This window comes from Topomyia yanbarensis, chromosome 2 (genome assembly GCF_030247195.1).
Source record: "Topomyia yanbarensis strain Yona2022 chromosome 2, ASM3024719v1, whole genome shotgun sequence".
Lineage (NCBI taxonomy): Eukaryota > Metazoa > Arthropoda > Insecta > Diptera > Culicidae > Topomyia > Topomyia yanbarensis.
The window spans coordinates 163,724,894-163,796,982 of NC_080671.1; the positions used below are offsets into that span (position 1 = coordinate 163,724,894).

At 39.0% G+C, this 72,089-nt stretch overlaps 1 protein-coding gene and 1 long non-coding RNA gene across 3 annotated transcripts; one reads left to right on the top strand and one right to left on the bottom strand.

Annotated features, from left to right (window-relative positions):
- The first annotated feature begins 4,356 nt into the window (after positions 1 to 4,356).
- Positions 4,357 to 53,317, top strand: LOC131681974 (NADH dehydrogenase [ubiquinone] 1 beta subcomplex subunit 10). Its single transcript, XM_058963097.1, has 5 exons — positions 4,357 to 4,505; positions 4,565 to 4,661; positions 5,292 to 5,427; positions 52,869 to 53,008; positions 53,079 to 53,317. The coding sequence occupies exons 2-5, from the start codon at positions 4,574 to 4,576 to the stop codon at positions 53,210 to 53,212; spliced, it is 498 nt and encodes a 165-aa protein (XP_058819080.1). The 5' UTR covers positions 4,357 to 4,505; positions 4,565 to 4,573; the 3' UTR covers positions 53,213 to 53,317.
- On the bottom strand, positions 5,476 to 26,748 carry LOC131681976 (uncharacterized). Of its 2 annotated transcripts, none has more exons than XR_009303999.1 (3): positions 26,550 to 26,748; positions 25,877 to 26,487; positions 5,476 to 5,611 (listed from the first exon to the last, which is right to left on the bottom strand). It is a non-coding gene; the product is annotated as an uncharacterized LOC131681976 (long non-coding RNA). The 2 variants fall into 2 exon arrangements; XR_009304000.1 differs by having other exon boundaries at positions 5,481 to 5,646.
- Positions 53,318 to 72,089: the final 18,772 nt, after the last annotated feature.

Genomic DNA, 72,089 nt, shown 5'->3' on the forward strand with positions numbered 1-72,089 from the left:
AAATTAAAACGAGATTGAATTTTCGTATTGTCATACGAAAGCGAAAGTCACTACTTCTGCTACTCGCTTCCATAGAATCGAAAGAAGAAGGGGCGTTGTCTTTATTGTTTGGCTTTGTGTGAATTTGGTAACGAAGGAGGCAGCGAAAAGACGAAGGTGAATTCAGTGAATTTCATCGTTCATTGAATGGGTATGAGAATTTTAGGCCCTGCATGTATATACTCATCCCACTTAACCATATGGGGTCACAGTCTTGTGTGGCTAGACATACGATCTTATTCTATACTAATCTAAATAATGTGAACGGTACAAAAGAACTAAATTCGATTTCAGTTCAAGTCTAGTCCCAGTTTTTCCGCTCTAAGTTTATAACTGATTCGCTCTAGAACACCTATCCGTCTTTCAATTTCATTGGTTTCGTTTCTCTTAATCCTAAATTTGCCGAAAATAGCCAACAAAATCGACACAGTAGAACCTCGGCAATTAAAACAAGATAACAAATAGTGTCTGGCTAAAGCGCTGCACTGGGTGATTACCAAGATTTGGGAGGAGGAGATTTTACCGGAGGAGTGGATGGAAGGTGTCGTGTGTCCTATCTACAAAAAGGGCGACAAGCTGGATTGCTGTAATTACCGAGCAATCACCCTGCTGAACGCCGCCTACAAGGTACTCTCCCAAATACTATGCCGTCGACTATCACCAATTGCAAGAGAGTTCGTGGGGCAGTACCAGGCGGGTTTCATGAGCGAACGATCTACCACGGACCAGGTGTTCGCTCTTCGTCAAGTACTGCAGAAATGCCGCGAGTACAATGTGCCCACACATCATTTGTTCATCGACTTCAAAGCCGCATACGACACTATCGATCGAGATCAGCTATGGCAGATTATGCACGAGTACGGATTCCCGGACAAACTGACGCGATTAGTGAAGGCGACGATGGATCGGGTGATGTGCGTAGTACGTGTCTCAGGGACGCTCTCGAGTCCCTTCGAATCACGCAGAGGGTTACGGCAAGGTGATGGTCTCTCGTGTCTGTTATTCAACATCGCGCTGGAAGGTGTAATAAGAAAAGCAGGGATCGACACGAGTGGTACGATTTTCACAAAGTCCGTTCAGCTACTTGGCTTCGCCGATGACGTTGATATTATTGCACGAAACTTTGAGAAGATGGAGGAAGCCTACATCAGACTGAAAAGAGAAGCCTAGCGCGTCGGACTTGCCATCAACACGTCGAAGACAAAGTACATGATAGGAAGAGGTTCACGAGAAGAAAATGAGAACCGCCCGCTTCGAGTTTGCATCGGTGGCGACGAAATCGAGGTGGTTGAAGAGTTCGTGTACTTGGGCTCACTGGTGACCGCCGACAATGATACCAGCAGAGAGATTCGTAGACGCATCGTGGCAGGAAATCGTGCTTACTTTGGCCTCCGCAAGACACTTCGGTCGAACAGAGTTCGCCGTCGTACGAAGTTGACCATCTACAAGACGCTGATTAGACCGGTAGTTCTCTACGGCACGAGACCTGGACCATGCTCGTGGAGGACCAACGCGCACTTGGTGTCTTCGAACGGAAAGTGCTGCGTACCATCTACGGTGGAGTGCAGATGGAAGACGGCACATGGAGACGGCGAATGAACCATGAGTTGCATCAGCTGTTGGGGGAGCCGCCCATCTGTCATACCGCGAAAATCGGACGACTACGGTGGGCCGGGCACGTAGCCAGAATGTCGGACAATAGCCCGGTGAAAACGGTTCTCAATTGCAATCCGACCGGTACAAGAAGACGTGGCGCGCAACGAGCACGATGGATCGACCAGGTGGAAGACTGCGTGGCTGGCGACGCGCGGCCATGGACCGAGTGGAATGGAGGAATCTTTTGTATACGGCACAGGCCACTTCGGCCTTAATCTGTTAATAAATAAATAAAAAACAAATAGTGTCTCCGGTTTTGAAGCTAGCGTCAATCCTACTAAAAGTTGCTATTTGAATTTGATTCGTTTGAAATGGATTTGACAAGTGATCATTATAATAGTTTGCCACATAGAGATTCGTTTCATGACAGATTTCACACCAAACGTATGTGCGCGACAAATCCAATTTATATTTTTTGCACATTTTGAGCACATGCATATCATGTGTGTGGAGTACATAAAATATAATGGACCATCCATAAATGACGTAGCATTTTTTGAGTGATTTTTAACACCCCCCCCCCTCTTCCATCGTAGAATTTCGTCACAAACCTGTAAATACCCTCCGTGGTAATTACGTAGCATGACGATAACTCTCCCCCTTGACCTCGTAAATTCTTTTTAAAAAAATAAAAAAACGATGTTAGTTGTTCCCATTTAAAAAAGCTACGTAGCATGACATGACCCCCTACCCACTGTCGTCGCACATCATCACAAAATAAAAAACTCCTTCTTCCCCATATAATTCTACGTCATTTATGGATGGTCCCTAAGTTTGAATTTTTTACAGGGAAGAAATAAGCACTAGGTTTGTTCCAGTACACGGAAGTCACTCCGGAGTAAACAGGAGCAAAAAATCTTTGCTCCTTTTTACTCCGGTTTGCTACCAGAAGAAGAAAAAAGAGAAGAAGAGAGTACAGGAACGATTTTCTCCGGAGTACTCCCAGTTTCTCCTGGTACTGGAACAGACCTACTATTTACACCTATCCGATCCGTTTCAGTGCCTGTTCAGTTCCGTGCACGGACGCCAATGGGGACATTCAAGTTACCGACGCTGAATCCCTCTGGATAAAGACTCGACCCGTCAATCATTTGTTTAACATTTATCTGTCAGTGTCATTCCAATCGATGAGCACGAGATCTGTCAATATCATTCCAATCGAGTAGTATACTTGTCAAATGTTGCAATCTGATGAATGAATTTTGGAAAGTATTGTGATAGTGAGTTAAAATATTTTGAATAAATTTCTGAATCGAATCTCTACGGTGCCTGCTAAAAGTTGCTTCAACCATTGCAGCTATCCGTAATGTTGTAATTTTCTGGTAAACCACAGCACCGGACCCATTCCGCACGAAGGTCGCAGTTTACCGGGAAGCGAAAAACCGAATATTTTTAAAATTGGCGATAGTTTTATTGGTACAAAACTTCACACAGCACTTCATGATTAAAAAAATATCAACGTTGCAACTCTGCGGTAACTGTAGTATACGAGTCAACTGAAGTTAACGCCATGACAGTGGTACTAGTTTTGCAGAAAATAATGTTGCCAAACCATTTTTTTAGTTGGGATAAGATGGCGAGTCTTTATTCAGTAATTCAGCGTCTTTAATTCAAATGTAGTGAGGTGCCCTCTACAGAATTTTAGAGAAAAATCAGAAATATGTAAACAAACATCTTGCATTTAATTCACATTTTCAGAACGGGAATTAAAACATTTACTTTATGAAAAGCTTAGTACTTTCTTGATTTTGTCATCAATTCATTGGTCTGGAACCAAATTTTGAAACGAGCGCACAATAACGAAAACTTATTATCACCTTTACTAGAGTCACTTAATATTTATGAGTGGTAACCGACTGTAAACACTGGTAATTTAGACTAAGAAACATTTACGAAATATCTATTATCGGTTTCTTAAGCGGCCCTTACGCACGTTCAATATTGTTGTCAATACTAGACTAGAGAGTATTGACAAAAGTATTGCACGAGTAATGGAAAAAGTTGTATTGACGATGTGGATTTCAAATGGGATTGAAATATTGTAACAATATCGTCAATACGCGTATTGACAAAAATTACACGCCTTACACGCCGCTTTAAAGAATAATGGCGTCCGTGCACGGAACTGAAACGAATCGGATAGGTGTAAATTTGGCTTTAGCCAGCATTCATGATCATTTTCCGGGAGAGCTTTTCTGGGTGCTGTTTCTCAAAGAGAATAGGGAAAGAGATGAAGAGTGAAAATCAGTCAAAATGGCAACACTCCCTTTATGATGATTTTAACACTAGAATTTTGGCAACCGCTTCCACAGGCAGCACTTTAAATTACTCCTATTATATTTTGAAAACAAACCGTACGTCGATCGTTGGATTTGTTTATCAAAAGATGTGCATTTCGAAGAGATGAAATAATTCTAAAGCTTGTTTTTACTCATAGATATACTCTAGAATGCACCTTACAATCACGATTGAACTAAATTCTGACGAAAACTCAAATTTCTTTTTTGATAGATGTACAATACTTATCTCCTCTAACTCAGGCATGAGTAATGTTTATTTACATTGCACGATTGGTCTGCTCAAAAAGGTATTTTTGGCTTCACACTATTCGTCTCTTTCCCTATTCTCTTTGCTGTTTCTATATTTTTGTCGTCACTCTCCTTATATATTCACTCTGCTCTGAACCTCTGCCGTCGACCACTGTACACCCAACTTAACTTGAACGTCAACATTAAAATTTCGTGATATCTGTTTCCACTTTTCTTGTAGCATTTCAGTTCGTGCTTAGATTTGCATAAAATACGTAAAAAGTGGGTTTGTTATAAAAATTGAGTTTTTTCAATGTTGCTGATAAACCATCTATTTGCAGCATCCAATAATGCCGGAAGCACCTGCTCGAAATTCCCTGGATAGTTTCTTAAATGCTATTGATGCTGTCATCGATGGCCCCGTTACCTGGTTCCGAGGTAAGTTCACTAAAACCACTAGATTTTTTGGAGTAATACTGTGGCTTTTGTTTGTTTAAATTAGAACTCTATTATAACAAGTATATAACCAAATTTTGATTTTTTGTGTTTTGTTCAGTAGAAATATAAAAAATGTATACTTCGTTCTATTACATAATTTTATTTCTAACCTTTCGGTAGTTGCTTTGTCGGCATCACAACCAAAACAATCACGAGAAACAGGGTAAAATGGGCCAAGTACATTACATTTTTTGTTCCGAATGTAGAAGTTTTAACCTTAGAAATGTAATCTAGGTGAGCTGCGTACAAGACAATCGATTTATCTGATAGTGATTTATCAAGTCCAAGAAATTCGTTTTGAATTATTAAAACTTGCAAGTTATAAACGATGTGCGGCACGAACCGTTAGGTTTAAATTTGCCAAATATGCATTGTTGCCATAGAATTAGAGTAACAAACTCCGCTACGGAATTCAAATGTTACATTTCGTGATCTTTTCTGCTATTAACTTATTACTTGTCCCTAATAAAATCTAATAGTCTGACAAATTCTAATGGAATTATTTGCTAAAATTTAAGTAACTCGACCCGACAACAGTTACCAACTATTCTAGATATATTCATTTTTCAGAAACAATCGTTGAGCCGAATCGCAAAAATTATGCATGGTATCACCAGAAGTTCCGCCGGGTGCCAACCGTTGACAAGTGCTACACCGATGATGCGGTGTGTTTCTTCGAGGCTAACAACCAATTCAAGCGGGATAAGTAAGTACATTCTTATTTTTACTAAAGGTTTATTATTTGTGTATCAAGTCATACTCATAACTAGCAACATAATAGAAACATTATTGCGATGAGCGCAAAAATCACATCTCGAATACAGGCTTCCTGACGCCAGCGGCTATATCCATTTCGGTACATCTTTATTGGAATTGATTTCTGGTTGTACCTATCGCACCCTCAAGTCTCACAAAATTACTAAATCTGGAACGAAAAATGACTGAAAATTTGTTTTATCTGGACAAAAACAATAATTACGAGGTAAATTTTTATTGGTTAGAGATGTTGAACCAATGGCGATCTAATGGTAACGAGGGAAACATTTACATAGGGATGTTTACATATGCGGGTTTTTAATAGCCTGGTGTTTATTGCGTTGGCAATATCGGTTTTTAACGCGTCCGGCGGTTCATGTTTAGAATGAGTTTAGTCTAATATAAATATTCAGGGAGCTTTGCAGACGAATTGTTATTGCTCTCGCATTAAAGGCAAATATTACAATAATTGCCGTACTGCTGTTCTAAAGCATAATTGTCCCATGTGTTTAGGGGATCCCATAGAACACAGTAGTGACGGAAAAGTTCAGCATTGCATCTAGAGAATCAGAATTACTTGCTTTTTGGCATTAAGACGCTCTATAAATTCAAGAATTTTATTTCATCGTTAGAAGGATTTTTTATAAATCTACTTACGTGCTCTGAAAACGGAAGGAAACCTCTCCAGATTTTTTCAATCTGTTGAATCGATCTAATTTGGGCCTTCGAAAAGAAAAATTGGGAAACAAATTGTACTGTATAAAATTCACTTTTTCTGCGCACGAATTATTTTTTTAGCCAGTTTTTATACTGGAAGTTCGTCCTTGCCGTCTTTTTAATGAAGACTTATGATGCGATTTTCTTGGTGTTAGATCTCAATCCATTTTGAAGTTTATATCCGACTGTTTCATTCTAATTCTAACCGGATTTTACGATGCATTTTTTCTTTGCTGCTATTTACAGTCACTTATTTGATGTTCGTAAAGTATTAATCAATTGAGACTGATTGGAATTTGTATAACCGGTGACTGTTACTTAAATTTACAAAGATTGTTTGGAATTCCGCAGTGATCAACGGTTCATAACTAAGCTGACCAACTCTGATGAAAAAATCCGTACACCATAGCGCAATGAAGCTTAACCGTTCACCACACCCAGGCAAATAGTTCGCACAGTGTACGGATTTTTTCGTCAGAGCTGGTCAGCTAATCCATAACTATGAGGTGCAGTCTTCTGAGGTAATTTCAAGTGTCCGGCTTTGGCGTTAGCTATTTTGTTAGAGGCATTGGCTGTTGTTTTCGAGATACTGTGCGCAATCGTGTAGACCTTTGCGAATTATCACGCTACATAATCATTACATTCATTAATAATAACGTACAATTAATTGTCACTTTTGATATTTTTTGACTTGTCCGTTCTTGCACTGAGCCCTTCAATGTGAGATAGGCAAAAAAGATATATTATATCTTTTTTGCCTATCTCACATTGAAGGGCTCAGTGCAAGAACGGACAAGTCAAAAAATATCAAAAGTGACAATTAATTGTACGTTATTATTAATTAATGTAATGACACCGACTTCCGATCAAAGACTTAATTTGAAGGTATTTATTTGAATAAAAATATTGTTTAGGATTCGAAAAAATCTTCGGATATTCAAAAGGCAGTGCGGCCCAAGTCGAATTGGGCCGTTTTTCCTTTTAGTTCTGGCGAGAGATTGATAATCTTACATGTGGTAATAAAAGTATTTTTTTACGATTTTAATGCAGGAATACACATTTTTATTACATAACGGCTTTTACACATAGAATACTTAAAACGAATTGAAGGTACATCATGTCAAACTTTACAGTTATAACGTTCTCTATTCGATACATGCATTTTTATATTTAATTAACGTCGGAATCGTCCCAATCACCGTTCGAATCATTTTCAGGATGGGGCCATTCATATGCCACGCAGATAAAAAAAATCTTCATTTTTGACCTCCTCCTCCACCGTGGACAAGCGTAGACAATTCCTGTACTCCTATGTACTCCTATCTCCTTCCTCACGATGTCCACGTGAACTTTCCTAAACTTTATTTTGGGTGGTTTCATAAATAGAAATGGATTTTCAATTCCGGGGGGAAATTTTCCAATGTGCTGACTTTAACCATATCATAGAATCTTTTTGGGAAACTTCCATGGAAATGGATCATATTTGAACGACATTGTAATCTATTGGACTTACGTTTTAAAGAGTCCTCATATTAACACAAATTTGAATAGTTTGACAGATTATTGAGTTGGCTCGTAATTTTAACAATCTTTCGAATCCAATATTTAAATGTTCAAATGTTTTCGATTTAAAAAAAATCCCTTCACATTCGCACACTATGCTATTATAAGCGCTTTTGAAAAAAGCAAATACAAATTTGTTTAACTTTCTTATATAAGACAAAAATGTAATGCAAAGTCCCCGTGGACACTTCCCATACTCTTTCCCCCGTCTCCGTGGACAAGCGTATCCACCTCTAAATTGTCCACGTGGTACATGGACGCCCCAATCGTCTGATTTCGATTGGGGCTTTGCCATCTAATAACATTAAAGTAAACAAAGAGAGGCTCTCAATGTTACTTACGAGCTATTCTAAATTTTCTAAAGTTCCTCAATAATAATTAGTGGCCTAACTTCATGTTTTGTGAATTTCGTTTCTTTTGTCTGCGCTAGACCGGCGCAAGTGATTTTATTTTTTTTTTATTTCCGAAACTAAAACATTGAATTTAAGTTCAAAACTATCCTGGCATTATACATGCACTAAAGAAAATGCAGAGAAAAATTAATATACATCAATAAATAGCAAAAACAAATTCTGTTATTTTCATTTTCCGTTATATCTCAGAACAAGTTTTTTGCAGTTTAGACGTTCGTGCACTGAGCCGTTCAATATAAAGAAAGGCTATGTAATCACTGTAAAAATCGACTATTTAACCGAGGCCCGGAGGGCCGACTGTCATGTGCCATTGGATTTAGTTCAACGAGATCGGAAAATGTCTGTGTGTATGTGTATGTCATTTAAATTCCGGGGCCAACAACAAAACCCGAGTTTGATTTTTTTTATTAAATCGAAATGAAATTCCATCGGTTTGGGTTTTGGGTAGAAAACCTGAAAATCCGACTATATGCAATATAAATAGAAAACTTATCGCTCTAGTCCGTGGACAACCGGCGTACCAGTTGTTGAAACCGGTGTTGAAAATTAAAGTAAACTGTGAGCGCCGCGTCCGATCTTGGACTTGCTTACTCATATAAAACTTTCCGCTTCCGTCCGTGGCCGCGCCGGCGTACCAGCCACCGAAAACAGCGTAGAATATTACGGTTAACTGTGCACGCCGCATCCGATCCTGGACCTGCTGAAGGCAGCACTGATTCCACGAATGCCTCTGGATGGCTCGAACGTTCTGCGGGGCGTCGGAGTCATTCGGTGTTCTTGATGGAGAGATTTTCTCTTCAAGAACATCCGCAATGCTTCGAACAGCGGAACCGTCTTTTTGCTTGATCACTGCTTGAATGCTTCCGTGGCGACACCAGCATAAAGCCACTACACTACACTATCTTGACCAAAACCATCCAAAATTCGCGAATTAGCGCTTCCAAATGATTTTCCCAACAAAAACGGGAGCTAAAAACAAGACACCAATTTTTTTTTGACTGCTTGGTACCACAGCTTACTACGATCCTCCCTGTTTTAAGCTCTAAAAATTGTATTAAAAAATTCTTAACCAGGAAACAAAAATTTATGAATAAAAAAGGAATCGTTAAAGTACGAGAAAAATTAATTACGAGCAAGGGATGATCCATAAATGACGTAGCATTTTTGAGTGATTTTTAACACCCCCTCCCCCATCGTAGCATTTCGTCACAAAATTCCGTATACCCCCCTGATAATTACGTAGCTTGACGGTAACCCTCTCCCCCTCGTTGTCCCCGTAAAAAATTTAAAAAAAATCAAATACGATGTTAGTTATATGAAACGGGTAAGATTGTCGTGACATCAAGTCAACCCCTATTCCCCCTTTAAAAAAGCTACGTAGCATGACATGACCCCCTACCCCCCTGTCGTCACACATCATCACAAAATACAAAACTCCCCCCTCCCCCATATAATGCCACGTCATTTATGGATGGTCCCCAATTGAAAAAAATTAAGAAAATTGATTGAGTAGTTTTTCGGCAATCGTGATCACGAAAAAACCATTTTTAGTAATTTTATTTATTTCTCGGATCTTTATATTTATTTCTCGGATCTTTATATAAATTTGGGAAAACATTCTCAAGGAGTTGTACTTTCAGATAAAGTAATAAAAAAAATTCGATTTCATGAAAAATGAAAAAGTAGTTAACCCCTTAATAAAAATATGCTTAGTTGCTAAATTAGACATTATCTTCTCACAAACTGAGTTTTATTGGCTTCTGAGATGATTATGACTTTCATTGGTTTAGTTCTCGATAAAAATACACCGAAGAAAAAAAATCAGTTTGGGCAAGGAAATGTTTTTTTTTAAATAACTTTTTTTTCCTTGAAAGTGCGCAACTTGAATTTTTGACGGTAGGTAGTGAACATAATTATCTATCTGGCAACAAAATTTCATCCAAATCAAAAATGGTTTTTTGTAAATCGACTTTAAAACTTTTAAAATCGATTTTTTCAGTGCAGTAGACAATGAAGAATTTTTTCAATATTTTTATTCGAAGATTTGACTAATTTTGTGAAAACCACTCCTACAACATTTTTTGTAGGATTTGTCATTTTTAGACTATAGCCATTTGAAAAAAAATGGTAAAAAAGTGTGGCCCTTTTCATAAGACAGTCTAGATCATATTTGGAAAAACAAAGTATGCCAAGTGGCTTTTTGTGACAAAGTTCTCACGTACAGAAAGTTTCATTAAAATCTGAGGGTGCTGCCAACATTTGCTCGAGTTGGCGCGAAATTCGTCATATACTTAATGTAACAAATCAATCAACATTTGTGCGATCTGCAGAGAAGAAATGTTAGATGTAACTCGCTGCTCTGACTGCATTACGCATGAATTAGCAAACTGGCTCGTACCCAACGAGCTCGAACCGTCGTTATATGATCATAAGTACATCGTCTTTGATCATTTAAACGCCTAGTTGTAGCAACCTTTTGCGGTTCTACTGTGTGATAATTCAATTTTGCTAGAGAAAAAATGGATTTAATTGTGTGGACTTTGCTAGATTGTAAATTCCCACTGGTTTTGATCAAACCGTTAATGCGTGTTTGCCGATTTTCGGGGAATCGAAAATTGAGTCACTTTCCACAACATCAGGTGCGAATGCTGGTAGTTGCGAGAAACGTGCTCCTTCTAAATCCTAAAAAATGGGAAACAAATTGATCAAAATCAAAGAATAGAAGTGCAACCGCGGAAGTACTCTTCAACAATGCTTCGGCTCATTGTATAGAGTCTTCGAGTCTCAATACCCATCGAATGCAAGCAAGTTTGCAGAAAGGTCACTTTTCGATTACGCTGAAAGATGATCTGTTAAAAGATCTTTACGGGTGTCTCCTTTCAATCCCTCCTCACTCATTCATCCCCAGTTTCAGTGAGTTTGGCTAGGAATGGTATTGTTTAGTTCTCTCCGGGTAACGATCAAAGCTGTTCCTGGTTGAAATAGAAATTCGAGGAGATAAGTGAGAAGGCAGGGGACTTCCGTTTTGTTGTCGAACCACATAGCCTAGAATAAGGTAGAGTGATGTGGACAGACGTGGGCCACAGGTTGGAGTGGGCCACCCGAATAACTGTAAGACTAGTGACATCTATGTCAAACCGCGAACATCAGTTATCGTATTTTGACACTAACTCATTTTTTATAAACATTTAGAGGTTATAAACCTATTCTCGCACTGTCAAGAGAAACGTGCTGAGAATTTCGACAAGAAAGTTTTCGCGATCGTACGCTTTAATGCGAATCACCATCGCATTTTAACGAGAAAAACTAAGGTAAATATTCAATATGTTAGTGAAACGTTTAATTTACGAAATGCAAAGTGATTTTTGCCTATTATTCACATTGTGTTTCTGTCCGATCCATATGCAAAAAACGGCGCTTGTAGATAGAAGTGGGCCACTTTTTGTGGACAGACATGGGCATTATTATTGGACATTATTGGACCGCATAACTACGTCACACCAAAGCAGAAATCTAACCGTGGCCGCAAACCACTGAGAAGCAGCATAATTACATCCCCTGAAAATCGAGAGATCGCAGAAGAAGTTGCACTGTGTCGAAAAGCGCGGATACCAATAAAGGTCTCAAAAAGGCCAATACCTCACAAGCAGCCTTAAAAAAGGCAAGAAAAGAAAGGCTTCGGTTTCTTCGGACGAAGACGTTGATTTTTGCATGATTTGCAACAAATTAATGCCGGCAAAGCTGACTAGAAAGAACTCTATCGAGTGCGACATCTGCGACCGACCCTTCCACTTAAAGTGCGTCGGTATGACCAACCGCACCACTTTCATGTGCGTCTATTGCGAGTAGGATCAGTGCTTCAACACTTAAAATGTTTTTTTCACATTTTCGCAACAGTTTTATTATTTTTTCTGCATTACTCTTTTTTTTCAGATAATTAACTAACATTATTACTAAAGTGAATGTTTTTTTTCAATTTTTAACCCTCTTTTAGCATCAACTAATTTATATTTCACGAATTGGACAACAGATTCGTGTTCAGCGCCTTTGAAAACCCCCAGGACAAGAATTCACATCAATCAGATCATTTCTTCAAATAAAAATTTGGGTGGCCCACTTCTCCCTACAATTTCGGAAAACGCGGAAAATGCACTTTTTTTGCAAATGAAAATAAAAATTTTTGGAAACTTAATTTCACAAATCTGCTTTAACGAGAATTTGCGTCTTAGAATATTCTTGCAATCAAAAAAAACATCAGAAAAATTTGGATTTTTCACTATTTTACAACCAAAAATAAAAACGTGGCCCACTTCTGTCTACAGCACTCTACACATTCCGTGAAATCCCAAGGAATGTTTGAAGATTACTGATGTTTTGATGAGGTTAGAGTTCCATAATCCTGGTTGGTGGGCAGTTTGCTGAGAATTTCTGAGAACCAAATCGCTTACAGAGAAAATACAGCAGTATTTTTGCAGTATCGACGATCGTTCTCTGGAATTTCTAGCGAAAATGGGTTATAAACTGAACTATGGCTTTCAAATGTCACGACGGTAGTGTATAAATCTACATCGGTTTAAGCCGAATTTGAATGGCAATATCTGTTCGGAGGCATTGTTGTTCTACTATCTCAATATCCTCTCGGGGATGTTGATATATCGTCGCTGTTGTGCTATCTTATGACAAGCGCCATTTAGTACATTTCGAGAAAAACGATTTTTAAAGTTTGAGATTGAATATCTTGAAACTTATAAATGGTATAAACAATCCAAAGAAGACAATTGATGCTTCTATCTGTTCTGAATTAATCTCTCAAATATTACGAAGATCGGTTGACTATGTTGCGAGTTTTTACTATGAATGTAAACAAAAGTCGCACTCACACGTGTCATAGGCGTGTATTGATGACAAAATTTGTATGACGTGTCATAATCGTGCATGGAAAATTTTCCATAGAACAAAATCATCACTTTTTAACTTTTATTCATATCTTTGCGTTCATATGGTCTATAAACATTCGTTGAAATGCATTTTAAAGGAAATGAGTCAGGGAATCTAGAAAAAATGGTTATTCTTGATTACAGTGTTGCCAAATATATTTTATTTCCAGTTCAAAACTAAAACTGTGTTTTTCTCACAACTCGTATAATTTTCTTTCGAAAATGTTTATGCCATTGTGCTCCTCAGACATTTTCACACATAAAAATGTCTAAAACTTCAATATAACTTGAGCCAATCCCTAGATATAGTGATTTGAAGCAAAAAACTCACAATTTCTTATCATGTTTCTGGCTATATCTAAGTAACCAAGTAGAATTTCAAAATTCTGAAAACGCCACTTTGTAGAGATTTTTCAAACAAGTAAGGCCATCACAAATATTTTTTTAAAATTATGTCACCCCCCCCTTCAAAATCGCTGAAAAAAATCAGGGGGCAAATAATTTTTTTAAAATAACCAAAATTCAAAAAATTGTCACGTTTTATAGAACAACAATAGCTTCCAGATTTTGCTTTACGTAACTGAAAACTATTATGGTAGTTTTAGAAATTACCATCCCATGATAATTTTTATTTTGACCATTCTCGGGTAAATGTGAAGTTTAAATGAGATCATCGATCCAGTCCAACATCGAATGAAACGTTTGCTGGTCGCGGAAGGAAGGACCCATCTGTGTATTATCAAACAAACATCTCATGGAAAGGCTAATACAGACCGACTTCTGAATCGATTCCATTTTAAACGCAACAGTCGATAGAGACATAATCGATCGTTGCATTCGAAAATAATTTCGATAAGGAAACAATCTGAATTCAAATCAGACTCCTGGAGATTTATATATGATTCAATATTCAATATACATGAACTTTACCGAAAGGTTTTTGACATTTAAAGATTTCATATGGGATCTTAGTATTGATACCGTATTTCCGCAGCCATATGTGCGATTCTTATGAATCTGCTACCAAACCTTCCATTTAAGGCTAAGCTTGTGAAAATTGAATAAGCCGTTTTCCAAGAAGCCGAAGAGACATTAATTCTGAAATATTCCAAGAACCAGAAACATGCGAAATTTTCGAGATAGACGCTGGAATCAAAAAAAACTTTGTCTGGCCATCAGCGATCATTAATGCTCTAGCAAAGCTAAATATAGATCTTACAAATAATGGTATCATCGGCACTTACCGCAGGAAGAACCGGGAATCCATTATCGATGTCAATTTTTGTAGCCTTGGAGTAACCGGAAAGATGGACTGAAAAGTGTGCGAGGATATATCCACAGCGACCACCAAGCGATTTGGTACAGCATTGATAACAGGACTATGAACTACACATGAATATGAATATGTAGGAGATAAATAAACGAGTGAAGATGGAAAACAGCGATTTATCACAGGAACGTGTCCGTCGAAGAACTTGAATTTCAGGGTATCCTCTTCAACCTAAATGCGAACGAGTTCACGGCACTACTAACAAAGGCGTGTAATGCGACCATACCAAGGGATGGGAAACTGAGAAACGGTCGCCGGGTGCAATACGACGATTATCGATCTACGTATAAGTTGCCTCCGAGCTTGAGAAGAAGTCGGAGATCACTTCGGTTTCTCATCTCGCTCAGTTCAGAAGCTAGAAATCGTTCCGCTGCAATAGCAGGGCAAGTAATCAAATTTACCCGCGCGACGCTTGGCAAAAATTGATTCCTTCTGCCTAGTGTGTGATACGTGAACAAACAATGAGTGACAATGCCAAGCAAAAGTATATCACGATGCGGGCAAACTGTGTTGCTGTTGACTACACGAAATATCCGGTAATACCATCAATTCATGAAGGGGAGCAAATGTTGAAGGTGAACTTGAAGTTCAACGTAGCTTGCGGTACTTTATGCGGTGCAATTCCACCATTTACGTCATGCGGTACTGAATATGTTAAAAAATATTAGTCAAGTAGAATCATTCGCTTCCCAGAACAACATGAAACACGTCATCGAATGTAATGACATTTTATACAGTATCCCAACATATATAAATGTTGACATGACCTGGCACCACGTACTAGTTCCTTCGCTATCAAACAAATCCTGTCAAAATACGGAGAGGTGAATAGTGTTAAGGAAGATAGTTGGAGGAACTTCTTCCCAAGACTCCGCCACGGAGTTCGTGTGGTGAGAATGCGTCCGACAAAACCTATTCCCTCTTACTTGACTTTCACATGCAAATCACCTCATGGTGTTGAATATTCTCAACGAACACTAGTCACGCACCCAGGACAGATTCCTACCTGTCAATATTGTGATCATCCGCTACAACACGGGAAACCTTGCGCAGAGACTGCTAAAGAAATTCCACCTGATACGACCATAGCCGGTATACAATCATCGTATGTTAAACCACAACCAGTTGGTAAACCAACGACTGCAGACCGGACATTCACAAACACCAGCTCAACAACGATCGGCCCCAGTACCACTAAACCAACTGCCATTATCAACATCGAAGTAACAACGATTACAGCAAATGTTTCCAAACCAACAACCAACTCCACCAATAAGGAATCTAATACCGATGAAGAAGAATTTACAATAGCGACCCGTAAGCACAAACAACAAATAAGAACATCCGACGATGAGCAAGATGAATGCAGTACCGATGATGACATGGACGTAAACTAAAACGCGAGAGAAGACGGACCAAATGACCCCCAAGGTGCGCTCCACGGCTCAGTTGTGCTAACGCATTGAGCCGTATCAAATATATGTAAAATTAAAAAGAAGTCAGAAGGCTCGAGGTAAGCGAGCTGCAAGAACCGCTCTCAACAAAGCAGTCAAGCTGTACAAGAAAGCCTTACCACAAAGCCAACGCGAATTTCCTTAGGAGAGACCTACAAAGTTGGCATAACAAAGATAAAAGGCTCAGCTGCACCACCTGAAAGGTGCCCGGAATAGATGGAGGTCACCATCGAAAGGTTTTCCCCACAACATGAATCTATTATTAGGTATGATCACAAAGATGAAGATCGGTTTACCAACAAACAGGTTATCGAGATGGCGAAAGCCATAAAAGTGAAGCGATACATGAGAGCCCGGATATGTTCAAAACGATCCGATAATTGGAAGCGACAAAAGCTGATGTTGCTTCCGATACCGGGACAACATGGAAATCTTTCAGCGTAGTCAATATATCTCTTGGTAATGTTAGAGAGAAGAAGTAATCCTGAACAAGCTAACGAAGTACGCGGACCGTGAGAACGGCATCTCATGTAATTCGGCTTCCTTATAGGCAGGTCTACAGTGAAATCCATCCAAACGGTTGTGGGAGCTGTGGAGACAGCAGAGATACAACTGACGTTCCTAGACTCGACGCTGTGGAACGCAGTGTACGATGGAGTATTGAAGCTGAACCTTCCCAGAGATATAACGATTTTCGGCTTCACGGATGATGTGGTGTTCCAAGTAATCGGACAATCACTAGAAAAGGAGACACTCGACACGGAGACGATTGCCCATCATAAAACAGAGTTGGTGATGACTAGCAGCCGAAAGACAGCGCGGTCGGAAAATATATCATCGACTTGAACTTTTAAAGTCACGACGATTATGTTAAGGGGAAGGTTGTGAGAGCAACCACAGCTTTGCTTGAGGCGCCAGTGTACTGAGCACCACGAACCAGCGGAAATCGCTGGACCGAAGCATGTGAGCAGACTAGTTTCACCGTCAGGGACAAGATCGAATAGGTCGAGTGAAGCACCAGCGGTGGGTCGTCGAGTTTTCAACGAACCGGAAGCAGCGAACCAGAAGCTACGCTCTATCCGGTATCGCCGAACCGTCCTCGCCAAGTACTGGTTGGCCCTTTGAGTAGGATTTATTGACTATGCGAGTAGATTGCGACAAAACTGGGAGCTAAATGATTCGCGCAACAGGCATCGGTATCGGGAGAACTTCCGACGGGAAATTGAGATGGCTCGCGAAAACAGGAACTAAATGGTTCACAGAAACTGGAGCCAAATGGCTAAAGGAAGTTCATCACTGCGATTAGCCGGATATGTGTTCGGAGCTCTAATGTATCATTTTGTCTTGAGACTGAATCAGCCTCCCCACGATATAACGCTTCGATGCAGTCTCGTGCTTTTGTTCCACGAGAACCTCACTTTTTTGAAAGAAGAAAAGTGAGGACTGTTAGTAGTGGTTAGGCACAAAAGTGAGTCCCACCTAGGGCCAATGCAGTTTTGAAGCTTTTTTAACCATACTATAAAACATACAGACATTTTCAGATATCCAGAATGTTTTCCAAAAGTCCATAAGTGAAATGTTGCAATCCTGTTTCTGTACATTGTTATCAAGCAAGTTCACCGTTGACCGATTTTCATGCCTTGTGTGTACAGTCGGTCCATGTGCCGCCACAACGAAATGAAAACTGTTCAAGCAACCAAAAGTTAATACCTTAATGTACTCTTAAATGTTTACATTAAGTTCTAGAGAACTTTCAAGCTTTTTTGGGAATTTAGAAATTGCACTGTTCGGAAAATTATTTAAAACGAAAACTTTAGCATCCCTTTCCTATGTAAACTTTTGATTGATTCAGTAATGTTTGCTTGAATTTTTCTAGTAAAACAAATAGCTCAACCCCGCTATACGAAATCACCCTGTGGAAACGTCCACCATTGTTCAATCGAAAGAAAATGTAAAAAGAAAAAAAAATTGTGTTTATTAAAATAAATATTTATTTTTTGTTTGCCCCCCCCTTCAGAAAAAAATTTGTACTTGGACATAATTTTTAAAAAAGATTTGTAATGGCCTAATGTGGCATATCTAACTCAGTTTACCCCAAAATGGCGTTTGTCATAAGATAGCACAACAGCGACGATATCCGTTCATCGAGAAGTGTCTTTCTTTCCTTGGGAGTGAAGAATACTTCCGTATTGTCTATGTTCTCTGTGTCGTTATTTGCCTTATTCCTAACCCTACCACTTCCCAAATCCTGCCATTTATTTTATCATTTCTTATACCTAAGCGGATTATCGTTTACAACTTTTTAGTGCTTAATACCGTTTTAGTTGCTAACTCGGTAATCTCCTTTGTCGTCGGCTATGCCTGATCTTATATCGGTTTACTGTAGAATTAACAATAAATGTAAACAACCTCTCAGTAAATTAAGTATAATTTAAGTAAACTTATCGTAACCTGGTACTTACTATCATTTTTAATTTTAGTTACAGTTTCAATAATATATAGTTTCTGTATAAGTTCGCACAAAACACTGTATAGCGTGCTTATTATCCTGACCCTCTGACCTAGGTTATTGTTAATGAACATGCCATACCCAATTCCTTTTTTATAATCATAGACTGACGTTTTTATAACCATAGACTGGCTAATTCTGTCGCAACATTCCTCCTCCCCCCGTAACACGTGCTACTCAGTTTAAGCGTTTCCTCACGATTTTGCGAAAGAACTAGCTAACGTTTGCTCTAATTTGAGTTATCATCGCTAACCTTATGTCCGTAGATGCACCAACCAAGCTCGCATTTTGAAGCGATAGGCGCAACATTCGTTCCTATTCGTATTTCTCTAGAAGCTATTAAATGCGAATGGTGCAATCCAATGAGTATACGAGACTTGGCATAATGGTAACTTTCGACATCAATATCCTGCAGGTGATTATACTCTCGCGATGTCGGTCCCAGCGTGCCGTGCAACCAGCCACTGTTTCGCCCGCGCGTTGTTTTTGGCATACCGGGTAACACAAAAAATTCAATATTTTAAAAACCTTATGTTTGCTCAATAATTTCTTTCTTGGAATTAAAAGCTGATAATACATACAACATTTTACAACTTAAACGTCATGAATATCGCGTGACGAAACCGATTAAAAATGTATTTGTTGGAAAGAAAAATTCGACATTTTCTAGACATTTGTTGAACCTCTAGTGAAGTTTGGTGCAATTCGAAATTAGACTTTGGCTGTAAAAAATATTACAATAAAAAGATGTATAAATTTTCAATTAACAAAACTATTATAAATATTTCGAATAACGACAAAATATTTCACGAAGATGTTCACGGGTACCTAAACAATTAAATTAAAACATGTTTTGCAAAATTCACCGCTTTGTGAAGAATAGGGGGACCACTTCAGAAATTTCAGTCTTCCCATGAACATCGACAAGTTTGCACCCGTGTACAAAATTTCGTGCATGCGTTCTACCTCAAACATGCTTTTCCTTTGTGTACAGGTTCGCATCGAACACCGAACCCAAGCGAACGATGTGAAAACTTAGGTTTAAACATCGTGTACGTACACCATGTGCGTACATAAGAAAGGCACACACAAATCAGAATGAGTCAATGCTAGTGATGATGGGTGAGAGGAAGAAAAAACTAGTATCAAGAACCTATGTGTACAAACATCGCGTACATACATGGGGTTCGGTTGTGCAGACGAACATGTGCTCGTGTTTTGGTACGCATTAGCGCGTTCGAGTTTGCACACGAATTGATGGTGTAGGATGAGCACAGAACTAGAGCGAACATGATGTTCGATGTTCATTTGGGAAGACTGAGAAATTTTTACTCAGCTGCCGCAGGATGAATGATTGTGCACATGCTTGGTTGCTCGTTACTTTAGCTACTCTGGGTATAAACAAAAAAAATATCCTTATTTTTTTTTATCTGAAGGAATTATTTGGGCAAAATTTAATTTCATTCTGTTGAAACCTCCAACTGCAAAAGCAGTCTGCTACCATCATAGAAACAATACAAGCTGGGCACAGCTAACAATACTGACTTCTCAGTATACCGGCCCTTTTTCCAATTTAAGGCTTTGCTAAAAATAGTGAATACAAAGAATTTGTATTTGAGGTTATTCCTCCAATGAGCTTTCTTTTGAGAGGTCAAAAGATGAAGTCTTAAAATTGAGATTCAAATTGCTGTGTAGATTTGGACCAAAGCTCTGTCGCATTTAAATAGCTAGTTACAAACGATGGTATAGACATATATTGAAAGAATCTACATTAAAAAACCGAATATCAACGAAAAAGTCGCATAAAAAGATTTCAGTGTTTATAGTAATATCGTTTTGATAAGCGGTATTTTACTGCAAAACTCTTGGGCCCCACCCGAATTTTTTTTCTGGCTACGTGCTTGTTGTCTGACACATGAAATTCAATAAGATTTGTAAAGCTTAGGCATGTAGTTACTCGATGAACAAAAAATAGAAAAAAGTTCGAGTTTCGGAAAATGATTTCATGACAAGGAAAAAATCTGATATTTTACCATAAAATTCGCTCACATTTCTTCAAAACAACAGGTAGATATTTTTTTTATTCGGCTTTCTGTGGTTCATTGACAGACTACACATATTGCGCATTGTCATAAAAAAAATCAAGCCAATTCGTTGATTAGTTTTTGAGTTATCATGTTCGCCAATTTGGAAAACGCGGCTTCGAGAAAAACGCAATAAAAGGGTGTCCCACATCAAATCGCATCACGGAAAAAAACGCTGTAAAAATAAACCATTGGATATTTTCTCTTGGAAATTTGGGTAGAAGTAGTTTGGAGTGTATTGTTTACACAGTATTTTCATCGCTGTCAGTTTTTCGAAATTTGTCAATAGATTGAAATCTGCGTTACAGCAAATACGCGCGAGAAATGCATAGCTGTTTAAAACAAAAGAAGTTCAGTGTGACCACCGAGATTGCGGGAGACTATTCTAGAGGTTCAATAATAACAAAAAAACGGAAAAAAACTGAAAAAAGGATTTTTTCCCAATATAATAAACTAAACAAGTTGTTTAGTTTTAGTAAAAATGTTAAATTCCTGCGTAATATGCATTCTGGACCACTGTACATTGATCGTATGTAACAACCCGGCTAACAACGTTCGATGTACATATGCATAACTTGCCCTATCCGTCGGACATATAGCTTACGACATTAGATTAAATGTGCAATATACAGTCAGATTCTTGGTGGATTACTCTGACAGCTCGTTCCGTTTAATTATTTTGCCTGCATTTCATGTCTAAAGATGTATAGAAGAGTAGTGTGATATATTTTACTGTAATAACAATATTTTTGGTAAGATACAAAAATTGGTGCCAATACTGTTCACATTGCATTCTAACAGTTGTGGCAAATTCCCAAAAGGATTTGAAGTAAATATTTTTGGTTAACAAGTAGTAAGTGATATTGCGAATAATGTAATAAAATCAGTTATAACGCAGAACGGGTTTTTTGTAACATTAAACTTCCACTGTGTTATTTACATCATCTTCGTTTGATGCATAGCACAGACTAGTATTCGTATGAAAAAGCTGACCAAAAGCATTAATATATTTTGTTTCACAAAAAAATTATGGTAATGAATGGAACCAGTATGCCAAGTAGTTTACATATGGAATTATATTGTAATTATGTGTGAATGCATCTTAAAGTGCGGTTGTAACTTTCTGTAACAGTGCCCGAATGATTTGAAAGCGTAGTTCCGAGAAAAAGAGACCGTTTTGCGGCGTGTCCCATCTATTTCGTTTAAAACGCTGTATCTCTTACAATATATGGAATAATACGCTAAAATTTTGCACAGATATTCTCTAAAAGAAGACCTGATAAACACAGAAAGGCAGAAAGTGGCAATATTTTCACTCTTGATTAACTTACAGGTACACTGATTTATCAATTGATATTGAAATTTGAGGTGAAAAATGGTGAGAACAGAAATAAATATTACTTTATAATACCAAAATGTTTGGGAAATATTGTACAATATATTCAGCTCGATTATAACTGTCATATTCATTGAAATATTTGGTTAATTTCGATTTTCGAATGTAAATGTCAATGGATTTCGCAGATACTTTACGACTAGTCGATAGATAATACTGGTTTTTAGATACATAAAAGTAGTTCTACAAGAAACCAGTCATGCTAGATAAAAAGCTATTTCACTAGTTTGGAGTTTTCGCTTTTGGACAGTTTTTTGGCTCAAATACTTATCTGTGCATAGCCAGGACCATATTTTGATAATAAGCTTTACTCGAATTTGATGTTTCCAAAGTTCGAACATTCAGAAGAACACTATGTGGATGCATAATTTCACTATATGGCTTCAAATTCCAGTTATGGTAACTGTACCCAGAGCCGTAGCGTGGTCTTCTGGCGCCCTTGGCGGAGCCTCAGTTTTACGCCCCTTCGGTGTATATATACTTTGTCCTTATTTTTCATTTAGACCTTCTAAAAATAATGTTTCAAAGGTTTTCTTCCATTTAATTCCACTATGTTTAAAACATAGTGGAATTAAATGGAAGAAAATCTTTGAAACATTACGTACATTCCACTAAGACCTCCGTTCGCGTGTATATTGCTTCAAAAAATAATTTGTCTACATGGAAATGACACACCTACTTCCTACATTATTTCACGTAAATTCCAGCCACAAATCTTTGACTGTATATTTATGAAATCAGTTGATGCTAGGTGTTTGAAGGCGACAGAGGGAGCGTCTATTCAGAAGACTGCATATTAGAGTGTCAATGGCACGTATGGAAAACAGGTGATAATCGATTTCAATAACTGGACGCATCTCAACAACATTCGAACCTCGACAAAATCTTTTTACAAAATTTTAACTCAATCGAAAACGATTAAGGGGTTGCACGAAACGGCTAAATTGCAAAATATTTTCACTCGTAAAAAACATAGGAAGACCCTTAAAATATTCAGAAATTGAATTCGAATTTTTGATGCTAAATGGTTTAGGATATAATGATACGTTGAAATCTACTGCCACCCCAAAATATTTTTTTTTTCAAGATAGCCTTTATGGAACTTGAAAAATTCTGGATTTGAGTTGATACTGGGGTTTGAAAAGGTAGTTTTTATATTATTTTCTAGGCCAAACGTCTTAGAAAAGCGTAAAATTTTTAAACTGAAATTTTCATATAAAAATTAACAATATTGTTTTTTTTCGAATTGACACCAAATTTTGATATTTCATGGATTTCTAAAATATTTGGCATACAAAAAAACAATGAAAGCTACATTTCCAAACATAAGTCCCATCTCAATTCAATTTTTTTCTGCCACAAAGGCATTTTTTCACCCGATCTCGACGCTTCATGACTTGGTTGGACAATTTGGTTGCGCTCAAATTTTGCATAGGGACTTTTTTTCGAGGTGCCGATACTTTTTTTATTTCGATTATATAGGTTTTAAGCTTGAGGTTATTCGCCTCTTCAGGTTAGAAAAATCTATTACGAAAAATCTCTAACCCTACGTGCGTGGTTGGGATTCGAACCCAGGTTAGCTACATACAAGGCAATCGATTTACCAACTACGCTATGCGCCACCCCTAGGTGCCAATTCTTTTGACATAACGACGTTACTGGCCACAAGACTTTTAAGAAGAACTAACGCGCCTACATGCCCGCTCAAAAGTTGAGATCGATGGTGTAGTTAACGATTCGAACTTGGCATGAGTGAATCTACTGACGTACGGGATTAGCTGTTTCAAGGACCCCTTGCTCCAGCGAGCGAAGATTTTGAACGAAAATGGCATCGGACGGGACAAGATGGTGTGTCCCTTCAAACTAGTGTCATGCATGCAGCATTGCACTAATTACAAGTAAATGGATTTTTTAAGAGGCTCCAAATATACCAGCAAAAGGGAGCTCTACCACAAATCCGAAGCGATCAGCACCTGATCTTAGATATTTGAGAAGAAACAAGGAGTTTTCAATGCTTCCAGGAACACCAAAAATCTCATGTGACATTTCTAGCAAAAATTCAACTTAGTGCAGGATTGATTGGACCTAGGTTGGGAACCAGCAACTTATCTGAGTTATGCGCCAACTTTGGCTTTCTTTATCAATTCGACTTTCAAACAATAATTTTGTGTGTACCTGGGAATGGTACTCCTATCTTCACTTATTTGATGACTTAGGGCCGATTTCTTCACCCTCGCTTAGCGCTTAAGCCAGGTTTAAACGTACTGGTGAACCTGGTTTAAAAGTTAAGCGAGGGTGAAGAAATCGGCCCTTAACCTCACTTATTTTATAAAGCAGATCAAGATTTTAGCGCCCCCTAAGGTTGGTGCCCTTGGCGGGGACCAACCTGGCAAACCGCACGCTATGGATCTGACTGTACCCTAATTCATCCTTAGCACCTCCATTCATACAACCCGTTTGAACACATTAGTTAGAGCAGTGGTACTTGTACTTGACGTTTCACTTCGCTCAAACGCGGATATTTTGTGTTTTCCAGGCCAAATTTTCCACTTCATTACTTGGAAAGAACGAAGCAAAGATATTTAAACTTATTTAAGCGCAATCCAGTGATAGTTAGCCGAGTTATCTAGTCTAGTCTAGTCTAGTCTACACATACACAGCCAATACATGTAGGGATCCTGGAAAATTGCAGACGATCGTCCACAATTTTTCTTGTCATTATTAATGTGTGTGGCACATATTGAATATGACACAAGCATTAAAGCGGCCAGGCCAACTGAGCAGCGTACAAAATAAAGATGATTCAAAATTATACGGCAATCAAATTATTCATTCAATGAATAATTTAATCAACGGATTATTTTGAACCTTGAATAAGGAAGAAACGTGGACAACCGTACACAACCCTTTCAATTTGATGGGGGTTTGATAAATCGTTGGGAGTAATTTTTCTTAGAGGGTTAATGTCACTCCTTTGGTTCCTGGGATGTATTTAGCCATGTCATGGCTAATGAGCCAGGTTATAGCGCCTTTACTTTTTACAAAAACCATCTGAAATGCAAATAATCTGCTACTTTGCGGCATGTAGTAATGCTAGGTGGTTATCTAGGTTGTATAGAAATAGATGAAAGGTAAAGAATCTCAAATTTTACATGAATGCAACACAAACAGGTTTTGGATATGTTAGCTATTACCGTTCCGGTAGTTTTGCTTTTATCATAATATTTTATATTCTTGGGACGTTTTAGTTTTTTCCGTCTTAATATTAACTTTTTTCTTGCTGTCGGCATAATGATTTTGGGTGTAAAAAACATATCGAAAAGAAAAAGGTGCTCGAACCACAAACTTACAAATTTTTAGTATTTTTTTATCTCTTATATCTCACAACAATGTTTTTTGTCGTTGAACCGTACGTGGACTTTTGGGATAACACTACTTCAAACGTCGTGTCTACGAGTGGTGAGTGTGTTTTTAACAATTAATTTTAAATTACTTGAAATGTCGAAAGAGATGGAGTATTTGACGTTTGAAAAGTAGAGATAATTTCGCAATTGTTTCTAGCAAATGTCTATTCTATCGAATGTTTTGACAAAATTGAATTTTCAAAACAAACAAATAAGATGAATAAGGGATCAGCTACTGTATGATTGGTTTACCCGTACATAACATTTGATTTGAACTTCTTCGTCGAAAACATTCACAATCAGAATAAAAGCAATGCAACACTATACATACAAACAACTTGCTCTTACATTTTTAGTGACAAGAACTGGTTTTCACAATTATCCCATGAAAATTCTAGATGGTGAATGGTTTTACAGGTTTATTTTTGCAGTTTGTTAAGTCACATTTGTTTCTGCGCCATATAAAAATGAATCTATTTTTCTTTTGTTATCACAAATCACATTAATGACACACATATCAACCATAATTTCAGAATGTTTGAATCTAGCCACCTCACCGGGATGATACAGATTAGCTACGAGATTTCCGAACCTGTACTTTACTCAATCAAACCGATTTTAATGCGCTTCTCTATCACCGTGTTAATCATTCGAAAACTGCACTCGATACTGTTCGATTAGCCGTTGCATATTTGTCGATTGGTTGTGTTGGTCCAGCGCCAACTGCACTTTCTATCGTTTGTCATTAATCCGATGTTCGATTCGCTTCGCCTGCTAATCCGTGATGTCATACCTGACGGCAGCAGACAAGTACGGGCTTCGCGGGCAATCGAGCGCATATTGGTCGATATGTTTGGCTAGTCGAATTAAAAATAAGTTCTAGAAAATGCACTTGTTATAGGATCGATTTTGATGATTGGACATATCAAACTGATCGTGTTGGAACATCTATCGAAACTTGTTCACCATGTTGTTCAGAATTGTGATGATTCTGATCAGTATTAGTTTGAACAAATTTCCCGATCCCAATCGAAACACGCTTCGCTGCATTGGAACACACTTCCTGACCTTGCATCCCGTGGTGTTTTTGCTGTACTTCGTGTACTGTTTTGGATTGTTTATGCTGCCCATTTGGAACTACTTCTTAAATCTTCGAATCGCTGACAATGAAATCAAATATTCCCACGAAGACAGCGATTAAACCTGTGGGACGTTAGCAATTTATAACTTTTCAAAATTTCCTCCAGTTGCTTCATTTGACTCACAGCTAATAGTGTGCTGTCTTCTCCATCCGCTACGCTAATAAACGCTACGCTAATACACTTTTAGCACGCGAGAGTGATCCAAATCAGACGAAGAGGGGAAATGGTGTATGGCTGGTATTACACGCGCGTTATTCCACAAACCACGGTCCGTGGTAATAGAGCGCCTGCCAACGACTGACCAAACCGACCAGGCCAGGTTCTCCAATCTGTTGATTCGACCCTGCGGCATCGTGTTTAGTGTTATTGCCAACAGTGGTTCGATTTAACGTGTTTTTGGTCAATCTGTTTGAGCTGCTGTAAATATTTGGGTTTCTCACCATCAGATGTTTACGATTGCATCGCACTGATTAGTTTTGGATTTTGGGGTCTGCAAAATGAAATTAAACAAAGATTCACTCAGGAAATTTTCACGAAAAATCCGTTGAATAAATCAAATCCATCTGGGAACTTTCTGAGGTTTTGGGAAACCTCAGTTTCAAAATGTAAAATTGTCCCAAGACGATGTTTTTAACCCTCCGGCACTCGCGCGAATGGCTCCTCGAATGAGCAGCCGCTGGTGCTGAAAGAAGATTTCGCTAGATTTTCTGAAGGTGCTGCACAAAATACAACGGCGCGAGTGCCGGAGGGTTAAAATAAACTTCAATGAGGTCAAATCAATCTTAACAATTGATTAATAATCTGTGACAGTCTGCTTAACACACTCCTGATATCACTCTTAAATACTTGATCGAGCTATTCAAAAATATTTGGATTCAACATACTTTCCAGAAGGATGGAAAAATGATGATGAATGATGGAAAAACTAACAGAAGTAACCAAGTATCGTCTTCCTTTTATTGGAAAATATCATGGATGGTGTCATAGGGAAATAGCTGCCCGTGCATTTAGAGACACTGATGGTCTACAAATTTGTGCGTCAATTATGGAAGACTCCACTCTACTTGTTTCTGTAGTTCAATACAGTCGTGTAACGAGAAATAGTTTGCGGTCGTATGCGTAAATTAGTTTGCAACCAGCTAGAATAACGAAGAAAACCTCATTTGAAACAGAATAAACACGTGGTCCAAGATTTCTCCTTTGTGGCACTCCCGAATGATTGGTAAAACTATAAGATTCACGGTTACCCAATTTCACAAAGAGAAAACAGTTCATGAGGTATTATTGAAGCCATTTGGTGAAATTGGGCGAAGCTCCGAACCGCTCAATACGGAAGGCCACTTCCAACCTACCTGCAGGTGATTGATAATATTTTTGAATAGGGGAACCGGGACTATTCGGACCTACCTAAGCAAATCGCCCTTTTAGGAGGATAGATGTGAAAAAAAATATCGGTCAAAGGTCCCAATTGTTAGTTTGAAACCTCAGCTACATTTTAGTGCCATAAAAGCTTATTTGCACCACACCATGGCTGCATTAGGCGACGATTTGCAACACTCTACGTTTTTCTATCCTTTTACAATGTAGGGGTTATTCGGACCTCTCTACGGGGCAATTCAGACCATCATTTTTTATTTTTATTTTTTTGCAATGGAATTGAAACATTTATTAGAGAAACTCCTTAAGAGGCAAAAATAAAATAAATTGTGTTACAGCTTACAGTTACAGTCACAGCTGTCGATTGGCGCATCATGTAGGGTGATGGGCCTATTATGGCAGTAGAGCCTATTGTGACCCTATTTCGTACGCCTTGGTTTCGAGCCAAGCATATGAGATAATGACACTATCGATTTGGCTAAAACAGGTGAGAAAAAATAAGCTCAAGTTATATTCTTTATTTGTTGTGCACATATGTATCTAAAACTATCCTCTAAATCCAACTTTTAATTAAAACAAAATCACCTTATTGAAATATCTACTAATCCGCCTCACTCACGTAGTGAACCGAAACTGGATGCATCGGCGCTTAGCAAAATAAACATATACGAGCCAGCATTTACCGCCTCATATCTCGTTATTCCGGCACAAATATACTAAACATTGCACTGATACATACCTTTATTTTAGCTGGAGAACCTTTTTACGATAATTTCACTTTAAAATCACTCGTCAAACACTAGAATAGGCCTAGTGTTATAATAGGATAAAACTAAATACGGGGGTTCCTATTATTGGCATGTTTTGCTGATACACTACCACAATCAAAATCAACTTTTTGCATCCATCATACAGAAAAGAATCACCAGTGCGGCCAAACCAAAACATGAACTTGTAAATATAATGTAATGCAATTTCAGGTATAAGTAATCAATTATTTCAAGTTATTCAACTAATTGTTGATTGCAGATATTTTATTTTCATCTGCACATAAAATTCGGATCGGGAAAAGCAATGTGTGATATGAAACTTGTCATTCCAGTTGCTAACCTTCGAATGGTTTTTTTCTGCGTGCGCAATTCTGGGCGCTCTTCTACTAACAGCTGATGAGTTTCTTTCGTATGCGTGATGTTTACGTTTGTTTTGATCGGCTGAAAAAAGCAGAATGATTCGTTTTACAAATCACACGTTGGCGTCCATGATCTGGATACCTAGTTAGAATCGACGCAAATGGAATATGAGGCATTGCGTTTCAACTAGATTGTTTTTCGATGAGGTGGAAATTGGCACACCCATGAGGTGATATTTGGATCGTTGAGGTGGGAATAGATGCACAGAGTGGAACATTTATTTTTATTTATGCTGAAAATTGAGGCAATTCTGCTAAATAAGCATTATATATATGTTTAAGAAACAGTACACTGATACTTTATTCTGAGAAAGGTTATAGATAATATGGCTTCTTTTAAAGTTGTTCAAAAAAAAGTGCGACCCTCTCCCTAATGGTGCCAAAATAGGCTCATCACCCTATTTTCTTTGCTGTGACGTGTGCAATCCTCAACGTAACCGCAAGCCGCTGAGTGGTGTTTGAAGGAATAGGGTGTCCAAATAGCCCCGTACGCTCATTTCGTACAAAAATGACGAGGGTGTTGAAAATATCTGTATTTTCATTCAACTAAAAATCATTCCATAAAAAGAACATCAAGCTTTCTAATGTACTTACACGTTCTTTTGTTTACTTTTATATGCTGCTTTTATCACGGTTTTAACTTTATAATGATTTTGTTTTTGAGGATGGAAAAAACATGAAACATCCTCCCCAATGTTGATGGGTTTGACGGTATTGCAAACATCATCAAGCGTGCATCAGCGCTACAGAACCTACCTACAGAACCAATTGCTTTAAGATGGTTATTGCATTACGCCTCGATAGTGGTGCATAGAGGAAACTGAGAGGGCTTATGTGTCTTTTTATGTTTTGTTTTTTTCATACTCTGCACCTGCGCATATTAACGCTCAACCACTGGTCTGTGCGCGGTGGCGTGGCCGACTGGCGGGTCAACGTGGATTGCCTTTTGCTGTGTGCCGTGTTTGCAAATATTGTTCCACAGTTTGATGGCGGAATTCGTGAACAGGGCTTATAGTGGGGGTCATTGTTTGTTCATTTGTCAGTCGACTTTGTCATCGTGCATAGGCTAATTAAATTAATTTAATAAATGCATAAGTAGGATCCTATTGGTTGTAGTTTTGTAATAATTATAGTTTTTAGTACTAGTGTACAATTGTTTTGTGCTAGTCGTATGTCTATTTGTTTCTGTGTTCGTCTAAGTATTTGTGACAGTTGGGTCCGGTAATGGATGCAAAACTGGCGTATAGGATATAATAGTGACTAATACTTCCGATGTTCAATTTGTGCATTCGATTCTATTCATTCGGAAAGGTCGAATTGGATAAATTCCCGATCAGAAACACATAACAAGAATATTTCAAAGCTATATCTCACGTTGTCACTTGTTATAATTTTCTGTTATTTTAACTACCAACGAGACCAAATTTATAACACAATATGTTACGAAAATTGCATTCTGTCACAATCTTCATTCTGATCGGGTTAAGGTACAATGAATTTACCGACGCACGTGAATCATCCATTGCCGGCCAGCATAGCATGATGAAAGTCTAACACAATGCAATTGTCGTTACAGGTATTCCTCGATTTAACATACTCACGATTTAACATACCCCCGATTTAACATATTTCGATTTAACGTAATTTTTACCTCGATTTAACATACATGCATTTTTAATGTCAGTGTTACTAAAACGAAATGTTAAGAATCAATATCAATTTTATTCTATGATCCACTTCAGGGTTGTTAATCGATAATTAATCGTCATCGTCGATAACGTTAACCACCCGTCAACGTCATCGGAAACTCCGTTAACGATAATTTATCGTCGGATTCATCGTCATCGTCGATAATTCATCGGTGGTTATCGCGATACATTTTGCGTTACTTTCCCGTTTATTGGAGTTGAAGTTGATGCGGTTAACTTTCAATTGTTTTGAAATAAATAACTATTGGAGGACATGTTGTTGGCAGCTGAAAATCAATAGTTTCGGACATTTTCTATGCACAGGGGGGTCCGACGATGTGTCAAAATGGAATTTTTTGTCAACTTTTCGGGAGAGTTTTACATTGAAGGGAAAGTTATTGGGAGTTGACAATCAATAGTTTTGGACATTTTCAACACACAGGGGTTCGACGATGTGTCAAAATGGATTTTTTCAACTTTTGGGGAAAATTATATTGTATTATATTGAAGAAGTTATTGGTAAGTGAAAATCAATAGTTTTGGGCATTTTCAATGTACCGTCGGTGCGTCAAAATAATGTCAGTGTTACTAAAACGAAATGTTAAGAATCAATATCAATTTTATTCTATGATCCACTTCAGGGTTGTTAATCGATAATTAATCGTCATCGTCGATAACGTTAACCACCCGTCAACGTCATCGGAAACTCCGTTAACGATAATTTATCGTCGGATTCATCGTCATCGTCGATAATTCATCGGTGGTTATCGCGATACATTTTGCGTTACTTTCCCGTTTATTGGAGTTGAAGTTGATGCGGTTAACTTTCAATTGTTTTGAAATAAATAACTATTGGAGGACATGTTGTTGGCAGTTGAAAATCAATAGTTTCGGACATTTTCTATGCACAGGGGGGTCCGACGATGTGTCAAAATGGAATTTTTTGTCAACTTTTCGGGAGAGTTTTACATTGAAGGGAAAGTTATTGGGAGTTGACAATCAATAGTTTTGGACATTTTCAACACACAGGGGTTCGACGATGTGTCAAAATGGATTTTTTCAACTTTTGGGGAAAATTATATTGTATTATATTGAAGAAGTTATTGGTAAGTGAAAATCAATAGTTTTGGGCATTTTCAATGTACCGTCGGTGCGTCAAAATAGAGTTTTTTCAACTTTTCGCGAACTTTTTACATTGAAGGGCAGGTTGTTGGCAGTTGAAAATCGATAGTTTTGGACATTTTCAATTCACAGGAGGACCCACCAGTGCACAGTGTTTCCAAAGTGGCAAAAAGGTGAAAGAAATTCTTTGAACGACAAAAAACATTTTTTAGCTATAGTGTCTTCAGCAAAGTTTATTTATATTTTTTTTTGCATTTAAAAAGTATTAGTTGGGTGATTAATCCCTCTAAAGCTGAGCAGCAAGTTTTTGTTTGGTCATTTATGAAAATAAAAAAAACTTTCTTTGGCAAAGTTGTTGAGAATATCTTAAGTATTATCTTCGTTGAAGAGACTATGTGTCTATTTGTCGATTTTAAATTACATTTGTGGAGATTTCTTTGATATACCCTTGAAAATTGCTTTTTAAAAATACTATTCCTGCTAATTTTGTAGAACTTCAAAATGTTCCAAAATTTTGTTCAGCATAAGAAAATACAGAATTTTTGTAATGTAAGTTTATTTGTATCTCTTACAACTTAGAAGTTATCGAATGTTTTAGTGCCCAAAAAGCAATATTTTGTTATGGAAGCCGCAAATTTCCGCGGACGAATACCAATACGAATCTGTAAAACAAACACTATCAAAATCGTTTGGTGGGCTCTAGCCTACGTTCAAGTCAAATTCGAGTAAATTCCTTCTTTAGCATATTTTTCTTATCTTAGAGATGCCAAATATGCAAAAATAATAATACTGTACTGTAAAACCTCCTTAAGGGAAATTTTTACTAAATGATCAGAACGGGTTATGAGGCTTTGTCGAGGGACTAAAGAAGAATATTTTAACCGCTCAGATTTATTAAAAAGAAAGAAAAAATATGTTAGACCAGGTGTTTGCGTTTCGACTTCGTCTCTTCAGAACCAGAAAAAATATTTGCCGATTTTGCCAATGTCATCGTTTTATCAGCCTAAAATTCGCCAAGGGGCTGATAAAAACGGGTCTTCACTGTATTCAAAAAACGACTAAAACTCTATTATGAGGCCGTTCATAAATTACACTACATATTTAAGAGTAAAAGAAGGAAGAATGAAGCATCTTGTTACATAGTGTAAAGAAGAAACGGAGGAGGGGGCTAAAAGCTTCCTAACTAGAAAAGGTAATTAGATATATATTGTCTTCCAATTAATAATTTTCCGTACAGACTGAAATACTATACTAACTTAAACCTAAAAGTCAAAATGATGAAAAACGCTATTGAAGAGCTGACAGCAAACATCTACCGGGTTATTCTGGCCGTACTGCGTGCGATGAGTAGAGCGCCGAAAGTAGTCCATTCTCCACAGAGACCTACCAGGAACGTTGAAGTCCAGCTTAGTGAGAAGCAGAGGGCAGTCAATGTTGTCAGCGAGAAATCAAACATTGGAAATATGTATGTATATTCTCTTTTTTAAAATCCGAAATCTTCTAGTTTAAATTAAAATTATAATAAAATCTGTTAATCGCCACACCACTAAAATGTGTAGTGTAATTTGTGAATGGCCTAATAATAGTGGTTTAGAAGTTTTTTTCAATACACTACAATTTTGCATGCTATAAATTACTAATTACACAATGGCTCAAAATTTGTTTTTTTCATGGTCAAAACAATTTTGATCACCTTTTTGCCGCTTGGAAACACTGTGCACCTGGGACTCTTCTGTGCACAAACTTACTCGAAAAGTTGAAAAATTCAATTTTGACACATCGTCGGACCCTTCTGCGTATTGAAATGTCCAAAATTATTGATTTTCAATTGCCAACAACTTTCCCTTCAATATAATACACTTTCCCGAAAAGTTTAAATAATTTTATTTTGACGCATCGTTGGACCCCGCTGTGTATAGAAAATGTCCAAAACTATTGATTTTCAACTGCCAACAACATGTTCTTCAATAGGTATTTATTTCTAAACAATTGAAAGTTAACCGGATCAACTTCAACTCCAATAAATGGGAAAGTAACGCAAAATGTATCGCGATAACCGATGAACCGACGATGACGATGAAAACGACGATACAATTATCGACGATGACGATGAAGGCGACGATACATTATCGTTAATGGAGTTTCCGATGACGATACATTATCGTTAACGAGTAACGCCGATAAATTATCGTGAAAAATGTATCGTATTATCAACCCTGGTATAGGGCGGTGACGAGATATTGGCGGACGGTGAGTTCCATTATAGGCATTGGGGCTGTAGCAGTTATTACGAAACTGTTGGAAATTTGTAATGAAGTCATGACAGTTCCTCGATGTTAACGCACCCAACTAGAGCTTGAAAGAACGTAAGCTCGATTCTTGCTAAAGATAATATCTTTTCTCAGGCTGTATTGAACAGGTGAATTTCTCAGTGCATGTGGACATTTTTCAAAAAAAAACTTCCTTATGGATCGATTCCTCTTGCAAAAAAAAATGCAATAGACGATAAAATACATGCATTTTTAATGTCAGTGTTACTAAAACGAAATGTTAAGAATCAATATCAATTTTATTCTATGATCCACTTCAGGGTTGTTAATCGATAATTAATCGTCATCGTCGATAACGTTAACCACCCGTCAACGTCATCGGAAACTCCGTTAACGATAATTTATCGTCGGATTCATCGTCATCGTCGATAATTCATCGGTGGTTATCGCGATACATTTTGCGTTAACGATTCCTCTTGCAAAAAAATGCAATAGACGATAATGATGAAAGATACAAGTCTTCCTTCAATGTACGACTTACATTTTTCATATATTACTGCGTATTCTGTATATCTGTATATATTACTCTTAACAACTGCAACGGGTAGAGAATGGTCGTTAGTAGAGATTGGGATTCGAATAAACTGTACTGGCATTTGCGTACGATTTAAGATGATCGAGGACTCTGGATACTTGGCCCCCAGGAGTACCATAATAAATGTTCATGTTTAAATAGAAATCTAGGAGATAGATCCAATAAATAATAAGCTAATAAAATATGTAAAAAAGAGATAGATCCAAAAAAATGAAAAAAAGATTTCCGTCTTTGTCGCCTGTTACAACGTGGAAGCAGGAAACCAGTGGATCAATTCTTGGCTTTAGACATCACATGCTACGCGGCTATTTTGGAGATCGATAATAGTGACATCAACATTCCAGTAAATACCACCTCCCCGTCGTACATAAGGATTAAACTTTTTTTTTTAATATTTTTGTATTGTAATTAAAATGTCATTTATTCTGATGAGTTCGACTTTTAAACTGAGGTATTGTATCTGTCGTGCACAAAATGATTTAATCCAACTTTTCCTTAAGGAGAACTATAGCGCTACAATGGCTCGATTTGGTTGTTTTTTCTGCAAGTAGAACTCCTGTGCTTAAGAACTTCGTGTCTAGTCGTTTGCTCGTGAACTCAAGTATAGTTCTCTTTTTGAATTCTGCGATTATCTGACGGACATGTTGGTCTACCAAGATAAAGATGAGACAAAATAGAAACACAAATTTTCTTACTTACTAAAATTAGGCATTGTGCTCTTCATGTACACAATAGTTAATCCAAATTTGTTGACTATTCTTATAAGTTATCCTGAATTCTGAGAAAATTTTGCGACGAACTTTATGAAATCAATATCTGTTAGAATTGGCGAATACTTGGCAAGGTTAAGATAAATATGTTGTTTATTTTCAGAAGAGCAATCTAATTGTTTAATTGGGAAGTTTCATCTCTTAGCTGAAAATTATAATTCCAGATTCCACCTGATTTAGGGCTCCATTAATATTTTTGGGATGAGAAGTCTTAGATAAGTGTTGACCAAACTAGTATGATATTAATATTCTTTTCCAAGATGGTGAGTGATTCCTCCCGCAGAAACAGCATTTTCAATGATTTATGCCTTCTTTTTCATTTTTTCGATTGTTTTCGGGGATGAATGATAACTATTCTTGCATGAACCTCCTACTCTGTGTAGCGCGTGCAAGACGCACTAGCGGTTCTGGTCTGCGAAATTGCTCCCCAGGGAACTCAAACAAGCGATTTATGCGCCACCTCCGAAGAGGACCGCTTGTCACGTTTTATTTGCCCGGCAAGAGTCTGAACCTCAGGGCGGATTCTCGTAAAAGAACCCGGAAATATAAATGAACGATTTGGCAGACCTGGATAACCTTCCAGTGACTTTGAATCGGACCAAACAGCGCTGAAAACAAAACTAGGAGAATCCCGTCGTTCAGCCAGTCAAGAAATACCACCATTCACGTGTCTCATCACAGGCACAATTCCTAAATTCAAACTGACCCGTAACGCTTCAGAAGTGGAAGTGGAGGGGGTTGAGGTTCCCAAGCAACCCAAGACTTGGAGTAAAAAAACAGAAAAGAAGAACTAGAAACTACTGAACGAACGACGTGAAACTCCTTTTAAACCGAGCCAACCATTGCGGGGAAAACTATCTACAAAAATACACTCATTATACACATTTTACCTTAATTACAACAGATTTTTATTTACGGACGGCATTCATTTCACCTCCTCATTCTCTTCCTTCACTTTTCTTTTCCCCCTCCAATCTTTCTATCTATCGTGTGCGGTTTAAGCTCTAGCGACATTTATCGGCCAAGAACCACCTACTCTACTAAAAGCTTCGTGTGCTATAATATGGCTATTTGATCATGCGCATGTCAAAGGTCTTTACTCACTCATTTGTTGGGCTTACGTTCGCTGCAGCGCTTCTACGGTGGTGATGTCGGTATTACAGGTGCTCCGACGTGACGAAACGGCGGTCTGATGATATTCGCCGCGTGGTGAGTTTTTCCCAGTTCTACGACAGGGCGGCGGCGCAAGTAGTCAACGGCTGGTCTGCGCTCTAGGCCGGCGGTGCAACGGTCGGCCACTTCCGACTGATGCGTCGGGTTGTTCGACCAGGAAACGTGGAAGCGTGCGAGAGTGATTCGCAGTGAGCCGATCCTCGGCTTACGCGTCGCTAGAACCGTTCGGTTGGTTCTCAACTGTCCGGAAAAACGCTAGTCGGCGGGAAATTCGCCGGTGACGAAAACTGTCAAATAAAAAGCCGTCGAACGGCTGTTCGACGCGGTTTAAGCCTATGCCGGTATAAGCACACATTCTTTTATATTTACCTTTGTTTTTAGAAACACTCGCACACGTTTACCGCACAAAATCTAGCTTGGACTTTTACAACACCTAACGGAAAGGGAAAGATTTTTCAAACAATTAACTCGGGCCAAAGAATTCTAACATCGTTTTACCTCGACATTACACCGCGAAACAAACTAATCACTCGCACTTCTGTCTTCTTCCACGATCCAGGACAAATTGGATTGGAAATTGCGATAGGTCCTCAGATATACGCGAGTGTTAATTTTCGGGTTTTCTAACCGGAAGTACGTTATCTAGCCGAAACAGGACAACGACCTTTACCAATACCCGAAATCTCCCAGAGTTCAGTTCTGCGCTGATTCAATCCTACATCTCCCTCACTCTCAAGCTGCCCAGATCAACCCATTTAGTTTCGACGCGCATCTGTGTATAATTATAAAGAATCCCCCCGCCGGTTAATTCTTGCCAGGCTGTAGAGAACGCATGGGAAAGCAATTGGGCGCTTACCCCAAACCTCCCGCTAAGGTCTACACATTCGCGCAATAGAAGGAGCGGGTGAAATTTGTCAGTTCATGAACGGGATTATTTGTATGCGTGCGTTTAGTGTTCATTTCCCATGAAGGGGTTCATTGGGTTTTTTGGAAGTTCGTTTCATTTGTAACGGTGCTATGTGAACTGGAATACACTTTTGAAATGTTGTGCGTATGAACAAGAAACATGCAAGAATAGAAAATATAATGCAAAAATATGAAGAAAATAATGTAAAGTATATTTACAAAAGTTCAAAATGTGACCATGTTACATCATCCCCTACTAATGGTACGAAAATTTGATTGAAATTTGAAAGTTTCAATCAAATTTTCGTAGGAAATGTTTCATTGAAAAATTATTTCCAAACTTGGCTATTGACAAAATGAATACCCGGAAATTTATGTTGGCCAGTAACTCGTTCATTCAAAAAAATCATTCATTCAAAACTTTCATACCACAACAATAAACAAATAAAATACATTCTTCTGGAATAGGCCAACATTCCAGAGAAGTAAACGTAAACTTGGACACTGTCTTTTACTCCAGCAATGAAAGCCGAAAATTTTAAGACATTAATCCGTAAATTTCAACAGAACTTGTGGATCCGACGACCATGATCTACTCCAGAAAGTAATATCCCGAAAAAAATTTGATCATGTCGCTTTTCCACATTAAATTTCCCTCCAAAACCTGTGAATCGTAAATCTCGATCACCTCAGAATAAATCCCGAGTCGCCGATCGTATTTACTTTCCACATTAAATAACACAACATTTTATCGAAACAAAACATTCACAAAGAATCACGTTTCACATAAACATAAAATTAAATTTGTTTCCATCAACAACATTTCGTTTGAAATATTGCGAGGAAAACATTCCATGACAACTCGTACACCCCTCGTTCATACTTGTCGGAGTCGTCACTCGCGAACATCACATACTCGTACGTCACTACGTTGCCAACGTAACGGAACCAAAAGCAAACAACAAAACGTCAAAGTGGAAAATAGTTTTGGACCAGCTGGTTGTGTTTTTTTTTTTGAGCTTTGCTGATTTTGCTTCTGCATCGAATTATAATGGACTGTGGATCAATTTGAAAGGGAAGTAAATATATTTTTATCGTTTATCGGTTGTTGATAGGGATTCCTTTTTCTAGGATCGACGACGACCGTGTTTATTTTTTTATTTTCAGGTCTAGCGATGTATGACAGGAAGAAAAAAAAATCGAAAATTTGACCGGAAAAAAAATCTGGAAACGAAAGTAAATGGATGATGGAAAATTATTAATACGAAAATATGTCACGGAAAAGGAACTAAAAAGGAATGAAGAAGAAATACGGAAAAATGAGCAAGATTTAAGAGAAGTCAACAAAAAAAATGGGAATATTTACATACGAAACAGTGAGTAGCTTAACCTATCGACTAACCTAGATTTAAGTACTAAAACTAGGCTTAACGTAGGCTGTTAGGCGCGTACTAACACTAATATATACAACTGTACAGTGGGTGGGCCTTTTTGAAAAAATCCTCCCTTTGATTTGTTTACGTTTTCCCCTTAGGGTTTTTGGTGGAATTTTTCCTTTGTTGCTTCTTTGGAAGTTGACATAGCTTTCAAACTTATTTGCGTCCATCCGATTGCTACATGTGAGGTTGGATCTCCATGTCGGTGATCGATTCCCGAAGTAAGAAAAGGTTTCTTGTGGGAATGATGCATGGCTAGTCCAATAAGGGCTTAAGAGTTGTGCTCATTCTCACTCTTATAGAAACCATTGTACTCATGATGTGCGAAGTCATTGCCAGGCTCCCCTGAATTTTCGTGTTACCACTACTCTCGTCGGGTCATGGCCTTTGGCTCCTTCTTAATCTTCATGGTTTCTACTACTATCAGAAAATCATCGCACGGTTTTCTCTATCGGCTTTCTTAAAGAACCAATCACTAGTCATTAAGATTCCTTTTCCCAAGAGGTGTTTTTTGAAGATTGTTCCTCACGGTACATAGCTGAAAAAATTTTGGGTTACCCTTTTTCGTCAACAGTAACGGTTGGCCTAAAAGGTGTTTTGCTTTTTTGAAAATTTGTCTCTCCGTAGAGGTTCATAGCTTGGAAAATATCGTTTTATTAGGGTGGCATCTTTTTCAGGTGGTTGCCGTAAAAGACACCCAGTCGTTTCCCGGTCAAATCCTCAAGCTCGTAGCAGTGTTTTCCGAGTAATTTCCTGACTACGGCGAGTTCGTATTTCGGGGCAAGCTTTGCACAAAAGCCTTTGCCTTTATCCGAAAGTAAAAACGTACGTTTAAAGACAGTTTCCCCAGGGGAGTAAGTGGGACAGTCGGGATTCGATCGCAGATTGTATGCTCGTTTGTGGCGGTCGTAGGCTTTGGAAAGCTGAGATTTTATTTCTTCGAACAGTTTGTTCCTACTCTGCTGTACGGTAGTTTGGGCAGGGTCTTCGGTCAAATGGTCGCGCATTCTTTGGTACTCTTTACCATCCGATACCATCTCGCGGCCAAACACAACAAAGTAAGGGGTATACTTGGTCGAATCATGTACTGCGTTTCGTACGGCATTCGCTATTGTCTGCAGGTCATCGGCCCAATCCTTATGGGTCTTTTTAATCGTCGCCCTTATCGCTGTCGTTATCACCCGGTTCACACGTTCTGTGTTGTTTACTTGTGGGTGATATGACGGGGTAAGCCAATGATTGACGTTGTATTCTGCCAGCAGGTCACGGAATATTTTGGAGGTGAACTGAGTTCCATTGTCGGTTAAAATAACTTCTGGAACTCCAAACAGCTGAAAGATCATGTTTTTAACGAATTCGGCTAACGAGTATGCCTTCGCTTCTCGAAAAGGTTGAATCAAAACGAATTTACTGAATACATCCGTCGCTACCAGGAGACAGGTATGTCTTCCCTTTCCGGATGCAGGTAGTGGTCCGACGTAATCCAAGGTTACAAATTGCCAGGGAAACTCGACAAATTCCTTCTGAATTCCCATCGGCGGCGTTGCATTTATGTTCGTGGCCTTGCAAGTCTGACATTTTATGCATTTCGCACAGAATTGCTTCACGTCCTTGCCCATACCTGGCCAGCTATATCGACGTTTTAGTCCTTGGAGGGTTTTTTCAACGCCAAAGTGCGCTACATCGTGATCTTTTTTTATAATCTCGTGACGTTCGCCCTTGCGCGGTAATATTTTCCATCGGAAACGAGGGTCTTCCGTCCGTCCACCTTTAATAAAATGATACACCACTCCGTCAGTGACTCGATAGTCACTGAACTTTCCAGGCTCTTCTTGAATCTTACTGACTAGCTCGTCGTATTCCGTATCCTGGGACGTTATGTCGAGAAGATTTATCGATCGAGAAAGACAATCGGCTGTAATATTGTTGGCCCCCTTTCTGTACTGTAGTTCGATATCGAACGATTGTATTTTGAGTGCCCATCGGAGAAGTTTTGAGTTGCCCGACTCCACTCCGATGGTGAATAACCATAATAGGCTCCTAGCGTCTGTGACAACCTTGAACTTGGATCCTTCCACATAATGTCGGAAGTTCTCGATCGCCAGCAAAACCCCAAGACACTCTTTTTCGACACTCGAATATGCCCTCTGTGTTCTGCTTAACTTCTTACTGAAGTACGCGATAACTCGTGTCTCCCCATCAATTTCCTGAACCAGTGCAGCCCCGACTGCTGTGTCCGACGCATCCGACTCTATGGTGAATGTCTTGCCGAACTCTGGATTTGCTAATATGGGTGCTGACGTTAAGACCGATTTCAATTCTGTGAAAGCTTCCTCGGCTTCGTCCGTCCAAGCGAATTTTTTTTTGCTTTCTTTAATAAATCCGTGATTGGGACTGTTATTCTACTATAATTTTTTATGAAGCGTTGGTAGAATCCCGCTAACCCTAGCAGCCGTCGGACGTCTTTGACGGACTTTGGTCTCGCGTAGTCTAAAATTGGAGATATTCGTGAACTGTCTATTGCTACCCCTCTTTCTGTAAGTAGGTACCCTAAGTATTTTACCTGCTTCCGACAAAACCGCGATTTTTCTAACGAAATAGTTAGATTTGCGTTCTTTAGTCTTTCTGACACGATTCGAAGAAGACGCATATGCTCTTTTAGTGTTTTGGAAGCAATCACTATGTCGTCTAAATATACGAAAACGAATGGCATTAAATCGAAACCGATAACCTTGTCCATAAATCTGCACATAGTGAAGGGTGCGTTTGTTACCCCGAACGGCAAAACTTTAAAACGGAAAAGTCCTTTGGAAGTGCGAAATGCTGTAAGATTCCGGCAATCTTCTTTTAAAGGAATTTGGAAGTAAGCGTCTTTTAAGTCGATAATCGAAAAATATTTAGCAGACTGCAGTCTGTGAAATATTTCGAGCATGTTGCGGATTGGATAGGCATCCTTAACCGTCATCGAATTAATTTTCCGGGAATCAAGGCATACTCTAATTTTCCCGTTTGACTTCCGTACTGGTACTATCGGATTAGTCCACTCACTATAGCATTCTTCGATGACCCCCATTTGCTTAAACCTTTCGACTTCTGCGTCGATTTCCTTTTGAATGCTCGGTGAGCAACGGTATGTTGGTTGGTTTCTTGGTTTCGAGCCCTCTTTAAGAACAATCTCATGTTCAATGAGATTTGTTCGACCTAACTTTTGTGTGCTGGTAAATTCAAACTCCTTAATAACTTCCATCAAATCTTCCCGTTCCTTTTTCGTTAGCTCATGTTCTACCTCTACTGTATCCTCTGTCGGTATTGGAACCTGCTCTGGTATATCGATTGTCGGTACATCCAGTGTAGTATCCTCCCCCGTGATCGGTAAAGTAGGCAACTGTTCCACCGGTTCTAGTGTGAACGTTATCGACTCGTCGGTGCCCGCGTATTCTCCTATCTGTTCTGGCCCGTTACCAAGATCGGCCATCGGTTTTATTCCGAAACTACGCCAAAAGTTACATCCTAAAATTGATTTCGAAATCTCCGGTACTACTACCGTTGGTACAACTTTGGTCAAATTTTTATAAGTGTATGGAATGTTTAAATATCCTATGCACTTATATGCAGTATTATCCGCCGTACAAACTCTTAATTTTGTTGGTTGGAGTTTTAAACCGTATTTTTCGGCAAGCTCCAAAGAATTAACCACACTAATTCCCGCCCCCGAATCTAATAGTGCTGTTAACTCAGTGTCAAAAACTTTAACCCTCAGATATGGACATTTTCTTGACTCGATTTTGATTGAGTGGATTTGGTTTATTGGGTCGTATTCGAATAATCTGTCGGGAATCTTTTCTTTGATTGGAATGGTCGGATTCCCCAACGCACATTCCATTATTGGTTTCCCTGTGTTTGGACAGCCGATTCCCGCCCGGATACTATACAACGTGGACAGGATCGAATCGTTCGTCCTAGGTTGCCACAGCCATAGCAAAAGATGGCTTTTGGTTCTTGGCAGTCCCGCCAGTTATGTCCCACTTTCCGACAGTTCCAGCAAATGTTTTGTTGCATTTGCTCGTTTGTCTGATGGGTTTCTCGTGCATTTGGTGGCCCAGCGAAACGATTCTGATTCCTACTATCTGGCCTTGCTCTAATGACGTTGACTATTTCGTTTTCGTCACTCACGTAATCCGACTCGCATTCGACCTGGTGTACCCCCCGATGGTTTCTCGATTCTGTGAATTGTTGGAGCATGGGATCTGCTGCATCTATTCCATGGTTCAACCTGATTAGATGGTCTAAATCTCGAACATGGATTGTCGATATTTTAGACCTATAGTGTTGTCTCATGTTGTCCCATACGACCTCAAATTTTCTTCTCCTCGATAGTGACTTTGAGAGCATTTTGTTCAGACGTTCAATTTCTGTCACGAAAGCTATAAATGACTCTCCCCTGTTCTGCTTACGCTCTTGTATTCGTAGCCGTATACCCTGATCCTGATTGGGATTCCCGAATCGATACCGAATCCTCTCTTCAAAATCGGCCCAGTTTACGAACTCATCGACGTAGGTAAAGAACCAGTCAGAGGCTACCCCTTCTAGAATCAGGTGGATATCGCGTAAAAGATTACGATCAGACACGCCTTCCCGTCGTGCGATCATTTTCAATTTGTAAAGGAAATTTTCCACCGACACTGATTTGGACTCCCCCGAAAACGATAGTTTCCAGTGTTCGATCCTTCTGTGGTGTCGTGGCCCATGATCGTTATATTCGCGGTTTCTATAAGAACCCCGATACTCTTGCGATGCGTTCGTCCCGTCGCTGTCTCTAACATGTCGATTTTGTCGCCGACGTCGACTATTTCGTTCGACAGTCAGTTCATCTACGTCGTTGGAGTCACTACCAGTCTCCTGAACAACTAGCTGCTGATGTCTGGAATTTTGTCGTTCCCTGGTTTGTTTGTACCTCCTATTCTGCAATCCGTCCTCCTGGTAGTCGTCTGTTTCCGTTTCGCTAGCTCGTCTCCGTAAACTCCATCTATTGGGCCTCTTATCGACGGAGTGTGATTCCTGCTGGACCTTTTTGTCCGTCAAATTCGATTGACTTAGCCTGGTTTCCAGTTCGATAACCCTCTGCAGCAGCTCATCGTACGAGGGTTTGTTCGATCTACTGCGACCGACGTCAGAATTTTCTTGTTGGTTTTCCCGCTTGTTTGGAGTTTGTGTACTCTTCCGAATGGCTCCCAGACTTCCGTCCAACCCCTTTTGAGCTGGGCTGTTCTTCGAGATTTCCAGCCCAGAATGCCTCGACTGTGAGTCGCCGAACCCGAAAGCTTCTTCTTCGCCTTCGCTTTCTTCGTTTTCTTCTTCCGCGATCAGCAATCCAACGGAAGCCTTCTGAATCATCTCTGGGATCGATTTCAGTAATGCTCGACGAGCTATCTCCCCACCCTCATTAGTGGATTCTCCCCTCTCAACTCTAAGAAGGTAGTGTCTTAAACGTGATACTAATTTCATGTTTGTTCCATCCTGTAATGCCATCTCAATCTGACCTACTCTATTTCTAATGACGTCGAGTTCCTGTTCAAACTTGTAAGGGGACCGATACTGTGTACCTTCTTTCCGATCCTCTAAAAACAATCGGCGTAGCAGCCTTAATTTTGACTGCATGTCCTTTTGCCTATCCCCCAATCGATTTCGCAAAAGCAGCTCATAGTCTACTTCTTCGTTTGTTAAATGATCCGCGTGTGGGAACTTCATTGTCCTTCGCCAAATTTGGTGATGTAACACTGACTCGAAAAAATTTGTTCTACGCAATAACGTTTATGTTCATTAATCGTAAAGTAAATTAGAAATAGCCCAAATAACCACAATATATAATAATAATATAAATAATTTTTACAGAAGAATGAAATAAATATAAGTAAATGTAAATAATGCAAAAAAATAATTAATTATGTAATTGTAGTGAAACCACACACACACACTATACGCATATACAAATAAATGATAACGAATCTAACGAGTTGCTTTCTATTTAACCCGAAAATCCTTTTAAAATGTTTGGCGAAAGGTGTCGCGTACGACAGAAAAATTACCCCAAATATCTGTTGGGCGCCAATTTGTAGCGTGACCAACTTGTAGAAAAATGTACCCCAAATTCACGTTGGGCGCCAATTTGTAGCGCGTACAAGACGCACTAGCGGTTCTGGTCTGCGAAATTGCTCCCCAGGGAACTCAAACAAGCGATTTATGCGCCACCTCCGAAGAGGACCGCTTGTCACGTTTTATTTGCCCGGCAAGAGTCTGAACCTCAGGGCGGATTCTCGTAAAAGAACCCGGAAATATAAATGAACGATTTGGCAGACCTGGATAACCTTCCAGTGACTTTGAATCGGACCAAACAGCGCTGAAAAGAAAACTAGGAGAATCCCGTCGTTCAGCCAGTCAAGAAATACCACCATTCACGTGTCTCATCACAGGCACAATTCCTAAATTCAAACTGACCCGTAACGCTTCAGAAGTGGAAGTGGAGGGGGTTGAGGTTCCCAAGCAACCCAAGACTTGGAGTAAAAAAACAGAAAAGAAGAACTAGAAACTACTGAACGAACGACGTGAAACTCCTTTTAAACCGAGCCAACCATTGCGGGGAAAACTATCTACAAAAATACACTCATTATACACATTTTACCTTAATTACAACAGATTTTTATTTACGGACGGCATTCATTTCACCTCCTCATTCTCTTCCTTCACTTTTCTTTTCCCCCTCCAATCTTTCTATCTATCGTGTGCGGTTTAAGCTCTAGCGACATTTATCGGCCAAGAACCACCTACTCTACTAAAAGCTTCGTGTGCTATAATATGGCTATTTGATCATGCGCATGTCAAAGGTCTTTACTCACTCATTTGTTGGGCTTACGTTCGCTGCAGCGCTTCTACGGTGGTGATGTCGGTATTACAGGTGCTCCGACGTGACGAAACGGCGGTCTGATGATATTCGCCGCGTGGTGAGTTTTTCCCAGTTCTACGACAGGGCGGCGGCGCAAGTAGTCAACGGCTGGTCTGCGCTCTAGGCCGGCGGTGCAACGGTCGGCCACTTCCGACTGATGCGTCGGGTTGTTCGACCAGGAAACGTGGAAGCGTGCGAGAGTGATTCGCAGTGAGCCGATCCTCGGCTTACGCGTCGCTAGAACCGTTCGGTTGGTTCTCAACTGTCCGGAAAAACGCTAGTCGGCGGGAAATTCGCCGGTGACGAAAACTGTCAAATAAAAAGCCGTCGAACGGCTGTTCGACGCGGTTTAAGCCTATGCCGGTATAAGCACACATTCTTTTATATTTACCTTTGTTTTTAGAAACACTCGCACACGTTTACCGCACAAAATCTAGCTTGGACTTTTACAACACCTAACGGAAAGGGAAAGATTTTTCAAACAATTAACTCGGGCCAAAGAATTCTAACATCGTTTTACCTCGACATTACACCGCGAAACAAACTAATCACTCGCACTTCTGTCTTCTTCCACGATCCAGGACAAATTGGATTGGAAATTGCGATAGGTCCTCAGATATACGCGAGTGTTAATTTTCGGGTTTTCTAACCGGAAGTACGTTATCTAGCCGAAACAGGACAACGACCTTTACCAATACCCGAAATCTCCCAGAGTTCAGTTCTGCGCTGATTCAATCCTACATCTCCCTCACTCTCAAGCTGCCCAGATCAACCCATTTAGTTTCGACGCGCATCTGTGTATAATTATAAAGAATCCCCCCGCCGGTTAATTCTTGCCAGGCTGTAGAGAACGCATGGGAAAGCAATTGGGCGCTTACCCCAAACCTCCCGCTAAGGTCTACACATTCGCGCAATAGAAGGAGCGGGTGAAATTTGTCAGTTCATGAACGGGATTATTTGTATGCGTGCGTTTAGTGTTCATTTCCCATGAAGGGGTTCATTGGGTTTTTTGGAAGTTCGTTTCATTTGTAACGGTGCTATGTGAACTGGAATACACTTTTGAAATGTTGTGCGTATGAACAAGAAACATGCAAGAATAGAAAATATAATGCAAAAATATGAAGAAAATAATGTAAAGTATATTTACAAAAGTTCAAAATGTGACCATGTTACATCTGTAAGCATCTTCGTATAAAATTCACTTGTCCTGAAATTCAACCTTTATATTTGAACAACTTCAATGGAACTTTTAACATCATTGCAATATTTCGCGGATTTCATTGCAACGCTTGGTTAAAAACGCTGATTATCCGTTTTCAAAATTAACTCAATGTGACAAACAGTGAACAAAAAAAACTTTGAGTTTTTGGATCAAGATAATTTTTTTTCATATATTCGAGGACTTGTGTGTATATAAGGTTTTCTTGTACTCAAATCATATTTCGTTTTCAAAAGTAATACATTTCGCATAATCTAGGATCAATTTAGTAACGATTTCTTGCATAATTGATAGGAAATGACCGTAAAATTCAACTGCCACAATATACTTTGCGGAGAATAACTTGAATAAATCGTTTCACGCTAACCACTAATTTGGACAGTCACTGCTGTGGTTTGCGTTCAATTAGAAACGGTGTGTCCTAACATTTCATCTTGAACGGAATTATAATAGCTGACTTAAACGATCATAACCAAAATTATGCGACGTATGGTCCTTTCTAAAACATAAATGAAGGCAAACCCTTGTAACCAAGCAATACCTTCCGATGAATGGTAGTTCCTTCGAACCTATCGGAAAAGATTATAACCTTGAACCAAAAGCACAAATAGTTTTCTGCCTCTGTCAAACATCCTAATTTTCAAAATGTCAATTAGAATTGTCAACGAAGAAGTTGTAATGAATCCCGTCAAATATTTTCATGCCACTAAACCCAATTATTGTTTTGGTAATGAAATTGAGAGTTGTCCTACTGGAGCTGTAGAGCTAGGTTCTCGGAAGGGCTCCCCGTCAGAATCACATACTACAATTTGCAGACGAGACAGGCAATGTCGCCCACTGAAACACTGCATTAGGCCAATTGTAGCGGGCCGTGATTCTGAATGTGATATTCATTGTACGGTTCAGGTATGTGCGGGCGCAGGGACTCGCGATCGCGTGTATCATCGCGAAGGGCTCGAACATTTGTACGTTAACGTGCTCGATCGCGTGTGCGTTTGTATGTCTCGTGTGCTAACGTGTATGAACTTCGCGTGTATAAATTCTATTTCATAACCGTGTGCCTTTCGCATATTCGCGTGTGTTCTAGAATGATCGCTACTTAATTTTTTGAGTACGGTTCAGGTTCCAGAAGAAAGTGGGTTCTTCCATATCATTAGAGTTCCCAATCATGTCGCCGTAGAACGCGTGGTCTAGTGGATATGAGCTTTATTTTGTTGATTGGTCCAACTGAATGTATGGACCTAAATTGCTAGAAGGAAGGCTAAAGATTTCCGAACGTGACCGATTCATGATCGCGCGCGTTTTCGGGTTCGTGTTTGAGACCGCGTTTGTAACTTCGTAAGTACTAAAACGTTCGCACAATTGCCGGAGTGTTATCAAGTTTACGCGATCGCGGGCATAGGTGTACGTAGATGATCGCGAAGGGCTTAAGCGTTCGCACGTTGACGTGTTTGTCGCGTGTGCTCGCGTGTATGTGACTTCGCGTGTATAAATTCGATTTTGAAACCCTGCGGCCATTCATATATTTGCGGACCGTCATTCTGATCTTTAGTTTTCGGTGTACGGATCACATTCTGACAGGGAAAGAGTTACCCCATATCACTAGAGTTTCCGGTCATGTCGCCATGGTACGTTTTGTCTAGTGGATATGGGAGTTATATTTCAATTTTATTATTTTTTTATTAATTAACAAGGACCTAGATTGTTGGTACCGAGGATAGAGACTTCCGGACGATCCCGATTCATGATGGCGCGAGCGCGGGAGTTTGTAGGTTGACGCTTGAGATCGCGTTGGTAAGTTTATGAGTGCTGAGATTTTCACCTTATCACCGGGGTGTAATCATGTTTGCGAGTTCGTGGGCGTACACCCAAAACGCGAACCGTATGAATTACATGCGAATAAGCATGATTCTAATGAGAATTTTGCATTGTAACTGGTATAATGCATATAAAGCGATATTGGTCCGGGACAAAAATGCATTAAGGCGATTACACCACAGAAACTTACACAAACCCACAGTTGGGAATGTATTAGTGATCAACGATATCGGATTAATAGTATTAAAATGACTCCGCACTAATACACATGTAAAGGACATCTCCACTCGGATATATGTGCGCTCTAAAAATACTGATACACGCTCAAGGAACAGTTTCCATTTCGCCTTTCTACTGATCACATGCTGCATATTGGAGAGAACAACTTATAGCATCATCAAATTGGTGTGGTGTGGGTGATGATTTTGTTTTGATAATATGTTAAGCTTTCGGCATTCTCTAAACCCTAAATTTACCATCGATATGCGACTTCTAGCCACTAGATAGGTTCATAAATAATGATTAATGATTATTTAAACGCACTATACACAGGAGAAAGTTATCTATATGGGAACATTGGGTTAACAAGTTAATTCAATATTTGTCGGATAGAAGCCGTCCGCCAATCATTTCTGGCATTCCTCATATTAACAGTACTTTCAGGTGATATCATATCAGTATTTCGCAGTAAAAGTATCTAAGTTTAAAGTATCATAAACTATAACGGTAGTGATGACATGGTTTTGCACTTTTGAGCAGCAATGGCAGTTACTCATTTCAGTTTGTATTATTTCCCGAACATGCGAATCCAGCGCACATCATCGCCCTGGGCAACGATCATCGCAAATCAATCTGAGCACAAATCATTTTCTTCCACTCTTCTCTGAAGCACAGAATGAGAGAGCGATGATTTTACTGCAAATACCATTCGCTATGGGAAAATAACGCGTATATCACACACTCTCGTGAACGTAAACTGTTCACGCGTTTAGTGTGGTTGTAATTGAGCTGTTCGCAGACAAAAAAGCGTAACTGTGTATGAAGACAGAAGTTCTTACAAACACCACAGAGGTATTCATGTATAGAATACACCACCTTTTTGGCAGACTCAGTAAGCAAAACCAACTAATACTTTTACATGCGGGCAGATAATATGGTAGCGTGTATTCTCAATCAATTTATTTTATCATGAATCAAGCTGTGTTGGTGTAATGCAGTAACGATGATTGGTCTACAATGCGAAGAAGGCATGATTCTAATTCGGAATATGCACGAAAGGATGTAATGCCTTTTTTGCATTGGGAAATTGTTTTGGGTGTAGGTTGCTTGGAAAATCACGAGGGGCTCTAACGTTTGTGCGCTGACGTGATTTTGTAACGTGTGTTCTTGAATGGTCGCGCGAACCGTGAGTCTGATATTAAATTTTCGGTGCACGGATAGAATTCTGGCAGAGAGTGGAATCGTTTATATCGATAGGGTTCCCGGTCATGTCGCCATGAGACGTATTGTCTAATAGGTATGGGCGTATTTTCTTAATTGGTCCAGCTGAAGGCATGGACCTAGGCTTCTAGGATCAAGGATAGACTTTCGGACGTGATCGATTCGCAATCGCGTGCGCAAGGGCATTTTTGTTTTCATGAGTCCCCGAACAACCGAACCAGTATGTTCCACCATTTGAAAGTAGAAACATCCATATCAGCCGTCCGGATCTCCCACTCTTATCGACCAAGCAAGAGTACTCGCTCATCAGGCTCATCACCCAAGCCCAGGGAACTACTTTAATTAGAAAATATTACGATAAATATCAAAACTAGTTTGCCTTATTCAATGAAAAAGTAAATTTCCAGCAGCGCTTTTCGCACTTTGCTGTTCTTCATTGTGGACCTTATATGCATTCATAGGCAGAACAGTTCCGGGATGAAAAATAGTGCCGAACTTTGCTTTTGCTTTGCGTTGGAAGTCAGCTGGGGCCGCTGTTACGAGAGTAGCAGAGCATCATCCACCTTGCTGGACTTTTTCCCACTCATTTTTCACGCCACATCGGTATCGATTACACGCCAACAGGGGGCCACCCACCGAAGCTGCCGACAGTGTTCGGATAAATAAACAATCGCGCACTTGCTGGCGGCGAGGATTTAGTTACTGTGAATGGATTAAATTGTTACACTCTTGGCATGTATAAAATCTGGTAATTGTCGTCTTGTGAGGCAGCACAAAAAAGTCTTTCAACTGTTATCAACAATATATCATTAATTTCCATAAGTTCAGTTCTACGGATATGCCATAATTGTTACGCAAAGTCAGTGTTCCTCATGGATTTTATTGCCTATTTTGGCTGCTACTGCTGAAATTGAAGTTGCGGTTGATAGCTTATTGGTTTTGCCTAAACAAAGAGTTATAAATTCATTAAATTCATAAACGTCATATGTTTATGAAAAAAAAACCGTGGTCATGAGGTGATAGTGTTAAACCTTTGTGGATAACTCAAAGATTTACACGAAAAACAGGTTTGTTCGAATGATATTTAAACAAGCTTAGTGAGCGTCAGTCTTAAAAAGACTATTTTTGGACAACTACCCGTCCAAAAAATACTGTTTTAGCATAATTTCAGCTAGCTTTACTGCCGTTCTACGCATAATTGTCCCATGTATACAGAGAATCACATAGAACATGGTACAGTTATGAGTACAGCGGCAGTTTAGGGTTTTCCCAAAAGATATACACAAAGTATTTTATGTTATTCCATTCTGAACTCAATTTTTCTTTCGTTAATCAACTAGCTAAGTATTATATAAATAGGCTAAATATGTCAGTTGAATGTCACAATATATTTTATCCGTTGTACGCATCGTTTGGATTTATAAATCACATCAATTGATTCAATCATCAACACGTAGTTGATACATTTCGGATAACCAAACCAAATGCCACCGAGCAATGAGTCATTCCTTCCCACGCGCTATTTCCATTCCAGATTTTACTACACACTGGTTTTAATTCGATTTTTCGGCGCATCGGGCGTAGTGATGTTCGGTTTATGTTCATTAATCTGGACGGTCGAACCAAAAAAGATTGTATCCTCTAGAGGGTGCGAAGCGTTCCTTTGGTAATATTCTTTATTTGGTCAAACCGTACTGACTCGCTCCAGTATCCATTATTTTGACATGCATTTACATGGGGCCAGGAATGACCAACTATGGTACCTATATTATTTGTTTGTTCGTGCGTTTTAACGCGTTTCTTAGTATTTTCAATTACAATATTAATTTAAAAATATTTTAGAAAATTAAACATGTAGGTATTCGAGACTACTACCCTGCTTTCAAGAACCGTTTAACTCGCGTGCTGCACTGACGATTGATTTTCGGCAAGAATTTATTTGCTTATTTGCCAGCTGTCCACTCATCAGAGCCGATCTGGCTGGAAAGTTCGAGCAGCGGGCGGTAATTTCAACAGAAATCACGATTGGTTTATTTTCGCTAGACACCAAGTGTTTATATCGAGGTAACTAATTTACACGCGAATTTTACGTTTGTGGTGTCCAGATGAGACGCGTGGAAGTTCAATATTCAAAACGCAATTAATCTGAGCTGGTATACCTATAGGTATAAGATTAGAGGAGATATCGATTACTTCAACTAATATTAATATAGATATCAATATGAGCTGACTTAATCCTAGTTTTATCCATTATGATGATGGTTGAATCTACTTTACGATTTTGTATTAATGGGATGTACTCAACTTCACGGATAATGGTATTCCTATGGAACAGTTTTCATTTCGAAATCTATGAGGTGATAATTAAAAATTATTTTTAACTTAATTGATTCGAATCTTTTCTGTTTCATCGACGTCAATGTTTGTGAAAGCAATCTTCCACGAATGATTACCATTGTGAAACTGCATTTCATCGTCATTTTTTTGTTTATTTTTCAGGCTTGTCGACAGCGAGATCCTAAACATCCTGCGCCAACGGTTTGAAGACTGTGTCCTGTATGAACAACCGGATCACATGAGAAAATGTCGCCCGTTAATGGATGTGTACGAGAAAGCAGCTGAAAACTGGTTTATTAAATGTAATATATTTATGGGTGTTTAGTTGACCGCAACGGGTTGCGAAGTAATCAACTGTTTCAATGATTGCAGACGGTGATCTTGGAGGCTACGCTAACGCTAAGTCTTGCTACATGAAGCAGAAGCATCGTATGGTTTGGGAAAGACGCCACGGCCCGGTCGGTTCTGGAATGAAGCACTCGGATGATACCACCGATGAACATTGAAGTCACTTTGTGTGAGTGTGTGGTTCAATACGAGCCCACATTGGTGGAGAATAGTAGAGTTGGTAACGATCGCATTGAAATTCTGTAAATAAAATAAAAACTGAATCTGTCTGCTCGTGTCAATGTTTAGAAAGAAATTGATTTATCAGTACCATATTCGCATGTTCAATAGTCATACTTTTGAAATAAGTTAGCAGTAAGTTTAATGAATAACTCTCGTCCGACATCATTTTTTTTCGTTCCTACTGTCCGCATCGCATTCAACGGGGTTCAACGCATACTGGTACGCACCCCCGATGGCATTATGAAAGCCCTCGATTCCCCCGTCACAGTCGAGCAATTGCAGCCAGCGATCATCGGTCGTCCCGATCATTTGTGTGGGATGGATGAAAGAGTCTTCTACCCACCAAAAATGACAAGTAATCATCTGCTCAAAACACTTCAAGCACTGATGTATTCTACGCTTCCAGTTATTTTGCCGTTTGCTCCAACATCTTGTGCCCAATTGCCAACCATTTCTCTCGCTGAAGACGATCATCTTATTCTGGGTGCGACGCAGTTGATTCGGGATGGCTCGAATCTTCCACCACAGTCGACCAAGCGACCGTCAATCGTTCCGATACTGTTCCTAGGATTGACGAAAGGACCTTCCATTGCGCTCAAAACGGCAGCAAGGATTCGCTCTGAACCTAATCCGCCCTCCAACAACATCGAGGTTTACTACCAGAATGTTGGTGGTTTAAATTCATTAACGGACAGATATTTGCTCGCGACCACGGACTGCTGTTCGGACGTCATCGCCTTGACCGAGACGTGGCTCGATAACCGTACTCTATCTCACCATGTGTTTGGGTGACATTCGATATCTGTGAATGCAACGCCCCACAGTGGCGAATCCTCGAACAAAAATCGTACAAAATCTAAAATGTTACCTAATTTGGCTAAAAATCACGAATTAAGCTAATTTTGAATTTAATTCATAATAATAGTTACATTTTTCCATAGTGTCATCGAATCGTTCTTAGGATTATCCCTGGGACGGGACGTGCAAAGTGAAAAAAAGCAACTGTCACCGCGAACCGGCAATGGCCTGTCATTGCGAACCGGACCTTTCTTGACGATTTTCATTTTCTTGGAATGGACAATGCCTGGGTAGTATCGTAATATCCTGTCTGTATACAAGGTGTATTTAGAAAACATATTTTACATGTTGCTTAGATGCATGTAGATGAACACAAACAAATATGCAAAATGCACCGAAGGCACGTGCAATTTAATTATTCTACTCAACAGTTATGTTCGATGTCGTTTTACACAGTTCAGACAAATCGACATAGATTTTTCATTAGGGCTTAAATCTCAAACGTAAACAGACTGCGTTTTCGCTATTATGGCATTATGCGACTAAAATACTACAAGATTCACTTGAAAATTAGTTAAAATAGTTTATAGATCGATTTATAATTAAAGAAAACAAAATGGCGAAACATTCATTTTCTTCGAGATTTCGACTTAGGCGCTTCTTCTCATATGGAATATAAAGACTAAACTAATATTTTTTGACAGAACAGGGGCGAATGGTTATTATTCACAAAATTATTCTGTAAACGGCGGTTCTATTATATAAATGATAATTAATATCTACTGTGATCATGTCTACTCGGTGGTTGTTGCACATAAACATTCGAATATTTCGATATTTTCATGAAATTTGAAGAAAAGACGCACGCGCCCCGTCATTTGCATTGGGTTTCTATGCGCCCATTTGCTGAGCCCTATTTAAAAATATCCTGTCAAGCTCGCCTATTTACCCAGCAAGACAGAGTCAGTTTAGCCCATTTACCGCGCCCTTCTGAAAATTATATTCACGGTTTAGCCCTTTCGCAAATGTTGGTTGCTGAAGGGCGAAATCACGACTGGAATGCAAATTGGGCGTAAGCATTCTTTTAGTTTCTACCCACTAAAAACACATAGGAATCAAATTCATTGTTATATTGTTATAAGGTTTTTTTAAGAGCTTCGGTTTATTAACCCATTATATCCCAGGGGTTTCAAAAAGTGAGCCAAATACAGTAATATCTTCAATTCCACCAAAAAATGTATCAAAGATTATGGGAAAAATAAAATCGCCGCTTATAATGGTTTTGAGAATGAAAATGTCTCGTGCAAAAAATTTCGTACGATTAAATAAAAACAACAAATTTTAAGTTGTTTCACAAATTTCTTCAGATTTTCTGATAGACAACACTTCTTTTATACCTGTGGGAACATTTTGTCACATAATGGAATTATTAGAATGAATTCCAACAATAAAATCGAATTAAATGTATTGCTTACTTTTCAGCCGCCATTTGCCCCTACTATACACGGTTCAAAAATGTAAATAAAATTACAAAAAATGGCAGCAGTCTTGTTTGACAGTGTAATATAAGGTGTAAAGATCCCATTAGTGCAATAATAAAGCAGTTAGAAGCCAAAATTCTACAGTAAATACACGTTAAACGATGGATTGTTCTGCGTATGAAATTTCATACGCTAGGATATAATGGGTTAAAAAGAAAGGAAAATAGATGTCCCGATTTTGTCAATGTCCCCGTTTTATCAGCCTAAAATTTACCAAGGGGCTGATAAAAACAGGTTTTCACTGTATTGCTTCTGATTAACACTTCGATGATAATTTCCAGATTTTTTACTTTTCGTTAAGCTTGAGCATGAACTTCACGATAGCGAGAAAATGTCTTGAAACATACACAAACGGTTTTTTTTTCAAATACTTTTTACAGAAGGAAACCTACAGAGGGAAAAAAGAAATAATCTGGAAAACATTAATAAAGGATAGTAGGCAAACGAAAGCTACAATAGAAAACTAGGTTTTATTTATGATTTGAGTGATTTGAGCGGCTTAAAATGAGCAATAACTGTACCGAAAGCATTACTTCGTATGAGTGACACATGCGCGCGTCGTTTGTTGCCCTTCCATGTCAGCATACGAACTAGAGATATTTACTAATTCAACTCCGGCCCGAAGCGAAACTGAGCCAGGCTCCAACCCCAACCGCTGTTACATTGTACGAGCTGACAGCGTGGGGCCACGACCCGACCCAGCCCCGAGTCCAAGCAAAAACAGCATAAAGTGGCTCCCCAACGAACAATTAAGTTGAATAATGGCTTTAACAATTCTTGTTCCCTTGTAATAGGGGCTTGTTCAGTTATCGTTGTTTAGTTCTTTAGTCCAGCATGTGCGTTATTATCCCCCACTACATCTTGTATTCGCTGATAGCCTACACGGAAACGAAAAACTACCTAAAATTGAGTTCCTTTGACTCAATCTCGTGGTATCGTGGGGGAACTTAAAATTAGGTAAACCGTGTTGAAGGTAGTTTCCATTTAACCACGGCAAAAATTACAACTCATTGATAGGTTTTTTATACTCAAGTTGAATTTACCTAATTTTGAGTGCACCCCAAACAACTCAAAAGTACCTTCCTCCACGGAAGACCTCGACTGAGTCGAATCTCTCTTTTTGTTTTTGACAACACTAATAAGTGCGAAAGCGACGCACAACTCAAAAGTAAGTTAAAAGAACTTATTCTGCAGGTTGTTTTATTTAACCGTGTATATGAGTGAACTTTCAAGACGTCACAAGCTCCATTGTTTACGATTTTAAAAACGTTAACTACTACAACATCGTTAGCACGGACGAAAATCTTAACAATGACGACGCGAACGATGCAACAATGACGTCTTCTTATATTCTTAACCACCTAATCGACCGTCAAGTGCCCGAACGAGCAATTAGTACCAATCAACACCTTCCCTGACAGTCAACCGCCTTTAGACGATTACGAATTGCCAAACCAGCTGCATTTTAAAAATTCTTGAATCATTAAACATTTGCATTATGAAACCAATACTTTCAACTGAACCACTAATACAAATAGCAACGCAGACGCACTTTTTTCGGCAACAAGCAAAACGTCGAACATCAACAGACGTCTTAGCCCAAGTCATTCTAATAGTAGGTATGTGAACGGGCAGTGAAAATAATCCGGTTTATATACTCGATGAATTCGCTAACGGATTGCAAACCGATGCTAAAATCAACCATGGTATCACAGTAGCGAAACTGGACAAACTCGATATTCATGGACAACTTCGGCACCTGTGTCGTGCCTACCTCTACGAAAAGCACCTTCAAATCAGTGTTAAGGACCGTCTATCTTTTTTTATTAACGACTCAGATTGAGTCAATTTATTATTTCTATGTTGTAACGACATTTAATTAGCAAGGGGCTGGAAGGTCTGAGATATTTTTCAATATAGTACTCAAGGAAGAGCAAGGAGTTGAAGGAAGAAAATTTAGAAAAAGGTGGAATAGGGTGATATGAGCAAGCTTAGAGTTCCCCGACGACTTAACCCTATGCCTTCTACCGTAGGAGTCCAGATATTTTGGCATTTGTAAATCCGAATCACCTGAGTCTGCGGCATGTCCGGACAAGCGTAAAGTGACATAGTGGCTTATGCTGTCGGAACCGACTGTCTATCTGTACTATACCTCGCTACATCAGGCATTTCACGAGGACATCGTCTTGTGCAGTAATATTCCTCCTCTACTTTAATGACATCATTATCAAATTACAATCCCATCTTTCTTTCGCCAATAACATTCGACGAATACGGAATACAACCGATGAGGATTTTTTTCAGAGTGAACTGGAGAGATTTATTACGTGGTGTGATCTAAACAGAATTGTTTTGAACCCGAGTGAATGCTCGTCACGTTCACGCGTAGATCCCATCCGATTTAGTTTAACTACCTTTTGTTCCACTCAAGCATTTCAAAACACTCTCACGTTAAGGATCTCGGAGTCATCTTGGATGCGGCGCTAACGTTCAAACCACATACTTCATACATTGTTGAGAAGTTATTAGAGTTTTCGATTGAAGGAACTGGTGGAGTTTTCTGCACTGAAATTGCACTTTTCTTGCAGAAGTGTTGTCAAAACACCGACACCATGTTCCATTGATTGGAACTGCAATAAAAAAGTGCAATTTCAGTGCAATTTCGGAGCAGATATTTGGCACCGAAAATTTTGTCGGTGGAGCCAGTGCACTCACTAACACCAACAAGGCAAACGTCAAAACAACCCAGCCATGGCCGCTAACAGCTGTTCTTGTTGACATTCGATTTGGATCATTGAAAAATTATACGTGCAGAGCGCTTTTTTTTTTCAAAAATGTTAGTTTTTGTGATTTGTAATTTTATTTGTGCGAACTGTTTTTCAGGTCAAGGAAAAATAACATTGCATTTATAACAAATGGAAGGATTAATATGCACGTCAATAAGTTCTGGTTTTTGATAGCCTTTTCAGATCTCGTTTAGTGATTCCTTGAAGCTGGTGATTGTCGGTTTTAATTGGAAGCGCATTCCAGCTAAGGGCTCCGTAAATCAGCACACTTTCTACTGCTGGTAGTGTTCGTTGGGATGTGGAATGAGCTTGTGCGCTCCGAGAAACTTTTCTGATGATGTTCCAGGATATATCCGGGGTGCGATTCGTAAAACCCACTATGCATGAAGCAGTTGATGCGGACCTGTTAGTGCTGCATCAGGTCCCGCCCTAGAATTGTATTGCGGACAGCTGCTAAAATCTCCCTTTTCCGGATGTTATAAACAAACGAACTCCGGCTTTAAAGCATCTTAGTAGTTGTTCTTATAGCTGAGTTGATAAACCTGGAACATATAGGGGAATTATGGTTAAAACCGACACCTTAAGCTTAACAATTTTTCTAAGTTGCCACCAAACCAATAAAATTATAGTTTTTATGCAGAATTCTTCTTCAGAAAATTCTTAACAAGACTAAATTTTTTCAGCGCTTCAAAAAATTAATTTCATTAAAAATTATTGGTTGTAAAACTTGGAAAACAAAGTGACTTTTTGTAGGCACTGCGGGTAAAACCGACACCCTATAGGGGTAAGATCGACACCCCCTTTAATTTATTTTCTCTCCACTTTATTAAAATCTTTATGTTTATTAAACATGAGATATATGCGTGAATAATTAAGTGTGAGTATGTATGATGCTAATATGTGCTTTTTATTGCTTCATCATGTAGTGAGGGGAAGAAAGTTCGAAAGCGTAGTACTATAAATAAGAGTATTTTATGCTATAGGATTATTTATTGATGAGTATTTCCAAATAATCCTTGCGCACATCGTTGCAACCTCCAGTTTCATATTATTTCGTAAGAGAAGATTTGCAAGCGTTCTACGTTCTGCTAATTGGATTCATTCACTTATAAGTGACACACACACTTCTTAGTAAAACTATCTTTTTCAGATTTGATTTTTCGGACTCTGATCATCAACGATCTATTGGGGTACACATAAGATCACTGTCTCATTGGGATAAAGTTCGTCTATGACAAACCAAGAGAACACTAGAAATTCGGTTTGATGAGCTTTTTGCAGAAATAGCAACAGCTTCGATAGAATCAGATAAGCAAAAATTCCAATTTTCGATTTTTAAAGAGACTTACAAGAAATAAACACAATAAGAGTATTTCAGTGCATTTCTGTTGATACTATAGTGTTCTAATAGGCTAATTGAAGTGTCACAAAGATCCCCAGTATTTTGAAATGAATCGCAAATATACACAACCATCTTAACAGCGTGTCGGTTTTACCCTAACCATAGGGTGTCGGTTTTACCCCAACAGCGCACATTTTTTTATAAAAGCGATTAAAAATATTGAATTTCTCAAACTCGTCTTCAATGCACCTAGTTGATCATAGGACAGGCCGATAATAATAGGTAGTGAAAAATGTGGTGATTTGAAAAGCTTTTGTTCGGTTAAAACCTTAAAATCTACCAACGAAATTTAAGATCCAGACGAGTATGAACGCTGCTGTCGTATGTTTTGTTTATTTTTATTACATTCGGCGTACTAACATGAATCCACTTTTTCTTCAAATGCTCTAAATAAACGTACTAATAATAATGTATCATTATGAAATGAATAAAAATTTGATTTCTAGGAAATGTTGTGGGGTGTCGGTTTTACCCACAGTGTCGGTTTTTCCCACAATTCCCCTACCGTGTCACCGTATGTGAGATAAGGTATGATGACTGCTCCACATCAGCTTCCTGCGTGTGGGTGTCGAAAGGACAGATGCGAAGCGGCGGAAAGTCCATAATGTGCCGAATACTTTCTTTGTTTATTCACCTGTGCCGCCCATTTGAAGTTGCAGTCCATTTTGAACTCTAGATTGGCGACTTCTTTGGACAGCGAGGTAATCTCCGCAAAATGAGATCCTTAGGGGTGTTATGCTGCAGAAGATTATAGCCTGAGTTTTTGTGGGTTAGGAAAAAGTTTGTTGCTCGCTGTTCACTGTTCGATTGCGTTGAGATCAGCATTTAATATATTGATATTTTCTACATTTTGCACCGGGCCGGAAATGTAGATTTGCCTGTCGTCGGCGTACAGGTGGTATTCGCAGAGAGAATTTCAGGCATGCTATTAATATATAGGGAAAATAACAGTGCACTGAGACAGGATCCTTGGGGAGTTCCATCTGTAAGTACTCTCTCCGCTGCCTTCTTCCCATCTACCTTGACAAGCTGAGTACGGTGCTTCAGGTATGATGTTAACAAGTCGCAAGCATCAGCATGGAAACCAAACTCTTCCTCTAGCTTTTTGCGGAGTATCCGGTGATTGAAACGCGGTTGAAAGCAAGCGACAGGCCGACAAGAACCATCACAGTACAGTTGCCTTCGTCTAGGTTGGTATAGATATCGTGTACGACTTTTGTTAGGGTGGTGGTGGTACCATGACGTTTTCGATATCCTGATTGATGTTTGGCAAGCAGCTGTAGTCGATGGTTGTCCAGATACCTAGAGATCTGGTCGAGCAGAATTTTCTCGAATATTTCAGAGATAGCTGGGAGGACATTAATTGGACGATAATCTTTTGGCTCGAAGGGATTGGCAGATTTTGGAATCGGCGTTATGATGGCCTTTTTCCAATTTTCGGAAATCTGCGACTATCGATGATCGCATTGAAGAGGTGAACGAAAGCGAAATCCACTATTGGTGAAGTCCGGAAGCGCTCTTGCAGGCAAATCACTTTGGTGTATTGTTCGTGTACGCAGCTGTAGGTGCCCGTCAGTGAAGAAGTCGTTGAGTTGGTGGATGCTGATACATCCGTCCGCAGGATCAGTTTTTTGTTATTGTGGATTCCTTCTCGGCGAAGGTTGTTCCAGAGTTTTTTCGCAAGCAGTTCACAACCGAAATTCATATCACTTGACAGAGTTAACCAATCTGGATGGTTTATACGCCAAAAGAACTGTGTATTATTGTAGTTCATACTAATGGAGACCGTACTACCGTGATCTAAAACACCGGAGTTATTCCGGATTGCATTGGAGCTATTTGGTTTTGCCATTTGGAGTTTTTCTATTAATAGCATGAAAATTTTCTATGAGAATAAACTTAAACTATTTTAAAATTTGTAGAATTTATTAAAGCCCACCATACTGAAATAATTTGAGGTTTGGTCAATCTTCCCCGAGGGTCCTGGAACTAGCCACAAGAGGTCAATAATGAATGTTCATTGGGTCCGGAATATGATCCTAGAAGGTCACTTGTAATCTGAAAATGTCAGATTTGGTTCTTGCACATAGTCTTCCTCAAAATACATCAATATGTTGTGCTTTAGTAAATCCTACAAGTTTTAAAACAGTTTAATCTCATAGAAAACTTATATGTTATTAATAAAAAACCCAAATGACAAAATCGACTAACCCCAACGCTATGCGGAATAACTCCGGTATTTTTGGACCATGGTGGTCCAATAAACATTAACAAGTTGATGCGATCGGCTAGATGGTCAAAAAGTATTTGGCCAACATGGACATCGTCATGAAGGAGCGGAAGTTATTTGATCCGTCGTTAATCGTTCAGCCAACGGGTGTCGTTCAGGATTCAGCCAACGGGTGCAGCCTGCTAATCAGAATACGTGAGAGTATTGCATGGCGGCATCCAACCAAAGCCATTTCTTTTTCCACCCATTACTTATTACAGCCAATCACTCCCGACTTTTAGAAGTTCAGCCGGGAGTTCATCCTTCCAGTGATGTCCCAGAACACGTTCTGCTCGCGTTCCTGTTCTTACCTGGCTCGCGAGCTGTGCTGTGTTGAAACGAGCTCGTGTGTCTGTTCTTATAAGAAGAGCGAGCCGCATAAGCCGAGAACGTGTGCTCGTCGCCTCACAAGCTCGTGTGCTTTACCGAGAACACGAGCTCGAAGTAAGAAGAACACGCTCGTGTTCGTCTTTTTGCTTCATCAAGAGCCGTGTGCTTCGTAGAACAGGCTCGTGTGTCGGCTCTGAGCTGCGAGCCGGCGGGCAATGGGGGATGTTTTATTTTCGTTTCGTTTATAGCATCTCATTGATTGCTGCGCACCTCAACCTAGCCGGAATATGGGAAATAAATTTATTCATCAATTGATTGTTAGAAAAGACAATTTGGATTGATGATATGTTTTCAGCCACTATTGATCTGGAATGATGAATTGATCAATGTTTTATTGATAAGTGTGTGAAGTGGCTGGCATATCAGTCTTTCTGATTTTGTTCCATTTTACCGTCAAAGTATTTGTCATTGAATTCAACATTAGTAAATATTTCCAATGAATCGCTTTCAAATTACAAATGATCAGTGTTAGGTCAGACCGGACTAAGTGACAATTTATTTATTACGAGAAAAACGAGTTTAAAGTTTGAATCGCAGCACCCTTTACAATATAATTAGAAATTGATTTTCGCCATAATTCTTTCTTATTGTTACATATTTCAAATCTGGCAAAAGTCGAAAGTAGCTACAGAAATTCTTTATCAAGTGCTATCATTATCGCATTTTTTGATGTTTTGCGACTTAGTCCAGTCTGACTTAACACCGATCAAATATGAAATCAAATCTAGCGTGCCGTTCATATCATATGGACTCAAATGAAAGTAGTATTAATCGCAATAGCCACTATTCCGTTTTAAAAATAAGATTATCATAATACCACTTAATTCAGCAAACTAATCAATTCAATCATTATTTGTACAACGAAGTTTTTGTAGTCGCATGATGTAAATGTGATCTTTAGTAACAAACATTTTTCTTCCTTTTTTATTTCGACTATGTTAGTCACATTTTCTTTTTTACGTTTTAACGACATTCAATTAGCTAGAGATTACTGGGTAGGGAAAGTTATGAAACTTAGAGCCATAGTGCTCAAGTGAGAGCAAGGCTGTGAAGTATACAGATCGGAAAACTAGAAGTGGCAGGGTCATTAGAACAGGCTTAATATCGTGCGGGCTTAATTTTTGCCTTCTGATAATGAGGGTCGAGCTTAGGCAGCTTACCCAGTAACAAACAATATTTTATGACTGGTGGCATCTAAACAGGCTAGTGTAACAGTAGGTATTAGCTAGTAGTAGGTAGTAGCTGATATTCAAATTTGCAAGCAACGCTTATCCTGATTATATTCTATATACACGGTTAAATGCTTTGGATGCAAAAATCTTAGTGCATATCTAATATTTTGCAAATTCTACTAAAAACGAAGTACCTGCAAATTTAGAGTTCATGTTTGTCCGTGTTGGAGAATTGTCGTGGGTTAATGCTCAGTGTTGGCAATAGCATATCTTTATTTTCGTCCAAAAATCTGTTATCTTTATTTACCTTTCGAATGTTCTGAATCGATATCTGGATCAAACCATTGCAATTATATTTGATTCATAATTTTTTTTCTTGTATATCTTGTATATCACCTTTGTTGTTTTGGTTATAACAGTGTAAACCTTGGAATCCTTCGCTATTTTCATGTTAGAAGGTAATCGAATTACCCATTTACATTATTCCCAGCTTCGAAGTGGGTTACTCATTCGTTATAATACATAAATTATCAACTATTACGAGCTTTTGCGAGGAATTAGAGTTAACGGAGATATATATGCTATACTAAAAATAATGAATAAGCAATTATTACTTATTTGCCAACCAATTAACGAACGCCATTAGCTTATGAAGGAATCAATAATTAATTCAATCCAAGTATTAGAACACTCAAGTTATTTATTCTTATAATTATAGTTTATTATTCATAACAAATTAAAATATTTCTTTTTAAGTGCAACATCATTATTCATTTTCATAATTGAGCTCAACTAAGTCAAATAAATTCTCATTTAACTTGACAAACAAAACCATTTCCAAATTATTTTCCAACAAATTAAGCCGGCGATCATTGAGAATCATACCCAGTACACTGAATGCACGTTCCACTGAGACTTGTGTGGCAGGAACAGATAGAGCCACTTGCGATAATGCAAACAGTTCAGGTTCTTTTGCTCGTCGTTCGTACCAGTAATCAAGAACGCTTTCGTCTGTTGGTAGACGGTTCGATAGCTGCAGTTTTATTATTTTTTGCTCGATTGGTTCTGCTTTACCAGTTACACACGCATGTTTTGCTTGAAGCATTGCTTCTAATTTTGATGTTCCTGGAGATGATGTTTCTGACAGATTAGGCACAGAATGATGTAGTTTGAGTTGTTGAGATAGTTGCAGAAGATGCTGTATTGCAATTTTCTTGTTTGCTTCAGTCATGAAATCTGATAGCGCAAAATTGATCCTTGGATCCATGTAAATCGCAGCTAAGAAGGCAGAATTTTCAATAAGGGATTTTTGCCTTTTCTCAATGGCGCGAATGAGAGTTGCTGATATATTAGACTTGATTTCACTCAATTCCAACGTAGTTGAAACCAGAATTATGAATAAGTCCCCCATTGTCAAGCTGGCGGACTGCAATTTTAAAGTTGCAATATAAATGCTATGAAAAGACTTTGAAAAATCATGAATAAATGCCCAGATATTTTCGGTTATCACCACCTCACGACTATTTTTTATGATTTGCTTGATGAAATCTTCATTTTCAGCGAAAAAGTTGACCATTGTGAATGCGGAATTCCATCTGGTTTCGACATCTAGCGTTGGAATTTTGCGATTTGCCAGCGCGAACTCAGCTCTAAACGATTTGCGCCGAAGATTTTTAGCCACGTCTCTAACAAATGCAATTTTTTTCGATAATTTCAAAGTTTTTATCGTGTCATAAACCGCAAGTTGAACAGTATGCGCAGCACAACGAACACCGGTTAAAAATCCTTCCATAAGCAAAACAGTTGCCTGTTCATCCTCATCATCTACATTGACTTGCTGGATTTCACTAATATCTTCGTACCTGAAATCTGTGCAAGACTCCTCTGGGTACGGCTCTTGTACTAAAGTTTCGTCATCTTCCGGCTCTACGTGTTGATCGCTTTGAAGGAGCTCTGCTGCTTTGATGAAGTTGGCACCGTTGTCTGTGGTTATCGCGTATACCTACGTTCGCCAGAAATGAATTGAAATATTGTGTACATTATATCTCATCAAGATCATTTGAATTAAATAAATAAAATAGTTTACTTACTTGATCAATTTCCACATCAAATCGGGCCAATATAGAAAGAACCTCTTTTCTAATATTTTCTGCTGTTTGTGCCACTTTTATGTCCACAAGACCCAGGGTGCGAATGGTAACTACCTTTCCATTAAGATACTGCGCGTTGATTCCCAGAATACTCCTGCCCTTTCGTGTTGCCGAATCCATTTTCAAACAAAATAATTTGTTTTTCAGTTCCGTAGCAATTATTTTCTGGAACACCGTAGACGTGTATTCCACTTTGGAAACTATGTTTTTCCTTGTAATACAAGTTTTTCCAAGACCACCTTCAATTCGTTTCAAAATATCTGTTAAGCCCGGCTTCTCAAACACGTTGAACGGTAGGCTTCCTGACGTCACCGCTTTTACACATGACTTGATGTAGAAATTTCGATCCATCCTTACAACTATCTTGGATTGAAAACGATTACTGGTACCCACCGTACCTTCTGGAGTACTACTCAGAGATTCGCCAGGGATCAGTTTAAAATATAAGTCTTTATGCACAAGCTGAAGATGGCGCTTTAAATTACTGCTTTTCTTTGCGATTTCCTTGTTGCAGTGAAGGCACAACATCGTTTTGTCTCTTAATTCAAACTGATTATGGATAATCTGCGACGCATCAGAAATTTCCTGCTTCCGTTTTTTGTTCTGGGACGACATCACGAAATCTTGGTAAAAAGTCACTGATTACTCGAGAAACACGTATACAATTTGAAATAAATTTTTTGAAGTGCTGCAATTTATAGCTTTTTTAACAGCTCCCCTCCATTCGGAATTGTTTCTAGAATTTCCAAACACGATCAAACGATGCATCACGAGAGTTTAATTCGGCAGTGGCGCACTTCGGTTCTTATTAGATTTTATAAATACTATGTGATATATCTATAAATCCTAGGGGCCATGCATAAATGACGTAGCATTTTGGGGGGTAGGGAGGGTATACTAAATTTGTGACGAAGTGTGACGAGGGGGAGGGTAGGGTCAAAAGTTGTGCGACGTAGCATTAAGTTTAAAACCCATTGTTTACAGACAACAATTTAATGATACTGCATTCCCAAGAGAAATAAATTTAAATTCAAACACGTTACTTTTGATGCGGTTTTTCATGAGATAAATTTTATGATTCGCGGAATTACAAGTTCGCAAAAATACGAAAAGATTTTGTATGCGGATTTAACTTGCTACATTAGTTAGCTAATGTTGCTAACTAGTAGACTTAGTTTGGAAGCTAAGTTAAATTTTCACTTCGGATTCAACCAAGCAAAATTTAGTAATTTAGATGAACGTATGCTTTTTAGAATCATTGGCAGCTGCAGGATTGTGAACTGAGAGAACTTCTCTTCATGGTCTCCTTGACATATAAAATTCAAAACAAAACTATCAACACTATATTTGTCATGAAATGGGCTTATTTTGCTCGCAATTTGCTGTTATAATGAAAATGTTGATAAAAGTCGTCAAACATTTTGAAAAGACATGCATTTAAAATAATTGAAAAACATGTGTAACTTATTTTCATCCCCGGCCGCTTTGCATGGGACTAGGGGGAGGGGGTAGGTAAATGCTACGTTATTTACGAGGGGGAGGTTAGAATTTTGTGACCAAATGCTACGAGGGGGGAGGGAGGGGTCAAAAATCGCCGAAAAAAAGCTACGCCATTTGTGTACGGCCCCCTACATGGAAAATGATTTTCGCATCCAAAAGATCAAAAAGGGACCCTTACATGAAGCATAAGTAATGTCATTACTGACCAGCAATCCCACTTTTAATCATCGTGTCAGCCAAGAAATGGCGGAATTCTAATTTTATTGTGCGTGTAAAAACCAACAAAATTTGTAGGCAATGCTAAAAATTTGAATATCAGCTATGCTGCCCATTAAAACATAAGAGTCCCATATAGATTTTTGTCGAAAATGAGTTATCTGTTGGATTGTATTCTGTATCATCACTGAATCCCAATGCACAAATAAGATTACCAGGTTTGTTCAGAAAATATGGAAAAAATACCAAAACATCCATAAGGCTCAATTAAAATTTAAATCTTGAACAAGCGTTTGTTTCGACTTGCTGTTTTTCAATATTGGACTCTTATGCTTGAATGGGCAGTATAGAGCAAAACATTTTCTAGGAAAATCAAAAGAAAAAAAAGAAGAGAAAAGTTTTCTCACATTGGTAGGTTGAACGCTCCAATAATCGTGGAGTACCTACTGTTACACTAGCCTGTTTAGATGCCACCAGTCATAAAATATTGTTTGTTACTAAAGCTCACATTTACATCATGCGACTACAAAAACTTCGTTGTACAAATAATGATTGAACTGATTAGTTTGTTGAATTAAGTGGTATTATGATAATCTTATTTTTAAAACGGAATAGTGGCTATTGCGGTTAATACTATTTTCATTTGAGTCCATACGATATGAACGGTACGCTAGATTTGATTTCATATTTGTAATTTGAAAGCGATTCATTGGAAATATTTACTAATGTTGAATTCAATGACAAATACTTTGACGGTAAAATGGAACAAAATCAGAAAGACTGATATGCCAGCCACTTCACACACTTATCAATAAAACATTGATCAATTCATCATTCCAGATCAATAGTAGCTGAAAACATATCATCAATCCAAATTGTCTTTTCTAACAATCAATTGATGAATAAATTTATTTCCCATATTCCTATTTCCGATGCTATAAACGAAACGAAAGAAGTTCGCAGTGGCCTTGCCATTTTTCAACTCTCGAGTGGCCTTTCGCACTTCACATCCACAGCTTGTCCATCATTTTCAAATCCCATTCTGTTTGTGCCTTCTCCACTCGTTTGTCCATTCAATACCAACTCAACAGGCCCCTTCCACCTGGTAGTTGCTCCTGTACGAGCTGTTAACACATTCCCATTCCGCAACAAGTTCTTGGGGTCCTTCATTGTGATTGATTGGTTGATCTGTTATGTGTAATTAGGATATCAAAGTTTTCTTTTTCCGGGCTGGGCAGTTATCCATATACAAAAGTTCTCGAGAGATACTGAACCTTCGATGTTAACGGCTTCGAAATTATATGATCTTGACGGTAGTTTCTCTTATATTGTGTATTACGCTTATAGACCATAAGTCTTTACCTCCGCAGAGTTTTTGGATGACAATTGGATTAGATAGATTGGATGAGATACATACAGATACCCCATGACCGCGAGTCGCTTCTAGAATACACTGGAAGTACACAATGTCAAAAACACCTTCAATATCTAGGAACACACCCAACCTAGATTGCTTGAGCGAGAAGGTCTTCTCAATGCTGTAAACAACAGCATGAAGAAGAGTAATCGTGGATTTCCCGCACTGATATGCAAGATGCATTTTGTGCAGTGGATATTCATCTAAATTAACGTTCCTGATGTGATGATCAATTATCGGTTTCAAAGCTTTCAGAAGAAAAGAGCTTAAGCTGATACTGCCCGCTTGACCGATTCAGTGGAAACTAATGTGCGTGCTAACGCCCACGAGTCCGAATCACCAGAATGAGATCTGTGAACATTGTTCACCTCCGGATCGATACAACCTGAAAATCTATGCGTCGAAGAGACAATTAAGAACATCTTTTTCGTCCGTCACATAAACACCATCTCTGGTTCTTAAGGAGTTCATTTGAAAATATTTCGATTTCGAGAGACTTTTATTTAACCTGTTAGCCTCGTTCAGACTAGAGACATTAGTGCATAGGTTTTGCCAGCCAGCCCGCTCTGCAGATCTAAGACATTTCTTATATGCACTACGCAATGGCCTGAAAGCCCTGGAGTCATCACGCTGACGCCAGTACCAAGCTCTTCTCATATCCTTCTTCATTCTTTCAAGCTCAGCCCTCCACCACGGGGTTTCCCTAGTTGATTTAACAGTACGAAGTGGTCAAGTCGTCGTGGTTAAGTCGCGATAGATTCATAATTGATGTACGTTTATGCTGGAGAACGATTTGTGCTATTCTAACCATTGTTGGTTACAAAACTGCACATTTCATTTCCATAATATATTGCACAACAACTAGAGAACACCAAGCAAATTGGGATGTTAACACAATGCGCCATATCAGGATTAAATGGGACATGATCATTTGATTCCCACGATTTGCGAGGAAAATAATGGTCCACTGTGTCAGAGATTCGCATAACACAGTAAGGGCAAAACCCAAAATGCTCCGTGCGCGACTGGCATATTTTAGACCATCCAGCCATCGGCACGGAACTACACCTTGACTTTGGGACTCCTGCTTTCAGTCGCCTCCTAGGACGTAGGAGCAGAAACCCAGCGGCTCAATTCTTGGCAGGATGCCACACGGCCTCTGGGCAGGTTCGTCTGTACCCATCGAAATTTGATAATCTAAACCCAGCAAAACTTCACCGAACTACAATCAGCCGAAAGTTTCAGCAAACCCCTAAAAAAATCCGGCAAAATAATGCTGAACGTCGACGCAAAAAAAAAATTTGGTGCGTTGAACGAGCGTTCCGCTGCGTAATGCAGCATACTGGGGTGCTCGCCCGGCTCTTCCCAGGTTCCGTTCGCCATTGAGAATATTTTAAACCCCCTCAAAAATTTTAACCGTAGGACGAGTCGGATGACACTGGATTTGGGATTCCCGATTTGGCTGGTTTTTACCATCGGAACAGGAAGTCCGTAGTGTAATTCTTAGCCGGTTGAAGCAACCACTACCGACACTACACGGCTTATCTAGACTGTTCGGAGAAGAAAGCTGACATTGAAGGACAGCTTCCATAGATGGCCGAACAGATATCAAAAAAACTTTCTGGAGCACGGTGCGAGATGGTCTCGCTAACTTTGAACTGGATGAATATCCGCACATTTTGAGAAGTTATACAAATGAGTAACCTCTATCCAGTTATGAATACTTGAAGAAATGTTGGTGAAAGTCCCGATCAGAGCATTCAAACATATTTTATTTATTACTGCATAGTTTTTAATCAACAGTGACAGCGTCAAGTAATGTGTTTCCCATGAAATTGTTTTACACTTCAGTTTAACTGTAGCCAAAAACAGATAAGATTTGTCCCAGTACTGGATTCTTGCTTTCAGTTTCTCTAGAGAAAACATGAGTAAAAAACTGCTGTTTGTTACCAGAAGAAAAGGGAATTGCTTCAGAGCACTTCCAGTTTTTTTTCTAGAAAACAAACTTCAACTAGTTAATTTCAAACTTCGACACTATTTTCTTTGAAGCTGCTCGATTGCAAAAGCTTGTGGTAACCATTCTATTTGCAGGTAGAACCGCTCTAGAACAACAATACTTGATAGTAACTTACAAACTGTTCGTTTCCTACCCATTTTTTTGTAAACAAACAAGCATCAGCTGTTAAATGACAGCTCAAGTAACTACACGCACACATTCAAGCCAGCACTCGATTTGCACTGGAGTGTTCCATTGACACTGGGCCAGTGCAAAACACCGGCACGGTGTCAGTGCCATCAATCGAAAAACCTATATGATTCATCTTCCGTATAGCAAAACACTTTGGGCGTCGCTAAAGTTTTTTGCTATGCTGCCTAAAATGGCTCTAATGTGCGTTGGCTCGCTCAACACAATAGTATTATTCTGTTTGGAATCCGTACTACCAAAATAATGTTTACAGAATCGGTTTATATACTTTGCACTCCGAGATCTTCCTTGGTGAAACAGATTTTAGCAGCCGAGCTTCGAAAATTGTTGTCAGTTAATACAGCTCGACACACTAGGCATCCGGAGAGGCTACTCTCAAACCTTGTTCGTCTCGGACTTACTGTTTGTCAGCAAAGTGGGAGCTTTAGTTCAGGAAGCAGTGGTTGAGTTCAGAAATCCGGAAGGAGACTTCTTATGCCCAGAGTACAAGAAGGCGAAGGCAGGCCAACGATAATGGAGATAACCCAGCATAATATCAATCATTGCGATATCGCACAGCAACTGTTGTGTCAATTATTTCAGAGCCGTATCGTGTTCCTCCCCATAACGGTAACTGGTTTGTGCAGGGATAGCGACAATCCAAGTGATGGGCGGATAGCACACACAAAGGCTTCGTGATCGCCAGGATAAGAGGCGTATTCGTATGTAGATTTTATGTTCTCCCACGGTGGACACCAGAGCAGTATAATCGGATGCTGAACGCACTAACCAATTCATTAGTCGGACGAACGCCGATTGTTATATGAGATTTTAACGCTTGGGCCGTGGAGTGGGGTAACAGGCTGACCAACGCAAGAGGTTACAGTCTATTGGAAGCCCTGGCGAAGTTTGATGTAAGGCTGTGCAACGAAGTTTCCGCTAGCACATTCCGTAAAACGGCCAGAAATCCATCATCGACGTAACACC

Excerpts from the sequence above, each read along its gene's own strand:
- LOC131681974 (XM_058963097.1), top strand. The coding sequence starts at position 4,574 with ATGCCGGAAGCACCTGCTCGAAATTCCCTGGATAGTTTCTTAAATGCT. Across the intron at positions 4,662-5,291 it reads CCCCGTTACCTGGTTCCGAG|AAACAATCGTTGAGCCGAAT; the intron begins GTAAGTTCACTA and ends TTCATTTTTCAG. Across the intron at positions 5,428-52,868 it reads AACCAATTCAAGCGGGATAA|GCTTGTCGACAGCGAGATCC; the intron begins GTAAGTACATTC and ends TTTATTTTTCAG.